This window comes from Mastacembelus armatus, chromosome 18 (genome assembly GCF_900324485.2).
Source record: "Mastacembelus armatus chromosome 18, fMasArm1.2, whole genome shotgun sequence".
In the NCBI taxonomy this organism is placed as follows: domain Eukaryota; kingdom Metazoa; phylum Chordata; class Actinopteri; order Synbranchiformes; family Mastacembelidae; genus Mastacembelus; species Mastacembelus armatus.
In genome coordinates, this window is record NC_046650.1 from 4800557 (window position 1) to 4861504 (window position 60948).

Consider the following 60948-nt stretch of genomic DNA (forward strand, 5'->3'; position numbering starts at 1 on the left):
CTAATCTACCATCCCTCCTGCTGACGTATGCACATTAGCATGCGTCAGTACAGCTTCATATCTAAATAAACTTTTAGGTAACACTACTGTTCATCTTTACATCTTCAAACATTATTGTCATTTAATTTACACTATTTTCTCCTTATTTTTGTTGTTACCCATGAGTCTTTTCATTTCTAAGGTTCACTGTTCTGCATGTCTTTAAGTATCTGTTCGTCAAGATGTTCAACTGTAACAGTGGCTTGCAGAGGCAGTAATTTATGGGCTGCCTGTTTCGCTGCCTTATCAGCTCTGTGGTTTCCAATGGAAATAGTGTCTGCCCCTCCTGCATGGGCAGCACATTTACAAATTGCTACCTTCTTAGGCAGCTGTACAGCATCAAGAAGTTGTAAAATGAAGCCTTTGTGTGTGATGGGCTTGCCAGATGATGTGATCATTCCTCTGTTCTGCCACTACCGAGCAAATGCATGTACAGTTGAAAATCCATAATTGCTGTCAGTGTAGATATTAACTACTTTTACTTCTCATAATTTACAAGCTTCTGTTAAGGTAATAAGTCCCTCAGCCTGCAATGATAAATGAGATGGTAGTGATCCAGCTTTAAAACATCTTTAAGGGTTACAACAGTATCTCCTGTCGAATTAGATCAGCCTGAGTTTTTTTTTTTTTTGTTAGAAGATCCATCTACAAGCATTGTCATTTCAGCATCTTTATAAGGTGTGTCAGTTTGGTCAACCCTGGGCAACACTCTATTCTCAGTTTCAGCAATACAGTCATGGCCCACCATCCTCCATCCACCATCCATTAATGTAGCAGGATTAAAGGTTGTACATCGTTCACTTGTCAGATGTGGCTGTGAAAGCAATGTAGTCATGCAAGACAGATGTTTAGCTGGTGTCAGGTATGCTATCGTGTTTTGCAACAACAGGACAGAGACTGCATGTGGAACCTTTAGTGTCAGAGGATGGAACAACTTGATGTTTGCTGAAGCTTGGACTGTCATGGAGGCTGCAATAACAGCTTGAATACACACAGGCTACTATTAGATCCAATTGGACAGAATAATAAGCAATAGGCCTGTTTTTGTAAAGACTGAAGTCATGTGACCATTTTTACAAACAACAGTTTGCATAAAACATTTTCCACAGTTAGGCAGTCCTAAAACAGAGGTGCTGGTCAGGGTCATTTTAAGACCATTAAAGGCTTTTTCTGCAATTTTAGTCATTTTATTTTATAAGTTGCCATAGGTGTGTCATAATTCAATTTCAACAATGAATAGTTTGGTATCCATGCTCTGCAGAAGTTTGTCATACCTATCGTGTTTATTTTGCATTGTTCTTGTGTGTCATAGCATATCAAAATTTAATTTACATACAAATATGTATTTGACTTGTGGCAGGGGGTGAAAACTTAGCTAAGTTAGCAGACATTACTTGGGAAAAGATGGTAGGAGACTCACAATAACCCTGTGGAATCCACGTCCAAGTCCATCTTTTGCCTGAAAACTCAAATGCAAATCGTTCGACCTTTCTCGCTGTCTAGTCATGCAGAGTAGCCTGCGCCTCCCTCCTGCTGCTCAGGGTGTGTCTTTCTCTGTGGTCAGCTCTTAGCCCAGTGTCCTGCTTTTCCACAAACGTAGCAGTAGTCATGATTACCTATCTGCTGTCTGCCTGGTCTCCGGCCACGACCTCGTCCCCTGAAAGTAACACTCAGAAACCATTTCATTATCATAGTCAGTGATAAACACTTCAGCTGTTTTTCTAACTTTCTTTTGTGCTTTTGCTCTTTGTTGGAAAACAGTGGTCACATGCACAACATCATTTTTTATATCTGTCAGGACACAAGTTTGCCATCCAATCTGGTGCTTTTGAATAAATCCTGAAATTTCAGGTTTGGAGCCATTTAAGAAGGCGTTTTTTAGGTGCTGTGCATACGACCCATCCCCATTCTGTGCAGCACCTTCAGGTACTGATATTCCACTGTGAGTGTTAAACATCTTTCAGTCTGTTAAAATAAGCCAGCACTCCCTCACTATCTTCTGCATGAGGAGGTTGAGGCCGAGGCACAGGATCAGAAGGTGCTGTGGGAGGTGATGTTGCTCCACTGACAGCACCCTCTTCTCCCTGAGTGTACAGAGGAAGCTGAGCCGGTGGTACATTATTAGGATGAGGAGGTGGTCTACAGCATGCCATTGTTTGTTCATCTGCAAATTCAACAGTTTGCCCTAAATACAATGTTGGTGAAGAGGCTTTTACCTGTTTTTCTATTTGCGTCTGTCTCTCTTCTCCTTCCTTTCTCTCTCTCCCTCTCTGTCCATTCTAACTTTCTTTAACCACGTTAAACTTTAACCATATCTTCTGCTGCAAACAGCCCTTCTTTACTCTGATCCTTCTGATTTCCCTTAGTCTTACTTTCTATGTCCTTCACTCACTTTCTACAGCCTTCACAGTTTAACTTCCCCGAAAAGCCATATTTATTTTTCCATTTTTCTAATTTTCCTATTTTTATTTATTTATTTTTTTTAATCCTTTTGATGCATCAATTTTTCATTACTGGTGACTAGTTCTTTTAATTTAGTATGCATTTTATTTCCTTATATTCAATTACTATTTGTTTTTACTCACTACTATTTATTTGATTTATTATTATTATTATTATTATAGGCCTATACTTATTATTTTAACAGGCTCCTTATCGACCCCCCTTTTTGGCCCGCAAAGTCCTGGGTGCCTGAAAGTCATGCTCTAGGTCTGATGACCATGGTTCTGGGATGGGCTGGATTTACTGTGTTCAATACAGGAGTCAATTTGGCCTATCTTTTTGTTTTGAGCCCTCCCCGATATTTGCCCGATCAATTCTAACGTCACTTAAAGTCCGTGAGGGCGGAGGGGCAGGTACACAGGTCAGGTGGTGCCAATTTGCTCCAGCTTTACCTTTTACCTGAACCCAGTGGGAAGTAGCCTCCACCACTTCAAAAGGTCCAGTCCACCTGGGTTCAGCCCACTTTCTCTTGTGGACCTTCACTCGTACCCAGTCCCCTACCTTTACCGCTGGAGTCAACTCAGGAGTTGCCGGCTGGTCCCCTTCAGCTCTCTTGACCCGCACAGACAGACTTTTTAAGACACTAGTTAGTGCTTTCATATATTCATCACTACCAATTTGCCACACATCCAACCCAGGAAGCCCCGGACATTCCCTGGGAGGAGCAAGCATTGGACAACCAGTCAGCAACTCATGTGGACTCAGGTGGGTCTTTGACCCTGGTGAGGTGCGCATAGACACGAGGGCGGCAGGCAAGGCTTCTACCCAATTCAGTTTAGTGCCATGCTTCTCCAGTGTTCTGCTGTTTACAGTCTAAAACAAAGCACTTACAGTGGGTGGCGTTGCCTCTCTCCCTCCTGTCAGAGGCTCCTCCTCTCCTGAGCACAATTAATCACTCAGTCACACTCTGTCCCTACTCCTTTAGCTCTGTCCCCTCTTTGTTACACTTTCTTATCTGATTTCTCTCAGTTGACGTTGGGCCAAAGCCAACATCTACTCCCCCCCTTTCTTCTCTGCTGCTCTTCTCACTTTTCCTTCTGTCCCTTCACTCTGTTAGAACACAAACACACACACACACACACACACACACACATTCTTAAATTTGCTTCATCCACTTCTCCGTGCTGCTTCAACAGACAGAGGGCTTGTGTTATCACCGTCAGGTTTCCACACCGATTGCAGGACACTGACACCGCACACTTTAACCAACTGTACAAATATATATATATATATATATATATATATATATATATATATAGACCAAAAAATTGAAACACTTAAAAGTATTCACACTTACCGGTAACTAAACCTGCTTTTATTTTTATATTCTCTTATACTTTTACCTTCACTCGCCACTTACCGGCTCTTATGGAGCCGTGGGTACTATGCTTTTCGCGTGTTCAATTAGGGTCTTTAGGGCCGAACCAACACTCCCCAGAGGCACCCCTCCTCGGGACTTTATCCTGTACGTCTACAGGAATGGACTCCAACCTTACGGTCCTAGTTAAAATTTAGGTGGACCCTATCCCACCAGGGACTCTAACCCAGCGGTTTTCTCCTCCCGTCAGATTCGATGGCAGCCATGCCAGAGGGTAATAAAATTTAGGCGGATCCCATCCCCGCCAGGGACTTTAACCCAGTGGTTTCCTTCTCCCGTCGGATTAGGCGGCCACCACGCCGAGGATACTACACTATACTCGAATTATCAATTCAACCTCTCTATAATTTAATTTCTTTTTCTTTTCTCTCTTTTTTTTCACAACATCACTCTTCTTCTTACAATTCACTTTTTCTCTTGTATACTTCTACTTTTACTTTTAATCTCTTTTATTCATCTCTTTACTTACTTATTCACGTGGGTTTTTACTAATTTATTCAGTGTTTTAAAATTTAGACAGACGTGTGATTTGCCTTCGACACTGTTCAATTTAGATTGTTCAATAGCAGACTTTTGAAAAAAAAACAGGCGTCTGCTTACCTTTAAGAACGACCCGGGTCCGGTGTCAAAAGCAATCGTCCGTCTGTTTTACCGACCAGTCCTCTGTCATCAATCACGTCGGGGTCACCAAATTGTTGGAACTGGAATTTTCTCCCTCAGTTCCGCGTGTTTGTTTGATTGATAAAACGGAGGAGACAAATATGGTCTCAAATTAGCCGTTTATTAACACACACTGAATAAAGCAGTTGCAGAGCTCTGGGTCAGACTGTCCCTAACACCAACAGTGTTTTCTGTCAGTTCATGAAGTCTGACTCCTGTCTTTCCCTGACCCAGTGATAATATTACAGAGTGAAATGTGCAGTCTTTAGGAAATTGGCGTGTTCCTCTCCCATAGGTTGAGAGTGGTGGGATGACCTGATGTTTTACTGTTGCTATGCCTCCAGGCAGAGGTCAACCTGTCCTGCAAGACAGAAAACAACAACAAAAGCAACAGGCACATCCTATCTGATGTTATGTCTAGTTCACTTCTTGCATTGTGAGACCTTGTAATTACTAGTAAACATATTCATGTCTTAAGCTTGCTGCTGTTTTGCACAGGCCAAATGCTTCATAACTATAACTGTAATAATGCCTTATACCTTAAGCTATAATGAAATAAAGGTAATATTTTCCACAACAACATCATCCAGATAAACACTACACTCCTCAATACCACATAACAATATTCATCAGCTGCTGAAAAGTGGCAGGTGCATTACACATGCCGAATGCCATGAGTGTGTATTGTAGTAGGCAGTCAGGTGTAACAAAGGCTGATATTTCAGATGCACGATTGGTTAGAGGGACTTGCAGCAAATCCATGTCAATGTCTTGCACTATGATGGCGGCACTAGTGTGTTTCTTAAGTGGATGTGGGGTGTCAGCATTGGTGGAATCTTGGGCAAAATAGCGCTTCAACATGTTTATGTGGCACACTCTTTTCTGTTGCCGGCGATCGGGGGTGTGAATAACATAATCTGTGTCACTAAGTTTTTTTCTCAATTGTGTATGGTCCAGCAAAGCGGGCATTTAAGGAGGAGCCAGGTTGGGGTAATAGCACCAAAACCTGATCACCAACAGCAAACTGTCAGTGTACCACTGTTTTGTCATAGCGGTATTTCATGAGCTGATTTGTGTTATGCAACTTCTCTCTAAATCTGCTCACATAACTTAGCACGTTACATGCCGGTCACTAGCGTTCAATATAGTTTCTTTCACAGCTTTTAGCGGGCTGCACGAAATGTGCACAAACACCAACTCGAAAGGACTAAATCCTAAGGACTCTTGTCTAGCATTACGAGCTGCAAATAATACAAAAGGCAAACCCTCATCCCAATCTTTTTCTGTCTCCAGACAATACTTACGGAGCATATACAGTACTTCACTGTCTGATGCCACCTCCCCAGTGCACCTTGGCTCTCCGGGTGGTAAAATACTTTAGATGTGAAATTTTTTCCTTGGTCTGTTTGAATTACATGCGGCAACGCAAACGTTGCAAAGAATGTCATCAATGCCTTAATGACAGTGAGGGCAGTGATCTTTTTCAAAGGTATTGCCTCAGGATACCTAGTGGCTGTACACATCATAGTTAACAAATACTGATTTCCACTGCGAGTCTTTGGTAGTGGGCCTACACAGTTAATGATGATTTTTCCAAATGGTTGTTTTACTACCGGAATTGGGCAAAGTGGGGCACGAGGAATGCTCCGATTAGGTTTCCCGGCCAACCGGCAAATGTGGCAACTGTGGCAGAATTTAGCCACATCTTGCTTCAGTCCAGGCCAGAAAAAGTGTTGCAAGATGTTTAGGTATGTTTTCGTAACCCCCGAATGTCCAGACCAGCAACTTTCATGAGCCATTGTCAGAACTTGCTGTCGGTAGCCCTGCGGCAGCACAACTTGTGTCACATGTCTCCATTCACTGTTTTCATCACCGGGCACATGCCATTTTTGCATCAACACATTGTTTTCCAAATACACCTGGGCATTTTTATTGCATTGGGACGAAACTGACCTTTGCGTACTGTCATTACTTACCAACCCTTCAAAACACTTGCGTAGAGTGGGATCCAATCATTGCAATTCACTAAACCGCTTGGTTTTTACAGCAGTCCCCACTTCCTCCATACCAGGAGTGGGCTCCGCCACTACTTCTAGCCCGCAGGGCTGTTTCGGAGCTGCAGGAAGCTCTGCCTCTGGTTTCCCTGTCTCTGTAAGTATGGGCATGAGAAAACTGTTTCTAATACAAATGTCCGTATTGGCACGGGCTTGGGATCGAGTAACGGCACATGTGGGGAATGTGGGTGACTCACTATACAAGTCTGGTGGCATAGGCACATCTACCAGCTCTAATGATGGTAGCATTTTTCCACCAGCTATATCGTTACCTAGCAATAACGTTATTCCCTCGATGGGTAGTTTGTCACTCACCGCAACTGGGAAGTATCCTGTTACCAACTTGGATTTTATGTGAACCATGTGGATGGGTTTGGGTGTATAGCCCATTTCAATACCCCTCAAGATGGCGCTGTAACCACATGCGGATTCTGGGGAGAAAGGCAGAGCACTGGACAGAATGACAGACTGAGAACCACCTGTGTCTCTTAACATAGTTATGGGCTTTTGGTCTGAATGATTACCTGTGACCTGTGAGTGACATAAAACCTTCTAAGATGAAGGGCTTAAAACAGGGATCAAAACCTTCCTTACCTTCATGTACAACCTTGTTTTGGATGAAACCAATGCCTTTTGGGTGGGCTCTTCTGTTCTGGTCAGCATTGGCAGTAGACTGCTTCTTACTAAGGGAAGGACAGTCAGCTATGAGATGCCCTATCTGGTGACAAAAATAATATTCTCTTTCCACCTGCACATTGCTCTTTGGCCTAATACCGCCCGCTCCTGGTGGCTTAGGCGAAGGAAGCGCGGTCCATGGGTGATGACATTGCAGCTGCTGATTCACAGTTTCCTCAGCTAGTGGCAATAATACAGAGAACAGCTCCACCAATCACGGATGGGTGTTGGTCTTCCTGGATCTAACTACACACACAGCCCGGAGTCCACAGACAGAACAAGGGAAACACAAGGCAATACAGGGGGAAAGAGGAGTAGAAAGGCCGGTGGCCGTAACAGCCAGTCAATGGCATCACTTCCTTCATCATCCAGGAACAGTCTACACACTCTGAACACATGAGGGTGGACACTGTCCTGCACCAGGAAGAACTCAGTGCCCATATACACATGCTATATCAGTTACATTCTATATCCACCCTGATACATGTTTGTTTAAAAAAAACATTTTTACAAATGAATCTTGTCTTTCCCGTTACAGATAAAACGTCAGACAGGTTTATGCAATAATTTACCATCAAATGTGATTTGATCTTCATATAAGTTACATCAATAGACAAGCACAATGTGTTTCAGCTAATAACACACAAACAATTCTTATTTCTCACGTCTTTATTAAACACTCCCAATAAACATTCACAGCAATGGAGTATGTGAAGATCAGTGAACCCAGAGACTAATTAGTTCAGAAAAAGCTACTGATATATTTAAAATAGACTCGAAGTGGAAGGAAGCTGGCAGTATAGTCTATATAAAAGAGTTAGGGCCACTTAGCAATTGGGTATAGAAAGCACTTTGAATACACCTACACACAAAACATATAGATCTCAAACCCTCATGAATTTTTGATTTATAAAAATATATACATTTATTAATATGAAAGGCTTTCTAAAGCATTAGTCATGAAAAATGTCTGTATAATAACAGTGTACATGTCTGAATGGAAACAATATCCTTTACAGAAAAGCTTTTCTGAGAAATGCCAACCCCTCAGCTGAACTTCTCTTTTTCTGTCTTATCTTGCTTCACTTCATGTTCTTTGTAGAACAGCTAAGGGTCTCACATTCCCTCAACAATCTATGCAGCGTATGATATGCAACACATAAATACAAATACAAAGGTTTTAGGTAGAAAACATTTGTTCTGGACTTTCACTTATTGTGTCACTTCTTGTTGCCGATAGTTTCGTATGTGTCCTGGGCATGAGGAGTCAAACCCTGAGAAGGAGACCGGGAGAAAAGGAGAAATTCAGTGTAGGCTGTGAGAGCAGAACAGCAGTTGTTGACATGATTGTGGAAATGTTCAATTCAACCTCAGTCAGCTCATCTCTATTACATCATTCAGAGTACTCACCGTATAGATGCCTTCTTCTGCATTCTGTCAGGGGGAGGAAAGAACAATATTAGATTAATGATGATAAGGACACATACTGTCACCTGTAGCTGAGCACCACAGTGTCTGCCTTTATTGGCTGCAACAGGATGCATGCATATGAATGTGTATATGACCACTGTGTGAAGAGGATGCATAAAAACAAGTCATATGAGAAATGAAGACAAGCAGATCTGTGCACTTCAGAGTGTGTGTTTGGCCACAGTGGGCAAGGCTGAGCACAGTCTGTGGGTGGTAATAGGAAATAATACACTAAAACAGGCAGGGTAGGGGCTAGAGCTCTTGTAATGAAGAGAAACCAACATCGCTGCATGCTTTTTGTGTCCAAGACAAGAATATGTATAATGTAAAAATGAAATATATACTTGTCATTTCATTTTTAACAAAAGTTTCTGCCATGTTGCTCAACTTCAGCAATCAAAGGAGCTCAGTGATTAATAAAGTCATGGGACTTGTGAGACACAGCAGCAGTGACAAAAATGAGTCAGGAGTTTGCACAACTGGAGTCTTTTTGATGAGCCTTCTGCCGTGGCCCACACAAAGCCCAGACCATAACCCCATGAAGATGCTGGGAAGGACCTCAGGAGAACTGTTCACACCAGACAACATATAAATGTGTCTGAGCTAAAGCACTTCTGTAAAGAAGGACCCAAAAGTCCTGTTGTTCTGTCAGGCTGTTTCAAAAAGACATAAAAAAGTTGTGCTCACCTCCCTTTGCTCTACAGTCTCTTCTTCATTAGCTAAGTGACAAAAACAGAATATCTGGTCAGTTAATTGATCAGTCTGTTAAACCAGGAGCTTTTTCATTTTCAAGCACATTGAGACAAATGTAAGAGAATTTCTAGGAGCAACAAAGTGAAATATAAGAGACAGTAGTTCTGAAAAGTACCTCTCTGAAGTTTCCTGTCTTTAACAGTCAGACCAATGATGAGCACTACAAGTGAAACTATCACACCGCCCAGGATCACACTTATCAGCTTTGATGTTCCATCAGACTCAGCTACAAGAAAGATAATCATGTTAGACTAATTTGTCTTTTTAGTCTGGAGACCTGGTGAAAATATAAATGTAATAACTATAAAGTTCTGCAACTTAAAGGCCTAATAAGCTCCACAATAAAATAAAAATCTTGAGCAAACTCTTACTTCTGCACTTGCTGTCTGCTTCATGTAGTCCAACACTTCCTTTTAAAGAGGTTTAGATCATTTTAGTAATGGCAGACTTAATAGTTTATTAAAGTTTGTTACTGGAAAAATCCAACAAACAACAATCAAAAGAAAGAACAGACTTTAGTCTTACCGTTAACATTCAGATGTAATGTATTGAAAAGCATCTGTCCACCTGTATAAACTCCACAGAAATACAGCCCAGAGTCGGATAAATCCACTTGTTTGATTTTGAGAAAGACTGTAGAGATGTTGGAGCTCATTTCAAATGTTCCGTTTTTAAATCCATCACAATATGAAACAGAATGAGTTGTTTTGTACATAACAGAGATGCAGCCCATCTTGGTCCCATTGACCAGTCTGAACCAGAACGTCAAATCATCATATTTGGACATGTTGGGACACAGCAGGTTGACTTCTTCACCAGGTTGGACCTTCACAGTCTGAGACTCAGCAGCTGAGACTGAGATCCAGCCTGAAACAAACAGCAGAGACAAGACATTGAACAGTTTGTAACTACGATCAATGTAAACAATAGCTCTTATTAAAAATCAGTAAGAGTGCACTAAGTAAATAAGTTTTTATATTTACTGATTAAACATAAAATAGTAACATAAGTGATAAAGTTGAGAATTCTTACTGAGGCTGCAGAGAATTGAAGCTGTTATCAAGATAAAGTTCATCATTGTGCGTATGACTGAAGGGCTGTCCATTAAAGAAGTGTGCCCCTGGAAGGATGCACATTTAACATCAAGAGGCGGGTGGTTTGTTTTTTTTCTCTTGTGGTCTCTTATACTGTTGCTGAAACTGACCATATATCAGGAAAATAATGCAGAGCCTCAATGTTTTCAATGTCATTTCATCATATTGCAGAAAACTTAAACCTCCAGAAAGGAGATTTTTATTAATGTATGTACGGTTGAACTTTTAACAAAAAGTGACCCTAAATGGGTTTTTCTAAGTTTATCTTGTAGACGACAATGACCACTAGTTATGTTATAGGGCTGTAAGGTTTCATGTATTTGTACTGGACCATTCTGGTGTTGGACTTTTGGTAGGGTGACAGCTTAATAAACAAAACACATGTGGTTACTTTAGCCCTTCTTGTCCACATTGTAGCCAGAGGGTTATACTAGTATTATGTGTTATTATTGAGTTCATAGTCAGCACAGTCAGTAATTTTATAATGTACTTTTTTCCTCGTTGTACAAAAAAATGAACTGAACCACAAACTGAAAACTGAGTTACATACCAAGCCATGATATTTGTGCACTGTTACACCTCTATAACACACTATACCAGCCACACATGGTCACACATGGTGCTGTTTGTATGCTGATTGGTAGCACATGTACAGTAGTGTAAAGGTACATGGGTGGGTGTGAACAGATCAGAGTTGTATTCATGTGATTGCAGTGTATGTAGGACTAAGATTTTGGCTTTATATACATTGCTAAGAACAGAGAATGGAGAACTTTTTTGTTCTATGGAAGCACCAGTGAGTTGTCGTGTGTGTCCTCGTCTTTGTCCTAAACACATTTTGAACCAAACTCAACTATGATTGAGGATTAAAATGAATTGTCTTGTGGTAAAAGTGCCAGCAACCATATATGCAAAATATTTGTACTGCACTCAGATTTCCTCCATATTGATAAAGTCATACTTTTCCACTGCACTAATTCCTTCAGTACCACACTTGTATGAGTGTTTCTGTTGTACAGCCTGCAGTGTTTTCACTCACTAATTACTTCCACTTGGTTCCACTTTGATATTTGTTGGTTTATTGTATCATCAGCTGTTTGAGAAGCACCAAACAAAAGCACATAGTTACAGAGGTTATACAGTTACAAGACAAAGTAATGGCACTGTTTGTAGTTTCCTGGTTTTCTGCTGACAAATGTGATGAGATGTGATCTGATCTTCACCAAAGTCACAAGTTTCAACAAATATTTCTAAGGTGATAAAATATTCAGAAACTTTCATGTTCTTGTGTAACATACCCATTAAACATATTCTACAATGATGGTGGACAAAGTCATGGAAACAGTGATGTAGTAACTGGTTGAACAGTAATTGTCAGCAATAATCTTGAGGAAGCACTTCTTGTAGTTGTGGGTAAGACCTGTACAACGTTTACGAGGAACTTTGGACCCTTCTTACCTACAGAACTGCTTCAGCTCATCCATATTCTTAGGACATGTGGTGTGAACAGCTTTCATTAGGTCTTTTTTCACAGCATCTCTATGGGTTTAAGGTCTGGGCTCTAACTAGTCCACTAAAAAAGGTAGATTTTGTGTAGCACATTTACTTTGATGTTTAGAGTCATTTCTCTCCTTCATCACCAAACTTCTTCTGGGTTTCACTTACAGACAGCCCCCCTGACACTGTCCTGAGGCAGCAAAGCAGCCACAAATCATTATGCACCTTTCACCGTACTTCACTCTTTGGATTATGTTTTAATGTTGGTACCTGGTCCTTATTTGATATCATAGTGCTGTGTTTTTCCTTATACATTTGGTCCACAAGACATTTTCCCAGTAGTGCTGTGAAGTGTCAAGGTGGTCTTTGGTGTATTTCAGACATGCTGCAGTGTTTTTTTGGGAGAGAAACAACTTCCTCTCTGCTGTTCTACCATTGATACCATGCCTGTTCAATGTTTGCTGTATGCTTGACTCATGAACAGAGAAACTTCTGCAGAAAACCAGGAAATTGCAAACAGTGGCATACAGCAAATTACAAACTGCTGCTAAGTACTGTGCCAAGAGACACGACTTTCTGCTCCTGCAGCCAGTTCAGTAAAGAGCTATCAATATTTTGTACTATTTATAGTTGAGACCTACCATGAAATGACCCTCACCTGTTGAGCTCTACTACACATTTGTACTGTAGGTCACTTTATACTGAAGAAGGCAACATCACCTCACTGTGCAAGTGCACAAGCCATTTTTCTGCAGCAGTTTGCTGATGTATGATGATAAACTAAAGAAGGAAATTATTCTACATGTACAACAAACATTTTTATTTTAAAAGTAGGTGTGAAGGTGGTGCAGCTTTTGTTGCATGTAGTTTATAGCAGAGAGCTGAAGACCATTCTTGCTGTGGCTTTCATTATGGCCTAGTATAAATAGCATTGTCAGTGCAGTGGAAAATGATGGGGGGAGGGAGGTGTGAGACTTGTTGCTTTCCCACAAACACAGCCAGGGCAGAAATCTACACCCTTGAAATGTTTTTATACACATTCACAATGTGAGGACACAACAGAGACAAGTTTTAGTTCAAAATCCAGGCAAAGGTGAAAAATACAGTCTTGTGGAAATGTTTCCTACATTCTGCAGTGGATGATTTATTCTAAAGTAATTCAGTCTCACATCACACAGTGCTGTTTCTTTTCTGTCAGAGATGTGATGGGGACCTAACAACTCCTCCCTCCCTTCAGACCCTCCCTAAAATAGAAGCTTAGTTAGTTTAATGCACTTTGCTCAGATCTATCCACAGTTTACCCGTCCACTGATTACAAGTCATAGCTACTATGAAGTTATTGAATAAATGAAAACCTGGCCTTGGACTGTCAGTTATTACAACATGGCTCCACAGATGCAAACAGAAACGGTCAGTCCTGGTATGTTCAGGAAGCCAGTTGCTTTTTTCAGTCGTCATGTCTGAGCTACAGTGAAATGAAATAGAATTCTGAGAGATGAGTGTAACCTGAGATTATATCTGAGTAGGTTATTGTGCATGTCTACTCTGGCAAAACAGCTTCATCAGCTTTGGAGAGAGATACTGATGTGGCTTGTTAAGGGAGAGTAAGTTTATGTCAAATCTCTTCATATGCCAAAGTAATGTTGCTGTCTTCCTTGAAAACAGGAAATGACTTGATGGTTGGTCATATTCGACGTCTCCTTGGAGTGGACTTTATATTTGACTTGGTGTTTGCCACCACAGGCTGCTGGCTTATTCTGTTGTTTTTGGAGCATTTATGTTATGTACAGAGGCTTTGCTACAAACGTTTCACTTTCATGTCAGTCGTGCTCTGACCACACTGTGCTGTCTCTTCCTGTAAGTTTCTGATGTGTATCTCACTCAGCCCACACTCCACCTACTCCACCTACAGACCATTTGACTCCCCCCATGAGTCAGTTTGCCATCAGTGTCATCACTGTCCTGTCATGGCTCCTCCTCATCAAACGGCAAATACATCCTTGCTGCTCTAAGATGAAGATTAGAGGCAGACAAAACAACAGCAGTGACTTTGACCAAGAAAATAAAAGAAATATGAGCCAAAAAATTCAAAGTCTTAATTTTTTTAGTACATTATTACAAAAAACATAAAGCCATAACATAGAAAAGCAAATCAGCAAGATTAATATGACCAACTTATATTCTGAGTTGCAGCTCCAGTTGCTTCATGAGTCTATCTGCAGGCCGTATAAGAAACATGAGTTTCCACGTCTGGTGTCCTGCTTCTTCTTGTCTCTGGAAGGAACCTCAGTGCTGCAGAGTCCATGTATTTAGAGACCAGAACCTGTAAGCCCCAGTACTGAGAGTCACATACTGTATCTCACTCACTATTTCTCAGAAATCACTCAAAATCTGCACTGGCACATGTTTCCAGCAAAAATGGCAGAAAACAAAATGAATTTATTGATCAGCAAGTTGAGAAATGAGTGTTTCAGCACATTGTGATTATGATTCATATTTTTTTAGCTTGGGTTAAAAAGAAAAATGAAGATTCTTCACCTTGTTTCTTTGAGGATGCAGCTCTTTATTCAAAGCTAAGGGCCAAAAGGTTAATGAGTAAGTTAACTATCAATGAGCAAATACTTTGCTGTTGATTTGTTTGTCACAGCATGATACGATGTTCAACAGGATGTGCCACAAATTATACACAACTGTACCTTTCTGCTGTTTCCTGATTTTAACAGCCAGACCAGTGACAACCATCATGAAGCCCACAGTCAGACAGCCCAGGGTCACAGTGATCAGGTTTATCCTCCCATCACTCTCATCTAAAATTGAAATGATAGCTTTACACTCCATTTTAATCTGGTGTCTTTAGATTTTGTTAATCCTGAAATGACTCACACTGTGTTAATGTTCACAATCAAATCTTCAGAGAGGGAAGGAGTAAACTTACTTTTCTTAAAATCCACCTCATCATCAGTTTCTCCATTACCTTTCAAAAGGGATGGGAATTAAATAATATGACAGATATTATTTGTTCTGTTTTCATGCTACTACGAGAATAAATTATAGATACAAATACATGTGATGAGTAAAGAAGGATGTTATGGTGACCTACAGTCTCACCTTGAACACTTAACTCTATTACTTTTGCAATGACTGTGTGTTTTTTTATGTAAAATCCACAGAAATACAGTCCAGAGTCAGATAAATCCACATGCTTGATTTTCAGAAAGACAGTGGAGACGTTGGAGCTCATTTCATATTTTCCATTTTGAAATCCATGACAGAATGAAGGACTGCCTTCAGACTCGTACAAAGAGGAGACACAGCTGGACTTAGTTCTGTTGACCAGTCTGAGCCAGTCTGTCTGGGTTGGAGTTGTTGAAATGTTGGGACATAGCAAGGTGACTTCTTCACCAGGCTGGACCTGCACAGTCTGAGACTCAGACCCTGAGACAGAGACCCAGCCTGAAACAAACAGCACAGATAACAAGACATTTATTCCTCAAATAATCAATCTGTAATTCTCATTATCATGGAAGTTAAATAAGCCAGTTCCAGTACATTTACTCCTCAACTAAACAACAACACTTTAATGAATTCAATAATAATCATATGCAAGTTGAACTTTAAAGTGGGTCATTGGTTGAAACAGGTTGGAAATGTATTTCGTGCTGAGAACAATTTAATACCTGTACTTACTGTAGCTGCAGAGAAGAAAAGCTTTTATAAGGATGAAGCTCCTCATTGTGTGTGTACCTGTGTTACTGTAGGGGCAGTCCATATTGTGCAAGGGGCTTTTATTGGGAAGAGGCGGGGTACTGAATAGTTCACGCTGGGCGGCTCCAATCATTCACCACTTTAATATTTGTATCAATGCAATGTGAGACAAAATACGTCTCAGAATTTCAGGCAACAATTCATTAGATGCATTTTCTTATTGACGGTGTCTTGAGGTGCAGTCAGTCAGTGAGACATTCAAAAACTGAGTTCAAATGATCTGACATTTGTCCAGTAATAGAAATGGACAAAATGTTGTTCTTCAGTAAAGAAATCAGCAGGTCCCTGAGAAGCCAAAATAAAAAGAAGCCAGAATATGAGTCCACCATAAATAATCAGACATGTTGTATTTGATAATGAATTTGGATACTGTTGTGTGTTTCTCTCTAGTCTTTTGTCCACCCTGAGAGTCCAGCTGTTGTTGCTGCAGTCAGTTCTCACCTCCCTTCCTCTCAGTGCACCATTTCCTCAGGTCGCTGATATGATCTACAACTGCAGTATCATTAGCAAACTTGAAGATGGAAACCCTGAGGGGCAACCATGGGCACCTTGACAGAGTCACAGATTTATTGTCACAAACTCTTGTGGTTTGTGCCAGGAAATAGACAGTTGTACAGAATAAGTACCCACAGCTTCTATCAGCAGACCAGCAGGAGCAACTGCTGAGGTGAACACTGTCATTCTTCTTTTTCTTGTATGATCTGTTGATGCTCCAAGATCATAGTCTGCCTGTCTAAATAACTCAATCACTGTACTATAAAGTAATGACATAATGAACAAAAAAGGAGGTCAAATCACATCTGTCTGCTGTTCACCACATATTTCAGCCAGCCCCCTCTAGGAGGCACTACACGTCTCTGACACTTTGTGACTGTCAGAAAACTCTGCTTTGTTGGTTCAAAGGCCAGAAATGATTTAAAAGGAAACCGTCAGTCAAAATTCAATCAGACTTGTCCTTGAATGTCTGATCAACACATAAGCACAAGTTTAGGTTTTACTAACCACAGTGATAAATAACATCTGTGATATGTGACCCATGAAAGAAAATGAACCTAAGGTCCCTGAAACACTAAACAGATCTTTTTATGTCAATAGTTTCACCTTTATTCTAAAGTAGACAGATGTTGCTAATCTGGGTGCACTTATATGTGATATTCGGTAAAAAACTGTGATTCATACCAGTTTCATAAAGGAGCTTCTCATCTCTGGACACAATCTCCACAACATATTTTTATACAGTTCAGTAATCAATTATCAGTTTAGTGAAGAATCTTCCACTGGTATTCAGGGCATCTTTAGTTTAGGGGATTGTTTTGACTTAATTTTGCTATTTAATGTAGGTATTTGTTATATTTCCATTGAATAGAATTGAAATTCAGCTTTAGATGCATTATAATTATTATTTATTTATTATTAGTTGTTTCAGATCAGTTGTAATATTTTATTTTGTGTTATATTTTATATTATATACATAAATTACACATATTGTAAGAATTGTACCATGAAATGCAAATTTACAATTATCTGATTGTGTTTTTATTGTAATGTATCTGATTTGATGGTTTGACATAATCAAATGAACAAAGCAATGAAAATGTTTTATTTGCCATATTTAGCAACATGAATGATGTATTTTTTTTAGTACCATGAAATGCATTTTATTGCAATTGTATTAAAATAATTACAAACTTGCAGTGTGAAATATTCTGTACAAAGGCAATAACAAATTTAGAAAAAAACTTTCTAACTCCATGTAAATCTAAAATATAATCATTGGAAACCGATTCAGACACAGAGGGGAATTCCAGAAAGCAGGTTTAGCAAAAACTCTGAATTGTTTGACCCTGACTTGAGGGAAACTCAGTTTTCTGTTCGAGAAACAATGATCATCTCTTGAGTTCCTGTGTCTTCTTCCTACCCTCAAGACAGGACATTTAATTTCCTTATTCATACAATTCATATCAAAGTGCTGATCAGTGCAATTATTTTCAGAGGTTTGTATCAGGCGAACCAGATAAAAATTCCAGTTGGACAGTAGCCGATAATTTATCTTGATTGGCGCGGTTTGGATAGGACTATTGGTACAACTAGGTCCAGAAGGGAAGGTACACAGTTCCTGACTGTCTATTCAGTGAACATTAGTAGAAAGTTGTTGCCCTGGGTGAATTTGTGCTGCTGCTGTTCATCTTTGCAGCTGCACAGTGTCTCCATGTTGCTGATAATACTGAAGTTTCAGACGCTTGAGAACAGAAGACCAGTTTTCCTGTGGTTGAAACTTTTCTACTTACACAGACAGAAGTGTTGCCACAGCAGACAGTGCTTGGAGAAATCAGTGAGGGGACAGTGTTTGTAAAGTATGAAGGGTTGTTTATTATTGTTCAGTCAGTGGAGAAATTGGACATATCATCAGTGTTGGCTTCTCCTCCATCAAACATCAGTCATTTAGGTTTGCTCAGACATTTAGATGTATACTGAGGTGAAGGCTGGAAGTCAGAGTTAAAATTGTAGCAGAGAATTGCACATTTTGAAGACAGAATCTCTGTTACAAATTGTTTGTGAAAAGCAGGTTGACATGACGATAAAGAGGAAAATAACTAGACCACCCAGGATCGCAGTCCTGAGGTCAATTAATCCACTGAGCACTTCTACAAGAAGAAAGATTATTAAATTAAACTTGTGGTATCATACTTCATGTGCTGTGGGTTCAGCTCAGTCCTTTTGACAGTGACTGAAAAGGACACACATCTGTTTCAGAATTTACAAGTCTTACCTTGAACCTTTAAATATGTTGCACTGACAATCACTTCGTGTTCTCCATTTACTGCCATATAAAATCCACAAAAATACAGTCCAGAATCAGATAAATCCACTGGTCTGATTGTGAGAAAGAGGGTAGTTGTGTTAGAGGTCATATTAAATTTCTGATTTTGAGGCCCATCACACGGCACAGCACTGGTCTCAGAGCTGCGCATGGTGGAGATGCAACTGGTGTTGGATCCATTGCCCAGTCTGAACCATGTTATGTGACTGGGAAATCTGGTAAAGTTGGTACACAGCAGTGTGACTTCTTCACCAGGTTGGACCTCCACAGTGTGAAACTCAGAAACTGAAACAGAGATCACGCCTGAAACAAACCACAGGTAATTTATCCATAAAGGTGCAATTCAACAAAAACTAAATCATGCATGTCAGTGATGTTTGCAAATGAATTTGTCAGATTCCTGTACTGAAGGAAAGTTAGCAATTCGTCAGGCGTACTTACTGAGAGCACAGAGTAAAGCTGCTGCCAAGGTGAAGTTCATCATTGTGCGTACAGTAGAACTGCACCACTGCAATGAGAGTAACTGAACTGTGCTCCAGTGAGAGTGGTTTCTACGTAGAGAGGCGGGTGTCCTTTGTTTTCACACTGTTACAATAGAAAAGCTGTACGTGACGATGTTTACAACACAAGCCCAGTAAACTGCATATGAACACTGCTGTAGAAATGATTGCTTAAATCATTTAAATAGTGATAAATAGAAGTAGTAGGATAGTAGGTTGAAATACATTAGAGATGAATGAGACCTTCACCTTGTGTGGGTTTGACAAAGATCTCACTGAAGTTTGTGCAGCCCTTAAATGCTTTGATATGAGGCTGCACAAGTGTCACCTTGCTAGAGGCAGAGTTTTAAGTTTATGTGACTATTGAGTCTGTTCAGTGTGACTGTGATATGGGGAGCAGTCGGACAGCTGGAGAGTGATTCACCTGTAATGGGATGCTCACTGACTTTGAGGTGTTCAGTACATAAAAGAACAAACCTGTGAACTGAGCTGAATGTCCATTGTCACTGAGTGAATCAGTAGGTTCGGTGGAGCTCCTCACTCAGGACTGGATGTCAGCCCCATGTGACTCACAGTTTATGTTCCTATTCAAAGAGCATATTAACAGATTAGAAACACAAAGATTCTCCTCCTCTGAGCTATGAACTCAACTGAACCTTACAACTTGGACTAGCAACAGTCTGACTGTGTCACTGAAATGAAGACAGACTCAGTGCTGAACATCAGGCTGTGTGGACAGTGATGCGTTCACTTACTGACACTTTATGTATTAAAGTGCATTTGAACAGTGATGCATTCATCATCGTTACAGAAACATTTTTCAGGTTCATTGGGAATATCAAAGTGTTTGTGTGACTGTGATGCAGAGAGATGAAGACTGAGCTTCCTGTGGTTGACACCTTGTTGATATTATAGAAAGTGATGCTGCACTGATACACATAGCACTGTTTATCACAACAATACCCACTTACATTTACATTACAGTTAAATATGCAGCTGCTATATTGATGTACTGCCTGTTTTTCTAGTGTTTTTTTTTCTAGAGATGAACAATTTTTCAGCATGTAGTAACTTTTTCCTTTCACACTTTATGGCTGCAAACCTTGGAGCTAACAGCTGTGCTCAAACCACACTGTGCTGTCTCTTCCTGTACAGTATCTTCACTTACTGCTTCTTTGCAGACATTGGAGCTGCAGACCCTGTTGTTCCTGGCTCCTCCTCCATCAAACACCAAACACACTCTCTAGAGAAAAGTTGCTTCTTGTGTCTATGTGCTTGGTGCATTGATAACATGAGCCTCTGTGATCCAGGCCTCCTGCTTCTTATTGTTGCTGTGACCTTCCAGGTCAGTGCCCAGATTCTGTAAAGAAGAGAACACACAGTTACACATCAACAATAGTTGAGTCTTCTAGTAAACCATAATCAGAATTTGAAATGATCTTGTAAATTATAGTTATATCAAGTATTTATATTATATTATATCAACATTTTTTTTTTTTTTTTTGGTCACACTGGTATGTCTAACATGTCTCAGGTCTGTGTGTGTATGATAGTAGGGTTAGTTTTTTATTTTCCCACTGAAAGTCAGAGCAAATGAAAAATTGAGCAGAGCTGGTCCTTCGCCTCATTAATGGTGACAGCCCCCTTAACCCTGGCCCAGTAGACCGAGGCCGTGGGAAATAAACAATCAGAAATGTTTTCCTTCTGTAAAGCTTGGCTCATATGGTTGAGGTACAACAAAATCAGTAATGCAATGAATTGCATATACTGTAAAAATGTGGCCAGGCATGGCTGACATCGCTTTTGCTATCAGCACAATGATGTTCGTCACTGAGACTCTAAAACAACACATGTCACAGAATCACATCTTACATCTTGATAAGTGTGTGGACACCACAGTTCCCCTTCTTGCAGCATTTCAGCACCATGGAGCTTTCATGATTATGCTGCTGTTCAAATAAGGACAAGCATTTATCTGCACCATTATTCCTGTTTACAGATTTACATAGCTATGGAAAATGAGAAAAAAGTAACTCATTAAATGTATCATTTTGATGGTAAAGGTTCTGTGGAAAAAAACTGGGTGTACCTAAATTTAGTGCTGGTCCACCTGAATAAAAATGTTAGGTGCACCAGTACAAACAATGTAAAAAGTTAGTAAGGAGGCCTGCTTATCCAAAATTGCCACAGTGAAATAAATTTAAACTAGAGCAAGAAAATCATTTTTACAATCTGTTATAGACTTTATTGTTATAGGATGACTTACTGTTGTGTTCTGCACTGTGTTAAACAGAGCACATATTAGTGCTTCAATGCAACAGATGGCAAAGACTTTACCTCAGTCTTCATGCATGTTTAAGTTTGTTCCACTGTCCCTGGAGTTTCTAACCAAGTTCAATCCACAGAAATACAATCAGATTAATGCACTGCTCTGTAGTGCTGTTGGATGTCATACTGAATTTGCCTTTTTAAAATCTGCCATGTAACAAAGTCATTTTTTCATTGCCCAATCTAAACCAGTTAAACTATGTAAATGATAGTTTAAATTCTATCTTTTCAGTTTTAGTGCAGTTGCATTTGCTGTAATAAAGTGACCAAAGCAATAATTGTACTCAAAAAGTTAGACATACTTACGGAGGAAAGCTCTCATCAATATGCTGCACATGGTAGGTCTGCAGCTCTGAACTGCACTAAAGCAGGAGGGCTCTTAAAGCAAAAAGGTGTGGTGTTACTTTTGCTTATTTGGTTGCTCAAACTAAAATCATGGTCAAATCAAATCAGGTCTTTCAAACACGTGTCAAAGCCACAAGCAGTATGAGAAAAGTTAAGAGCAAATATCTATGTTCCCACAAATGATTAAATATATTAAATTAAAGTCTAATCTGGAATGATCTCAGCCTTTATCAAATGTTTTTCTTTATCAGGATAGAAGCATTTTACTTCTGTATGCAACATATGTAAACCATTCTAAATAAAAGATGATTTATTAATTGGACCCCTGTTGACCCATCACTGCATACTGCACCTAAACCTACCCCGTCAGCAACAGGCTGGATGATTGACATGTAAATGATGATACACAATGAGGTACTGTGACAGGAGAAAATGGTTCTGTTCTTGACACAGTTCACAGCTTTATTTGTGTTCACCTCAGAGGGTGTAATTGTGGTTAGTCAGTATAGGTGAAAAACCTTTTCATTCAAGACTTTTTTTTAGAGTTATCAGTTGTGGCAAACTCCAGTCTGTCACCATTAGAGGGCAGCTATAACCATACTTACTGTCTTCTTTTTGATCAAAACACACAATCCTTTGCTCTCAGAGATAAAAAAAAACATCACAAAATAAGTAGAATGTGTTCTGTAGAGTTTCAAGTAGTTGTGCTGCTGTGGAGCAACAATAAGATGTGATGGTTTCTGTTTTCTTTGTATCTTATGTGGTGTGCCCAGTGGGCATGGAACTGTAGATGTGTAAACAGACCTTGGATGAAGTGTGTGGTAAGCTTGTTCCCTCAAAGGCAAAGGCAAATTTATTTCAATTCAATTCAATTCAATTTTATTTGTATAGCGCCAAATCACAATACAAATCATCTCAAGGCACTTTACAAAAACTAAAACTAAAAACCCAACAATTCCCTTATGAGCAAGCACTTGGCGACAGTGGAGAGGAAAAAACTCCCTTTAACGGAAGAAAAAAAAACCTCCAGCAGAACCGGGCTCAGTTTGGGCGGCCATCTGCCTCGACCGGTTGGGGTGAGTGGATAGAGCAGAGAGAAAAGAACAGCAACAATAAACAACAAATAGACACTGCAAGGTGGTGGGGCCAGTAACTGCACATCAGCGATAAACAGCTCCAGGACCAGGGACACCTGCAGAAGGTACAGAGAGAACAGAGAGAGAGGGAGAGAGCACAAACTAGGGGAGAGAGAGAGCACAAGGTTAGTGACATTCAATGGTGGAATATACATGAGGTGGGAGGAGAGAAGAGAGAGGAGGAGAAGGGGGGGGGGGGGGGGGGTTAGGGTAGGGGAGCTCAGTGCACCGATGGTCCTCGGGCAGTCTAGGCCTATAGCAGCATAACTAACTAAGGGATGGTTCAGGGTTGCCTGAAGCCAGCCCTAACTATATGCTTTGTCAAAGAGGAAGGTTTTAAGTCTAGCCTTAAAAGTACAGAGAGTGTCTGCCTCCTGAACCCAGGCTGAGAGCTGGTTCCACAGGAGAGGAGCTTGATAGCTAAAGGCTCTGCCTCCCATTCTGCTTTTGAGAACTCTGGGAACCACAAGTAGGCCTGCACTCTGAGAGCGAAGTGGTCTATTGGGATAATAAGGTACTATGAGGTCTTTAAGGTATGAAGGAGCTTGATTATGAAGGGATTTGTATGTGAGAAGAAGGATTTTAAATTCTATTCTATATTTTACAGGGAGCCAATGAAGAGAAGCCAATATAGGAGAAATATGATCTCTCTTGCTAGTTCCTGTCAGGACGCTGGCTGCGGCATTCTGGAGGCTTTTTATTAAGATATTAGGACATCCAGATAGTAATGAGTTACAGTAATCTAGCCTTGAGGAAACAAATGCATGGACTAGTTTTTCTGCATCATTTTGAGACAGGATGTTCCTAATTTTGGAAATGTTGCGCAGGTGAAAGAATGCAGTTCTAGAAATTTGTTTTATGTGTGAGTCAAAGGACATGTCCTGGTCAAAAATAACTCCAAGGTTTTTTACAGTAGTGCTGGAGGCCAGGGCTATGCCATCTAGAATAGCTATAATTTTAGAAAAGTTATTTCTGAGATTTTTAGGCCCAAATATAATGACTTCTGTTTTCTCCGAGTTTAAAAGTAAAAAGTTACTGGTCATCCAGGCCTTTATGTCAGTTAGACAGGCTTGAAGTCTGGTTAACTGGTTTGTGTTAACAGGTTTAATAGATAGATATAACTGAGTGTCATCCGCATAGCAGTGGTAATTAATAGAGTGCTTCCTAATGATATATCCTAAAGGAAGCATGTACAGGGTGAACAGAATCGGTCCTAGCACAGAACCTTGTGGCACTCCATAACTAACTTTTGTTCGTGTGGAAGGTTCATCATGGACATGAACAAACTGGAATCTGTCCGATAAATAGGATTGGAACCACTTTAACGCTGTTCCTCTGATACCAATCACATGCTCCAGTCTCTGTAATAAGATGTTGTGGTCAATGGTGTCGAATGCTGCACTAAGGTCTAGGAGGACAAGTATCGAAACAAGTCCATTATCTGAGGCTAAGAGAAGATCGTTGGTAACTTTCAACAGTGCTGTTTCTGTACTATGATGTGCTCTAAATCCTGATTGAAAATCTTCAAATAGTTCATTCCTGTGTAAGTGGTCTGATAGCTGCTTAGCAACAGCTTTTTCTAGGATTTTAGAAATAAATGGCAGGTTGGATATTGGTCTATAATTAGCCAAGACTCCTGGATCAAGACTAGGCTTTTTGAGTAAAGGTTTGATTACTGCAGTCTTAAAGGCCTGTGGTACGTAGCCTGATACTAGAGATAAATTTACCAAGTCCAATAAAGATGAGTTCATTAATGGCAGGGTGCCTTTAAGCAGTCTAGTCGGGATCGGGTCCAAGAGACACGTTGATGATTTCGATGAAGCAACTACTGATGTAAATTCAGAGAGATCTATAGGAGAGAAGCAGTCTAAACATAACTGAGGTCCTACAGATGATTCAAGAGCTACTGTAGTAAAAGATTCATTTATTGCAGGTATAGGAAGCATCTGCTGAATTTTATCTCTAATAGTTGTGATTTTATTTGTAAAGAAACTCATAAATTCATCACTGCTGAGAGCTAAGGGAACACTGGGCTCAACGGAGCTGTGACTTTTTGTCAGCCTGGCTACAGTGCTGAAAAGAAACCTGGGATTGTTCTTATTTTCCTCTATTAGTGATGAATAGTATGCAGTTCTGGCTTTACGGAGAGCTTTTTTATATGTTAGTAGACTGTTTTTCCAGGCTAGAAAAATTTCCTCTAAGTTTGTGGAACGCCACTTCCTTTCCAGCCTTCGTGATGCCTGCTTTAAGGTACGAACATGTAAATTATACCATGGGGCTAGTCTTCTCTGAATCACTAACTTCTTTTTCAGAGGGGCTACAGAATCAAGCGTTTCACGCAGTGAGGTTACAGCGCTGTCAACAACATGATCAATTTGGTAGGGAGTAGGATTAAGGCAGCTGCCCTCCACTATGTTTATGCTTGGCATAGATGCAAATAAAGATGGAATCATTTTCTTAAATTTATTAACAGCGTTGTCGGATAAACATCTGCTGTAGTGGAATTTTCTTCCAGACGCTGCATGATCCATCATTTTAAATTCGAAAGTTATTAAAGAATGATCTGACAAAACAGGATTTGGGGGAAAAATTATTAGATGTTCAATTTCGATGCCATAGGTCAGAACAAGATCAAGGGTGTGATTAAAACAGTGGGTGGGTTTATTAACGTTTTGAATGAAACCAATTGAATCTAATATAGAATTAAATGCAATGCTGAGGCTGTTATTTTCAATATCTACATGAATGTTAAAATCTCCCATTATAATGACTTTATCTGATCTAAGCACTAAATCAGACAGGAAGTCAGGGAATTCAGTTAAAAACTCTGAGTAAGGGACAGGTGGACGGTACAAAATGACAAGTAGAACTGGTTTTTGTGTTTTCCAGTTTGTATGTGAGAGACTAAGAGTGAGGCTCTCAAATGAGTTATAACTGTTCTGAGGATGAAAGTTTAATAATAAGTTTGAGTGGAAGATTGCAGCTACTCCTCCACCTCGACCTGTGCTTCGAGGAACATGATAATTTTTATGACTGAGGGGGGTTGATTCATTCAGACTGACATATTCATCCTGCTGTAACCAGGTTTCAGTAAGACAGAGTAAGTCAATTTGGTGATCAGTTATCAAATCATTTACTAACAGAGATTTAGAAGAAAGGGACCTAATATTTAATAATCCACATTTGACAGTTCTGTTTTTCTGTTCAATAAGAGGAGTGGTCTTAATTTTTATTAAGTTTTTATGAATAACTCCTCTTCTGTTAACTTCTGATTTATTTGATTTATATGTTCGAGGGGCAGACACAGTCTCTATGTGGTTTGAGGGGGGCGGCGGGTCTAAGGAAACTGCAGAGAAGCGTTTTAGACTGAGTCTCTGCATCCCGGTCCCCACCCTGGATTGTCATTTGTATAGTACCATTCATACACTACGCAATTCAAAGTGCTTTACAAGTAAAGCATGTAATTGCATTAAAAGCATTGAGAAAAGCATCTAAAAAAAAAGACATTTAACATAAAATAAATTTAAATCAAATAAAGTAAATTAAAATAAGATGTAAAAGCACATTAAAAAAACAAGGATGAACAATTATTTGAAGGCAGCAGTAAACAAGTGTTTTCAGTCCTGATTTGAATGAGCTGACAGTTTGAGCAGACCTCAGGTGTTCAGGAAGTTTGTTCCACAAGTGAGGAGCATAGTAACTGAATGCTGCTTCACTTTGTTTGGTTCTGGTTCTGGGAACACACAGTAGACCTGTCCCAGATGACCTGAGGGGTCTGGAAACCTCATAGGGAACCAATATATCTTGGATATATTTTGGTCCACAAGCATTTAGTGCTTTATAAACTAGCAATAAGATTTTAAATTCTATCGTTTGACTAACAGGAAGCCAGTGTAGTGATCTAAGAACTGGTGTGATATGGTCCAGTTTCCTGGTGTTTGTAAGGACTCTGGCAGCGGCATTCTGGATTAGCTGAAGCTGCCTGATTGACTTTTTGCTAAGACCTGTAAACAAGCCATTACAATAATCTAACCTACTGAAAATAAATGCGTGAACAAGTTTTTCTGCATCTTGTTTATACAGAAAACCTTTTATTCTAGCAATGTTTTAGTGAAGATTTAGTGATGGATTTTATGTGGTTGTTAAAATTCAGGTCTGAGTCAATGATTACACCAAGGTTTCTGGCTTGATTTGTAGCTTTCAATGACATGGAGTCAAGGTGAGCAATGACCTTTGACCTTTCATTTTTGGGGCCAAAAACAATCACTTCTGGCTTGTCTGTATTGAGCTGGAGAAATTTGTGGCACATCCATTGTTTGACTTGATTAATACACTCACATATTGAAATTAGAGGACTATAATCATGAGATGATACTGATATATAAAGTTGGTTGTCATCTGCATAGGTATGGTAGTCAATGTTGTAGTATTCCATAATCTGAGCAAGGGGCAGCATGTAGATATTGAATAAGAGAGGACCGAGAATAGACCCTTGAGGAACCCCACATTTAATTTTTGTTCGCTCAGACTCATAATTACCAAGTGAGACCAAATAGTCTCTATCTCAACTAGTCTTTTGGTCAACAGTGAGCTTTGATTGGACACTGGCATTTCTTGATTTACAGCCACAACATAAACTTGTATTTCTATAAATGTATTTGCTAGAGATGAATATCATATAATGATGACTGACCTTTCACCGCTCACTGCCCACAGGTAGCAGTGGGTTGGAACAGCTTGATTTTCTTCTTGCTTGGAGTAGCATTGTCAGCATTACCATGTTGTCATGCAGTTTCAGAGGTGATGTGTGTGTTGTGTTCTCAGAACATAAAACTTGTCACAAAGACAGGTGACACATACTCACAGATTTACTGCCAATTTAATTAATGTTTAACAAATATACATATATATGTCTAACTTGAAAAACCAGAAGATCTTAAAGACGTGCTCTAATTTCCACCTCAGAGGTCTCAGATCACACTGTGCCATCTCTTCTGATCAAACAAATGTAGACTCATTTCAGCACTGACCTCCATCTGTCTTTCAAAATAGACGACTCTGGGCAGTTGTAACAAGATGAGAGTCTTCATCAGAACTTGACTGCAAAATGATTTTTGACAAGAATAAGTGTAATCCATCCCCACCCACTGGTCTCATATGAACAGCAGCTTAGTGAGGCACCAGTTCCACCCTGAGCTGCAGTTTCATTTGCCTCCTGAGTCTATCTGGTTGCAGCGTATACAACATTTGGCTCCATCTCTCTTCTTCTTGCTCTTGGACCAAAGTCACTGTTCCATAGTTTAATTCCTCAGAATCCCGATTCTGTAAATATAGTGGGTATTTTAGGCAGTCATCTCATATAGTTTGAGAGAAAATCTAAGCAATGACTTCACATGTTTAATCATGTTATAAAAGTAACTTGAAGCTGCAATCTACCTTGCTCCGTTGTGGGTTATTTTCTTCATGATTGGCTTAGTGACAGAAATAAGACACCAGGTCAGATAATGTACATTCAGTGTAAGATCTTTGGGTACAACTTTCTGACAAGTATCTGCAAACTGACATTTCCATGGGTTTTAAATGCAAATTCTCAAATGCTAACATGATAAACTAAGAAAACGAACACTGTAACCAGGTAATCATCATCAGGTTACCTGAATTACTTCTTGATCATCAACCACTTTGAAAAGGCACTTCATTAGAAAGTGATACCACACTGAAACAAAAGATGTTTAAACAAGAGGAAGACAGAAGAATTTGAAGTACCTTTCTGAAGTTTCCAGATTTTAACAACCAGACCAAAAATGACCATGAAAAGGAAAACAGTCACACCACCAAGGATCACACCCATCAGCTTGGTTGTTTCATCAGACTTTTCTACAACAGAAATCATTTAGTTGGATTAAATGTTTCCTCTGATGCTTAGGACATGGCTCTGCACAATGTGAGGAAACTCACTTTGATACTTACCATCCATGTCATCATCAAATTCATTGTCCCCTTTCAATGAAATAGAGAAATTTAGTTTGCATCTTATTTTGACAGATTTGTATCTTCATCACATTTTTATTTTCAAGTAGGAACATTTTACATATAGGTATCAACAAAGTTATGAATATATGTTTGCATCATCAGAGGAAATGACCAAGAAAATAGGTCATTGGTCCCATTGACGAGTCTGAACCAGAATGTCGAAGCATTATATTTGGACATGTTGGGACACAGCAGGTTGACTTCTTCACCAGGTTGGACCTTCACAGTCTGAGACTCAGCAGCTGAGACTGAGATCCAGCCTGAAACAAACAGCAGAGACAAGACATTTAAGAATCCATTGAAATAAAGTTAAAATGACTGAAATGCTAGGGTTGTTTTGGGTTAAAGTTGGCAGAGATATAAATAAAACTCAGAGAAATCCAGTGGCAATACTTACTTAGTCTACAGAGACTTATAGCTGTTAGCAAGGCAAAGTTTGTCATGGTGTGTATTACTATAGCACAGCAATGTCCGTGACTGAACTGTGTAAGGCTGCTTCAAATGAGGGGTTGGGCGTGTGCTTCTTTTTTAAACTGAGCACAGAAATGCTTTCAGGAAAAAAAGTGTTGATACACAATATTATGTATGTATTCTTTAGACCATCTAACTTCTACAACAGAAGTCGCTTTTAGGAACAGATGAAATGTCTGATGTGAATTTAATGATTCAAATATTTTCTGGACTCTTCTCTGAGATCAGGTACAAATGTTGAGATAATAGTCAGCAAACTTATGGTTAGTGCATAAAATGTTTTCCACATGAAATCCAGTGGAAAACAAGCTTCCAAACAATATTCTGATGCAGATAAAACTTTAAAGCTTCAATAAATATTCTCACCTTTAGTTGATGAACTTTGTCCTCATGTTGCTCACAGTGTCAGACAGTTGTGTAGAAGCAATAATCTTTAATACCACCAGTACTGACAAGAACACGAGCAAACACAAAACTTGAGAAGTATCAGACAGGAAGGATCAGGACAGATCATTTGTCTGTGGCCACCTCATTGAAAACCATTTCCTTTTTGGGGGTTGACTTAGTTTTACATCTCCATCACACCTGTTGTCTCTTTAATGTACCTTCTATAATATGCATTTCATTTGTATTTATAAATATCACTTGTAATAAATGTATGCATTGCATTCTTATTAGGAGATGTAGCTGTTCCATATTCTGGACGTTCTATTTTGGGACTTTTATTTTGGTTTTATTTCCTGTTTTGCCTGGTTTCATCCCAAGTAGCTTTGTGTTCATTTGTTTTGATTAGTTTCACATGTGTCGGCCTGCACCCCCCTGGTGTATCTCCCTGTGTGTGTGTATGTGTCTTCCCTAGTCAACTCTCTCTCGGGTGAAAGGCAGGGACCCTGGACAGGTCCCCAGTCCATCACAGGGCCACATAGAGACAAACAACCTCACACACTCACACTCACTCTTATGGGCAATTTAGAGTCACCAATCAACCTGACATACATGTTTTTGGACTGTGGGAGGAAACCAGAGTACCTGGAGAAAACCCACACAAGCACAGGGAGAACATGCAAACTCCACAAAGAAAGGCCAGGTTGTGAACCCACAACTTTCTTGTTCTGAGGCAACAGTGCTAACCACTCAGTCACCATGTCTTCCTCATGTGGTTTCATCCTGTTCCCTGAGTTCTCGTCTCCTTGGCTCCTGTTTCCTTTTGTCTTCCCTGTGTGTGGCTCCCATCTCCTGTGTCTCTTTGGCTTCATGCTTGTACATGAGTCCGGTGTCTCCTGGTTGTTCCCCATGTAGGAGAGCGCACTCCTCTGAGTCTCCATGGTCTCTCTCTGCTCCTGTGTTCCGTGTTCCTGGACTCCAGCTTCCCTGCCTCCCTGGATTGTATTCTCCTAGATCCTGTTTTACCTGAGTCACCACAGTCTCCTGAATCCCCGAGTCCCGCACTGTTCCTGCCTTCCGTGTGTCTGGACTTCCCTGAACTCTGTCTCAGTGTCTGTGTTCCTGGACACCCCATGTACATACTTCAATTTAGTATTTAAACTTACCAGTATAAATGAAGTGCTTTGTCTGTATCTAGGGTCCGATCAATCTTAATTCACACCACCACATGTGACAGTAGCATCATTTCACACATTATATCAGATTTGACAGCAGTGGACCTTATTTTTCGCTTAAATTTCTATACAGCTCTGGAGGCTTTGGATTCTCTCTGTTAGCCAGTCTTTCCTGCTTCCTTTCAGTTGTCACTTTCAGAAATGTTTGATGTGAAAGACTTCATGATATTGACTTCAGGTGTGTTCAGACCCCTGTGCTGTGTCTTTATGTCAAGAAAGTGATGCTGCAGGCCTCTGACTGACTCTTCTAATAAGAGCATTTGGACACAATCACAGTTATTCCTCCTCAGTCCACCACCAGTCAGACTACATATACACATGCTATATCAGTTATATTCTATATCCACCCTGATAAATGTTTAAAAAAAAAACATTTTTACAAATGAATCTTGTTTTTCCTGTTACAGAAAACAGTCAGACAGTAGTCACTCTTTCCTTTCAAAGTCTTTTATTATGAAGCGTTAAGTTACCAGACTTGAGTTTGACCTCAGTTGTATTTATACCCTGAGTTGAAATATGCTGGTTTTCATTCAGTCCTCTGCTGCTGCAGACTGTGTCTAGCTCTCACTGTTAGAAAATACCCTTCCTCCATCAAATGCTGGTTATGTTTTTCAGTTAAACCGTTTCTGACAATTGAAGCTGTGTATTGAAAAGACAATTGAAAATGGGTTAATATCAGATCTATAATGCAAAATGAGATATATAGGCAAGAGAGTTTATTGTTTAACCAAGCAGTTGTTCAAACCCATAGAGCCTGTAAATGTAAGACAGCATCAGTTCTAGTTGACTAATGGCTGAGTTTATCTGGTGGCAGCATCCAGTCAGTACCATCGGGCTCCAGCTCTTCTCATTTTGGTTTTGGTCGAAATTTCACTGTTGTGTAGTTGAGCTCATCAGTGTTATGATTCTGTGGAAAGAATATTTAGTGTTTATGTGGATACTTGACATGATTTATTCTGTGTACACAGCAACAAGTATGTGAATCCTTTGGAATTAACTGGGTTTATGCAATAATTTCCCATAAAATGTGATTTGATCTTCATGTAAGTTACAACAACAGACAAGCACAATGTGCTTCAGCTGATAACACACAAACAATTCATATTTCTCACGTCTTTATTGAACACTCCCAATAAACATTCACAGTAATGGAGTATGTGAAGATCAGTGAACCCAGAGACTGATTAGTTCAGAAAAAGCTAATCAGAGTCAGGAGTTTGCACAACTGGAGTCTTTTTGATGAGCCTTCTGCCGTGGCCCACACAAAGCCCAGACCATAACCCCATGAAGATGCTGGGAAGGACCTCAGGAGAACTGTTCACACCAGACAACATATTAATGTGTCTGAGCTAAAGCACTTCTGTAAAGAAGGACCCAAAAGTCCTGTTGTTCTGTCAGGCTGTTTCAAAAAGACATAAAAAAAGTTGTGCTCACCTCACTTTGCTCTACAGTCTCTTCTTCATTAGCTAAGTAACAAAAACAGAATATCTGGTCAGTTAATTGATCAGAGTCTGTTAAACCAGGAGCATCTTCGTTTTCAAGCACATTGAGACAAATGTAAGAGAATTTCTAGGAGCAACAAAGTGAAATATAAGAGACAGTAGCTCTGAAAAGTACCTCTCTGAAGTTTCCTGTTTTTAACAGTCAGACCAATGATGAGCACTACAAGTGAAACTGTCACACCGCCCAGGATCACACTTATCAGCTTTGATGTTCCATCAGACTCAGCTACAAGAAAGATAATCATGTTAGACTAATTTTTTTTTTTAGTCTGGAGACCTGGTGAAAATATAAATGTAATAACTATAAAGTTCTGCAACTTAAAGGCCTAATAAGCTCCACAATAAAAGAAAAATCTTGAGCAAACTCTTACTTCTGCACTTGCTGTCTGCTTCATGTAGTCCAACACTTCCTTTTAAAGAGGTTTAGATCATTTTAGTAATGGCAGACTTAATAGTTTATTAAAATTTCTTACAGGAAAAATCCAACAAACAACAATCAAAAGAAAGAACAGACTTTAGTCTTACCTTTAACATTCAGATGTACTGTATTGAAAAGCATCAGTCCTCCTGTATAAACTCCACAGAAATACAGCCCAGAGTCCGATAAATCCACTTGTTTGATTTTGAGAGAGACTGTAGAGATGTTGGAGCTCATTTCAAATGTTCCACTTTGAAATCCATTACAATATGAAACAGAATGAGTTGTTTTGTACATAACAGAGATGCAGCCCATCTTGGTCCCATTGACCAGTCTGAACCAGAACGTCAAATCATCATATTTGGACATGTTGGGACACAGCAGGTTGACTTCTTCACCAGGTTGGACCTTCACAGTCTGAGACTCAGCAGCTGAGACTGAGATCCAGCCTGAAACAAACAGCAGAGACAAGACATTGAACAGTTTGTAACTACGATCAATGTAAACAATAGCTCTTGTTAAAAATCAGTAAGAGTGCACTAAGTAAATATGTTTTTATATTTACTGATTAAACATAAAATAGTAATATAAGTGATAAAGTTGAGAATTCTTACTGAGGCTGCAGAGAATTGAAGCTGTTATCAAGATAAAGTTCATCATTGTGCGTATGACTGAAGGGCTGTCCATTAAAGAAGTGTGCCCCTGGAAGGATGCACATTTAACATCAAGAGGCGGGTGGTTTGTTTTTTTTTCTTGTGGTCTCTTATACTGTTGCTGAAACTGACCATATATCAGGAAAATAATGCAGAGCCTCAATGTTTTCATTGTCATTTCATCATATTGCAGAAAACTTAAACCTCCAGAAAGGAGATTTTTATTAATATATGTACGGTTGAATTTTTAACAAAAAGTGACCCTAAATGGGTTTTTCTAAGTTTATCTTGTAGACGACAATGACCACTAGTTATGTTATAGGGCTGTAAGGTTTCATGTATTTGTACTGGACCATTCTGGTGTTGGACTTTTGGTAGGGTGACAGCTTAATAAACAAAACACTAGCGGTTACTTTAGCCAGAGCTAGAAGTCCATCCCTTATGAAGTTTTTCTTTTTGGGAACATCTTTCCTGTGCAATACAACAATGGACAAAGACAAATTGTTTAGGGACAAATGTGATGAGATGTGATCTGATCTTCACCAAAGTCACAAGTTTCAACAACTATTTCTAAGGCAATAAAATATTCAGAAACTTTCATGTTCTTGTGTAACATACCCATTAAACATATTGTACAATGATGGTGGACAAAGTCATGGAAACAGTGATGTAGTAACTGGTTGAACAGTAATTGTCAGCAATAATCTTGAGGAAGCACTTCTTGTAGTTGTGGGTAAGACCTGCACAACGTTTAGGAGGAACTTTGGACCCTTCTTACCTACAGAACTGCTTCAGCTCATCCATATTCTTAAGACATGTGGTGTGAACAGTTTTCATTAGGTCTTTTATCACAGCATCTCTATGGGGTTAAGGTCTGGGCTCTAACTAGTCCACTAAAAAAGGTAGATTTTGTGAAGCACATTTACTTTGATGTTTAGAGTCATTTCTCTCCTTCATCACCAAACTTCTTCTGGGTTTCACTTGCAGACAGCCACCCTGACACTGTCCTGAGGCAGCAAAGTAGCCACAAATCATTATGCACCTTTCACCGTACTTCACTCTTTGGATTATGTTTTAATGTTGGTACCTGGTCCTCATTTGATATCACAGTGCTGTGTTTTTCCTTATACATTTGGTCCACAAGACATTTTCCCAGTAGTGCTGTGAAGTGTCAAGGTGGTCTTTGGTGTATTTCAGACATGCTGCAGTGTTTTTTTGGGAGAGAAACAACTTCCTCTCTGCTGTTCTACCATCGATACCATGCCTGTTCAATGTTTGCTGTATGCTTGACTCATGAACAGAGAAATTTATGCAGAAAATCAGGAAATTGCAAACAGTGGCATACAGCAAATTATAAACTGCTGCTAAGTACTGTGCCAAGAGACACGACTTTCTGCTCCTGCAGCCAGTTCAGTAAAGAGCTATCAATATTTTGTACTATTTATAGTTGAGACCTACCATGAAATGACCCTCACCTGTTGAGCTCTACTACACATTTGTACTGTAGGTCACTTTATACTGAAGAAGGCAACATCACCTCACTGTGCAAGTGCACAAGCCATTTTTCTGCAGCAGTTTGCTGATGTATGATGATAAACTAAAGAAGGAAATTACATTTCTACATGTACAACAACCATTTTTATTTTAAAAGTAGGTGTGAAGGTGGTGCAGCTTTTGTTGCATGTAGTTTATAGCAGAGAGCTGAAGACCATTCTTGCTGTGGCTTTCATTATGGCCTAGTATAAATAGCATTGTCAGTGCAGTGGAAAATGATGGGGGGAGGGAGGTGTGAGACTTGTTGCTTTCCCACAAACACAGCCAGGGCAGAAATCTACACCCTTGAAATGTTTTTATACACATTCACAATGTGAGGACACAACAGAGACAAGTTTTAGTTCAAAATCCAGGCAAATGTGAAAAATACAGTCTTGTGGAAATGTTTCCTACATTCTGCAGTGGATGATTTATTCTAAAGTAATTCAGTCTCACATCACACAGTGCTGTTTCTTTTCTGTCAGAGATGTGATGGGGACCTCACAACTCCTCCCTCCCTTCAGACCCTCCCTAAAATAGAAGCTTAGTTAGTTTAATGCACTTTGCTCAGATCTATCCACAGTTTACCCGTCCACTGATTACAAGTCATAGCTACTATGAAGTTACTGAATAAATGAAAACCTGGCCTTGGACTGTCAGTTATTACAACATGGCTCCACAGATGCAAACAGAAACAGTCAGTCCTGGTATGTTCAGGAAACCAGTTGCTTTTTTCAGTCGTCATGTCTGAGCTACAGTGAAATGAAATAGAATTCTGAGAGATGAGTGTAACCTGAGATTATATCTGAGTAGGTTATTGTGGATGTCTACTCTGGCAAAACAGCTTCATCAGCTTTGGAGAGAGATAGTGATGTGGCTTGTTAAGGGAGAGTAAGTTTATGTCAAATCTCTTCATATGCCAAAGTATTGTTACTGTCTTCCTTGAAAACAGGAAATGACTTGATGGTTGGTCATATTCGACGTCTCCTTGGAGTGGACTTTATATTTGACTTGGTGTTTGCCACCACAGGCTGCTGGCTTATTCTGTTGTTTTTGGAGCATTTATGTTATGTACAGAGGCTTTGCTACAAACGTTTCACTTTCATGTCAGTCGTGCTCAGACCACACTGTGCTGTCTCTTCCTGTAAGTTTCTGATGTATATCTCACTCAGCCCACACTCCACCTACTCCACCTACAGACCATTTGACTCCCCCCATGAGTCAGTTTGCCATCAGTGTCATCACTGTCCTGTCATGGCTCCTCCTCATCAAATGTCAAATACATCCTTGCTGCTCTAAGATGAAGATTAGAGGCAGACAAAACAACAGCAGTGACTTTGACCAAGAAAATAAAAGAAATATGAGCCAAAAAATTCAAACTCTTAATTTTATTAGTACATTATTACAAAAAACATAAAGCCATAACATAGAAAAGCAAATCAGCAAGATTAATATGACCAACACTTATATTCTGAGTTGCAGCTCCAGTTGCTTCATGAGTCTATCTGCAGGCCGTATAAGAAACATGAATTTCCAGTTCTGGTGTCCTGCTTCTTCTTGTCTCTGGAAGGAACCTCAGTGCTGCATAGTCCATGTATTTAGAGGCCAGAACCTGTAAGCCCCAGTACTGAGAGTCACATACTGTATCTCACTCACAATTTTTCAGAAATCACTCAAAATCTGCACTGGCACATGTTTCCAGCAAAAATGACAGAAAACAAAATGAATTTATTGCTCAGCAAGTTGAGAAATGAGTGTTTCAGCACATTGTGATTATGTTTCACATTTTTTTAGCTTGGGTTAAAAAGAAAAAGGCAGATTCTTCACCTTGTTTTTTTGAGGATGCAGCTCTTTATTCAAACCTAAGGGGCAAAAGGTTAATGTGTAAGTTAAATATCAATGAGCAAATACTTTGCTGTTGATTCGTTTGTCACAGCATGATACAATGTTCAACAGGATGTGCCACAAATTAAACTGTACCTTTCTGCTGTTTCCTGATTTTAACAGCCAGACCAGTGAACACCATCATGAAGCCACTTTTATTTTCAATTTTTTGCACCGATAAGTTTCATAGTCTCCATGTTCTTAGCTGTTTGGAAGTGTTATATCTTATCTGTTTCAGGCTTGTATCTGATGTTTGTTTTTTTTTTCTTTTGTTTTCTAGAAAATGTGATGCTGTCTTCTTAGTCAGGGCAACAATTTCCTTCTATTAGCATGAAAAACACCGTATGACTGTGAAAGTATACATGTACACTGTTTTAGTTGTAAAAAGTTAGCTTCAGCTAGTTAAACAGATGTTTGATAAATTGTCTCTATTGCTGCAGGGCTTTGTTGCACATATGGTTGATGAACACTGGGCCCATTCCAGTATAATGTAAAGTTTATATAAGGAAAGAAAATGGTCTTACCTTGTTTATTTCTGGCATTTTTTCTTCATGCATGGCTAAATGGGAAAAAACAAAAATCTGATTAGGTTATTACTTATTTCTTTTTTTGCTTTGGATTAGTCCATCACGATGAAAAGATTTACAAGAAGATATGCAACAAATTCTGCATTTCTCCTACATGTCTGAAGTTTCCTGATTTTAACAGCCAGACCAACAATGACTATAGTGAGGAGAACAGTCAGACTGCCCAGGATCACAGTGATCAGGTTTATCCTCCGATCACTCTCATCTAAAATCGAAATGATAGCTTTACACTCTGTTTTAATCTGGTGTCTTCAGATTTTGTTAATCCTGAAATGACTCACACTGTGTTAATGTCCACAATCAAATCTTCAGAGAGGGAAGGAGTAAACTTACTTTTCTTAAAATCCACCTCATCATCAGATGTTGGAGCTCACTTCATATTATCCATGACAGAATGAAGTTCTGTCTTCAGAAAGGTAAAAAAAGGAGACACAGCTGGACTTAGTTCTGTTGACCAGTCTGAGCCAGTCTGTCTGGGTTGGAGTTGTGGAAATGTTGGGACACAGCAGGGTGACTTCTTCACCAGGCTGGACCTGCACAGTCTGAGACTCAGACCCTGAGACAGAGACCCAGCCTAAAACAAACAGCACAGATAACAAGACATTTATCCCTGAGCCTATAATATAAAGTTACTGTAATATGGCAACGACAGCGATTGACTGCTGATGTGCACATTTAAATTTTGATGTGTTATTGATTACATTCCTTGGTGCTGTGATAATGTGCCAGTACTTACCGAGGCTGCAGAGAAATAAAATTGTGACCAAGGTAAAGCTCCTCATTGTGCATTTAATTGTCAGTGCCCAAATAGTTTGACTGAGCTCCTATAAAGGGAGTTAGAGGGGCGGGGAGTCTTGTGTTTGTTTCTTGACGCTCAGACTTACTGTACAAGTGCAATGACTTTGTATATGCACTTTAGCTTCAGCAGGTGTCCAGTAACATCATAGCTGAAAAGGGATCACAGTGGAAGGTCTAGTACAAGGAGACTGACATGTTTTATGATGCCATGTTTTGCCTTTGGACTGGACATTAGGCCTGTCACCTAAACGTCACTGATCACTGAAGAGATGAAATATGGTGACAGGTGAAATGAGGCCTGTGTGGACAGATGAGGACACTGTAGTTTTCCTCAAATCGAAACATGAAGCAAACATAAATGCATCATGTTGTGTCCTCTGTGCAGATTGAATGGCAGCCACCTGGACAGTTTGTGTCTGTAGTGCTTTTCCTGTAGTGCCACTGTGAGGTTGACTTTTGTAGTTTTCACTGCAAATACATTTGACGTCCCCTGCGTTGATATTGTGGCCGTGTTAACATGCTGACATCAGTGCTCAGCTCAAAGCCTTGCTGTGTCTAAGTACAGCCACAGAGAGACACAGGGCGGGGCTCTGGTAGACGACAGTTTCTGTCTCTTTTTGTCCTTCATGCTGTTGGTGCTGTTGGTCCTAAGAACACCTGTTATTGTTTTATTGCCCGACTGTGTTTAGTGAGCACCACTCAACATTAGAAACCTGACAGATGAAAGTGTGACCTGAAACTGTGTTGAAGTCATGAAGTTTGTGTAAAGTAATGACAAATGGAGATATTTAACTAAATGATATATTTAGCAACTGACATACACTCTTGTTGTATGAGAGTAGCCAGACCACTGATGCTTGTGGTCATGGCTGAAGTCTTCTGTGGTGTTCACTTTATTACAGTTTGGTTTTCAGTGCTTCCTTGACTACTTTCACACAGACCTTTGACTTTACAGGACTCAAGATGTTCACCTCAGTTGTACTCAGACCACACTGCATTGTCTCTTCCTGTCAAACAAGTGATGTGCTGTATCTCGCTCACTCCTCCCCTACAGACGGTTTCAGTCTCCCTATAAGTACATTAGATGACCCTCTGCACCTGTTGTGACTCCTCCTCCATCACACATCAAGCACATTTCTCTTCCTCTCAGGAAAAAGAAGAGACAGAGACTAGAACAGACAGAGGCAAACAGAAGCCTGATCAAACACACAGGCTGAATATGGTTCAAAGTTTATAGTTTAATTATTGTGACTCCTTCAACCTCCTACCAACATACAAAAGCATGAAAGCAGATGAGTAGGTTAAAGCATCAGTGCCATGCTGAGCTGCAGTTCCTCTTGTGTCCTGAATTTATCTGGTGGCAGCGTACACAACATTTGGCTCCAGCTGTCTCTCTGATGCAGGCCTTTGGTTTCTTTTAGGTTTTGCCTGGAAAAAGTGTCAAGTGTGATGTGTGACAAAAGATGTCAGCAAGAATGAAAGGAAAGGTGTACAAGACAGTGGTGAGACCAGCAATGTTGTCTGGTTTAGAGACAGTGGTACTGAGAAAAAGACAGGAGGCAGAGCTGGAGGTAGCAGAGCTGAAGGTGTTGAGGTTCTCTCTGGGAGTGACAAGGAAAAGCCAGATTGAGATGGTTTGGACATTTTCAGAGGAGGGACAGTGAATACATTGGTAAAAGGATGCTGAGGTTAGAGCTGCCAGGAAGGAGGCCTAGAGGAAGACCAAAGAGGAGGTTCTTGGATTTAGTGAAGGAGAACATGAGGATAGTTGGTGTGGGTGAGGAGGATACAGAGGATAGGGTTAAATGGAGGCAGATGATTCGCTGTGGCGACCCCTGAAGGGTCTGTTACTCTGTTATTCTGTTACCTAACAGCAGTCAGAGACATGGAGCTCTGTGCAGCACTCCAAGGAAATGCCTCCCCAGACCATCACTGACCCACCAGCAGATTGGTCACACTCAATGGTCCAGGCAGCATAATGTTCACCATGGCATCTCAAGACTCTGTCAGGGCCACTAATGTAGAACCTGCCAATTCTGATGTTCTCTGCTGAATACCAGTTGAGCTGTACTCTGCTGTGCTGTGAGCACAATTTGAACTATAGGATGGTGGCCCTCATGCTGTGTTTTTCTGACAGTTTGGTCAGAATCACCAGTAGCTGCTGGAGATCATTTGTGTACAGATCTCACAGTGCTACCCCTGTTCCTCCTGGCACAAGGGAACAAATACTACAACTTGTTGATTCACTTTTGTCCCCCCACTCTACCCCTTTAGCTTCTGATTGGCTGAACACACCTGATCCAGGTAATCAGCAGTGGGCAGGACAATGGCCCTCAAGTACTGGAGTTGGACAGCCCTGCTATAAATATTTTATACAGCTCTGGAGGCTTTGGATTTTCTCTGTTAGCCAGTCTTTCCTGCTTCCTTTCAGTTTTCACTTTCAGAAATGTTTGATGTGAAAGACTTCATGATATTGACTTCAGGTGTGTTCAGACCCCTGTGCTGTGTCTTTATGTCAAGAAAGTGATGCTGCAGGCCTCTGCCTAACTCTTCTAATAAGAGCATCTGGACACAATCAGAGTTATTCCTCCTCAGTCCACCACCAGTCAGACAGAAAGCACTTATGCCCCTTTTCCATTACACAGTTTTAGCACTACTCGGCTTTACTCTACTCAACTGAACTTGGTCATTATCCACTACAATTCAGTACCACCTGAACGTGGGTGGGTGGTCATAGCAATGGAGGTGCGAAGCTGAAATGCCTGCCCCTTCTCAAATGACCACAGTGGTTTTTTTGCGAGTAGCGTTAGGCATTTGTCTCATTAAACATGATTGATTGATGATGATGATAAAGATGATTTTTTTTTTCATAATTGTTTTTGGGGCAGTTTTTGCCTTTATTTGATAGGACAGTGGAGAGAGACAGGAAAATATTGGAGAGAACAAAGGAAAACATGCAGGTTATATGACGGCCAGCTCAGGAGCCAAACCGGCGTCCCCTGCATATATGGACGGGTGCAACTACCTCTACACCACCAGCAGCCCCAAAGATGATTTTTTTTAAAACAACATGAAGCTTGTCTTTCCTGTTACAGAAAAAAGTCAGACAGTCGTCACTGTTTCCTTTCAACCTATTATTTGTAAGGCTACAACAACTAATCAAGATTATCAATAAAAATTGATTATTAAAATCGTTGGCAACAAATGTATTTGATTAGTTAGGTTTAGTGGTGCAGCTGTTTGCAGCAGCTCCTGGTCACATGGTGAGCAGCTGCAGAGAGGAAAAAGGCAGAAGCGGAGAAGAGTAAAACACAAACACACACACACACACACACACACACACACACACACATCGTTATTCTGATGAGTGACACAGGTCAGAGAGTCAGCGTGAATTAAATATTTCGGTGTTAAAATATAAAGTCCGGACAATGTCACACCAGTCCAGAGATAGTTTGGACTTGTTAACACATGCAGCCAGAGCGGGATACACAACACAGACACCCGGTTGGACTGTTGTCTTACTATGTATGCCAGTTCTATTTATATAGGTCAGTAGGTCCCTACGCACCTAATAGGTGAGTTTTTTTCCCGCCATAGATCTTCATTGTCGTTATTACAAAATAAAATGAACAAAAACATACGCGCCGTTGCTATTGCGAATGTTAATTGCCATTGGCTGACTGAACCAAACTGAAACATTGATTTAGGCCGGGGGTTTGACTTCATCTCAGGCCGCTCTGACTGTGATATTGGCAGACATGCAGTGGGCTGTTGCTGTGTACTATAGTTTCTATGCACTATGGTTGCTATGGGCGCTATCACTCTTAGGCACTGCATCAAGACTGAAAGTCTCATTTGATGTGAGGGTTCAGACAGTTCGTCCACTTATCTGGGGCTGGCTGTACCTCAGGTGACAGAGTAAGTCAGCCATAATCCAAAGGTTTGGTGGTTTGATCCATCTTCACTAGTCCACACTCTGGGTTCAGTGTCCTTGGGTAGGACACTGAACCCAGAGTTGTCCCCAGTGGCCGTTCAACCTGTGTGAGCGGTTGGGTGAATGGGCAAATAGTGTAAAAGCGCTTTGAGTGCACCTGAGTGTAGAAAAGCACTCTACAAGTATAAAACATTTACCATTTATCCATCTGCTATGTTATTGCCTGCAGGCCACCAGGAATTGTCCCAGTGCTCAAGTGATGACAACCAATCACTTAGGAGCAAAGTCCAGCTTATGTCTGGTCCATGTCCCTTGGACAATTGCTTTTTTACATGCAGCTCACCAGGATAAACATCTAGCAGTGTTTTAGTGCATGTCTGAAAACATGTCACTTTGTTAGGGTTAATGTCCCACTCACTTCAAGTGTGAAATGCTAGTAAACAAGGGCCTGTTTTAATGTAACACAATTTAAGATCTGTTCAAAAGTCATCACACGTAAAAATATTAGTTTTGATTTTTTTATTACATGTGTAGCCATTTCAGTGTTTAAGGCTGATATTTTGACAATAAGAGTTTAAAAACAGACTTCTCTATATTCTTTTGTAAAAATCTTATATGAACAGCAGCTTAGTGAGGCACCAGTTCCACCCTGAGCTGCAGTTTCATTTGCCTCCTGAGTCTATCTGGTTGCAGCGTATACAACATTTGTCTCCATCTCTCTTCTTCTTGCTCTTGGACCAAAAGTCACTGTTCCATAGTTTAATTCCTCAGAATCCCGATTCTGTAAATACAGTGGGTATTTTAGGCAGTCATCTCATATAGTTTGAGAGAAAAACTAAGCAGTAAATTCACATGTTTCATCATGTTATAAAAGTAACTTGAAGCTGGAATCACCTTGCTCCGTTGTGGGTTATTTTCTTCATGATTGGCTTAGTGACAGAAATAAGACACCAGGTCAGATAATGTACATTCAGTGTAAGATCTTTGGGTACAACTTTCTGACAAGTATCTGCAAACTGACATTTCCATGGGTTTTAAATGCAAATTCTCAAATGCTAACATGATAAACTAAGAAAACGAACACTGTAACCAGGTAATCATCAGCAGGTTACCTGAATTACTTCTTGACCATCAACCACTTTAAAAAGGCACTTCCTTAGAAAGTGATACCACACTGAAACAAAAGATGTTTAAACAAGAGGAAGACAGAAGAATTTGAAGTACCTTTCTGAAGTTTCCAGATTTTAACAACCAGACCAAAAATGACCATGAAAAGGAAAACAGTCACACCACCAAGGATCACACCCATCAGCTTGGTTGTTTCATCAGACTTTTCTACAACAGAAATCATTTAGTTGGATTAAATGTTTCCTCTGATGCTTAGGACATGGCTCTGCACAATGTGAGGAAACTCACTTTGATACTTACCATCCATGTCATCATCAAATTCATTGTCCCCTTTCAATGAAATAGAGATAAATTTAGTTTGCATCTTATTTTGGCAGATTTGTATCTTCATCACATTTTTATTTTCAAGTAGGAACATTTTACATATAGGTATCAATAAATTTATGAATATATGTTTGCATCATTAGAGGAAATGACCAAGAAAAAAGGAGTAAAAAGAACAAAAGAATATACAGTAATCTTACCTTTAACGTTTAAACGTGTTACACTGAAAGTAGGACGACCATTTATATAAAATCCACAGAAATACAACCCAGAGTCTGATAAATTCACTTGTTTGATTTTGAGAAAGACTGTAGAGATGTTGGAGCTCATTTCAAATGGTCTGTTTTTAAATCCATCACAATATGAAACATAATGAGTTGTTTCGTGCATAACAGAGACACAGCCCATCTTGGTCCCATTGACCAGTCTGAACCAGAATGTCAAATCATCATATTTGGACATGTTGGGACACAGCAGGTTGACTTCTTCACCAGGTTGGACCTTCACAGTCTGAGACTCAGCAGCTGAGACTGAGATCCAGCCTGAAACAAACAGCAGAGACAAGACATTGAACAGTTTGTAACTACAATCAATGTAAACAATAGCTCTTGTTAAAAATCAGTAAGAGTGCACTAAGTAAATAAGTTTTTATATTTACTGATTAAACATAAAATAGTAATATAAGTGATAAAGTTGAGAATTCTTACTGAGGCTGCAGAGAATTGAAGCTGTTATCAAGATAAAGTTTATCATTGTGCGTATGACTGAAGGGCTGTCCATTAAAGAAGTGTGCCCCTGGAGGGATGCACATTTAACATCAAGAGGCGGGTGGTTTTTGTTTTTCGTTTTTGGGCTGTTCACTGCTGCTCAAACTGACCTCATACATTTTGCATATCTCAGTCTCAACATAGTATAGAAGTGCAGTTACAAGTCAATGTTATAATAAAAACCATAATGATGCTCTATGTTTTAGCTGCTCATGAAATAAAGTGACAAACTACTTCTAAACAGGCCACAGAGAAGCTACATAAACACAACTGAATCTTCAATTATGTGATTTAAGCAAATGTTTATGTGAATAATTTGCTCTTGTGCTGTGTTTCTGTTACATGTTCACACATCTTTAAGACTAAAACAGGTTCTACAGGTAAACAACTACTACATCAGTGTTATTGAAGGGCTCATTTACTGATGTTACCAAAATACATCCTCATCGTCTTTTTGGTAGATCCGCCCATGTGACAGTCATCAGTCTTATTCATGGTCATCTGTCAACAGTACAGATTATTTATGCCAAGGAAATATTTCAACCCAGAATCAGAAACTATGGTTAAAACAAAGCTTACATTGTTCCTCTGCTGTGTAATTTCTGTGTGACTACACTCAGGACTCAGGACTATGATGACTGAGATAAGTCTCTTCTCTTCATTTACACAAACCAAGTAATTTCTTCCTCACTCCCCAAGTCCAGTGCTGCTCACTCATTGTGCTCAGTGCTGCCACTGGTGCTTGTAGTATTACTGATTAAAATGATAGTGTCTCTTACGTAGCTTTCAGGCAGACATAGCTTTCTTGGTCATAGCAGATTGTCTGGAATCATTGTTTGCCACTTTTTGTTGGTCTCAAATCAAAGATTTTATTCTCTGCATTTTGAGGGAACTCATTTGTTTCTCCGTTACCAGCTTGAGATCTGGTGAATGTTAATAGAATTTAACATTTCTTGGTTCGATGACTTAAAATTTAACAGTTTTGGTAACATTGACATACGTTGAAGCCTTTTTGTCATCATGCACCCTCATATTTTCACAATGGTCATATCTGCTCATTTTAAAGCAGCTTTTGTAGCAGAGAGCTGAAGACCATTCTTGCTGTGGCTTTCATTATGGCCTAGTATAAATAGCATTGTCACTGTAGTGGAACATGATAAGGGGGAGGGGGGTATGAGACTTGCTGCCTTCCCACATGTGCATGCAAACACAGCCAGGGCAGAAAGCTACACCTTTGTAGTTTTTATATACACATTCACAATGTGAGGACACAACAGAGACAAGTTTTAGTTAAACATCCAGGCACATGTGAAAAATACAGTCTTGTTGAAATGTTTCCTACATTCTTCAGTGGATGATTTATTGTAAACTTTAATACAAATGTAGGTTTAACTCATTTAGTCCCACACCTAATAAGAGCTCAGTTGTGGTCACACCACACAGTGCTGTTTCTTCTCTGTCAGAGATGTGATGGGGACCTAACAACTCCTCAGACCCCCCCTAAAATAGAAGCCCATCATTTTCTTCCTGTTACACAGGAACTTAAACCTTTATTTCCTCATGATCTTTGCCTCAGTTGTGCTCACACCACATCTCTTCATGGTTTTGTTGTTTTGATGAGCCAGGAGGTGAGGTCCTGGGGGAAGATCACAGGTCTGGGAGCAGAGTGAGCTCGTGGACAGTCTGTGGTGGTACTTTGTAGTGTCAGGCGTATTGAGACCCAATGTCCCACTGGTGCTCAAATGGCTTTAGGTCAGGAGACTGTGAGGGCCAGTGTTACAACCCAGAGGTCTAGGGGAGGTAAAGGAGCAACATAGTAGCCAGGTTGTTTAAAAGCCAAGCAGACATTTATTTCCAGAACACAAGGAAATTGAGCTTCTCAAGTACAAAACTAAGAGAGTAACAGACTGGAGCTAAAACTAACACACACAAAAAAAGTGAATAATGGGGCCAGTGGCCAACAAACATCCAAGAGCACCAGAATTTGTCCTATTAAAACTAGATCCAGCACAATCAAGGCAATAAACCAAAACAAAGAAGAACACGGCCCCTTAACCCTTAAAAGGTACCACGTATAACCGGTCTCAGCTACAAGCTAAACACATGGCATTTAGAACAAAAGAGGGCAAGATGGCTGACCAGGCCAACTTACTCAGGGTCATCAACTACAGGGACACACAGATAACAAGTCATAGGAATAGCAAAACAGCTACCATGTACTACCAAAAAAAAAAAAAAAAATCACAAAGTCCAAAGAAAACCACAGCAACGAGGCAAGCTGCACATGTGGAGGTACAGCCAGCCCCGAGCACTGGGAACACAGCATTTTAAATACTGGTGTGCTGGGGTGTGTGGGTAGCCGGTTGATGGAGAGCTTGAATGGTAGGCCAATTGGGCGAGGAGGCGCGGTCCATGGGTGATGACATTGCAGCTGCTGATTCGCGGTTTCCTCAGCCAATGGCAATAATACAGAGCAGCTCCACCAATCACGGATGGGTGTTGGTCTTCCTGGATCTAAGACACACACAGCCCGGAGTCCACAGACAGAACAAGGGAAACACAAGGCAATACAGAGGGGAAGAGGAGTAGAAAGGCCGGTGGCCGTAACAGCCAGTCAATGGCATCATATCCTTCATCATCCAGGGACAGTCTACACACTCTGAACACATGAGGGTGGACACTGTCCTGCACCAGGAAGAACTCAGTGCCCATATACACATGCTATATCAGTTATATTCTATATCCACCCTGATACATGTTTGTTTTAAAAAAAAAAATTTTTACAAATGAATCTTGTCTTTCCTGTTACAGAAAAAACGTCAGACAGGTTTATACAATAATTTACCATCAAATGTGATTTGATCGTCATATAAGTTACAAAAATAGACAAGCACAATGTGTTTCAGCTAATAACACACAAACAATTCTTATTTCTCACGTCTTTATTGAACACTCCCAATAAACATTCACAGTAATGGAGTATGTGAAGATCAGTGAACCCAGAGACTAATTAGTTCAGAAAAAGCTACTGATATATTTAAAATAGACTCGAAGTGAAAGGAAGCTGGCAGTATAGTCTATATAAAAGAGTTAGGGCCACTTAGCAATTGGGTATAGAAAGCACTTTGAATACACCTACACACAAAAAATGAATTTTTTGTGTGTGAATTTTTGATTTATAAAAATATATACATTTATTAATATGAAAGGCTTTCAAAAGCATTAGTCATGAAAAATGTTTGTATAATAACAGTGTACATGTCTGAATGGAAACAATATCCTTTACAGAAAAGCTTTTCTGAGAAATGCCAACCCCTCAGCTGAACTTCTCTTTTTCTGTCTTATCTTGCTTCACTTCATGTTCTTTGTAGAACAGCTAAGGATCTCACATTCCCTCAACAATCTATGCAGCGTATGATATGCAACACATAAATACTAATACAAAGGTTTTAGGTAGAAAACATTTGTTCTGGACTTTCACTTTTTGTGTCGCTTCTTGTTGCCGATAGTTTCGTATGTGTCCTGGGCATGAGGAGTCAAACCCTGAGAGGGAGACCGGGAGAAAAGGAGAAATTCAGTGTAGGCTGTGAGAGCAGAACAGCAGTTGTTGACATGATTGTGGAAATGTTCAATTCAATCTCAATCAGCTCATCTCTATTACATCATTCAGAGTACTCACCGTATAGATGCCTTCTTCTGCATTCTGTCAGGGAGAGGAAAGAACAATATTAGATTAATGATGACAAGGACACGTACTGTCACCTGTAGCTGAGCACCACAGTGTCTGCCTTTATTGGCTGCAACAGGATGCATGCATATGAATGTGTGTATGACCACTGTGTGAAGAGGAAGGATAAAAACAAGTCATATGAGAAATGAAGACAAGCAGATCTGTGCACTTCAGAGTGTGTGTTTGGCCACAGTGGGCAAGGCTGAGCACAGTCTGTGGGTGGTAATAGGAAATAATACACTAAAACAGGCAAAGCAGTAAAACAGCAGGGTAGGGGCTAGAGCTCTTGTAATGAAGAGAAACCAACATCACTGCATGCTTTTTGTGTCCAAGACAAGAATATGTATAATGTAAAAATGACAAATGATTTTATTACAGCTGTGATTTATACTTGTCATTTCATTTTTAACAAACGTTTCTGCCATGTTGCTCAACTTCAGCAATCAAAGGAGCTCAGTGATTAATAAAGTCATGGGACTTGTGAGACACAGCAGCAGTGACACAAATGAGTCAGGAGTTTGCACAACTGGAGTCTTTTTGATGAGCCTTCTGCCGTGGCCCACACAAAGCCCAGACCATAACCCCATGAAGATGCTGGGAAGGACCTCAGGAGAACTGTTCACACCAGACAACATATAAATGTGTTTGAGCTAAAGCACTTCTGTAAAGAGGGACCCAAAAGTCCTGTTGTTCTGTCAGGCTGTTTCAAAAAGATATCAAAAAGTTGTGCTCACCTCACTTTGCTCTACAGTCTCTTCTTCATTAGCTAAGTGACAAAAACAGAATATCTGGTCAGTTAATTGATCAGAGTCTGTTAAACCAGGAGCTTTTTCATTTACAAGCACATTCAGACAAATGTAAGAGAATTTCTAGGAGCAACAAAGTGAAATATAAGAGACAGTAGCTCTGAAAAGTACCTCTCTGAAGTTTCCTGTTTTTAACAGTCAGACCAATGATGAGCACTACAAGTGAAACTGTCACACCGCCCAGGATCACACTTATCAGCTTTGATGTTCCATCAGACTCAGCTACAAGAAAGGTAATCATGTTAGACTAATTTGTCTTTTTAGTCTGGAGACCTGGTGAAAATATAAATGTAATAACTATAAAGTTCTGCAACTTAAAGGCCTAATAAGCTCCACAATAAAAGAAAAATCTTGAGCAAACTCTTACTTCTGCACTTGCTGTCTGCTTCATGTAGTCCAACACTTCCTTTTAAAGAGGTTTAGATCATTTTAGTAATGGCAGACTTAATAGTTTATTAAAATTTGTTACAGGAAAAATCCAACAAACAACAATCAAAAGAAAGAACAGACTTTAGTCTTACCTTTAACATTCAGATGTACTGTATTGAAAAGCATCTGTCCATCTATATAAAATCCACAGAAATACAGCCCAGAGTCCGATAAATCCACTCGTTTGATTTTGAGAAAGACTGCAGAGATGTTGGAGCTCATTTCAAATGTTCCACTTTGAAATCCATCACAGTATGAAACAACTTCATCAGTCCTGTAATCCGAAATGCAGCCGATCTTGGTCCCGTTGACCAGTCTGAACCAGAACGTCAAACCATCATATTTGGACATGTTGGGACACAGCAGGTTGACTTCTTCACCAGGTTGGACCTTCACAGTCTGAGACTCAGCAGCTGAGACTGAGATCCAGCCTGAAACAAACAGCAGAGACAAGACATTGAACAGTTTGTAACTACGATCAATGTAAACAATAGCTCTTATTAAAAATCAGTAAGAGTGCACTAAGTAAATAAGTTTTTATATTTACTGATTAAACATAAAATAGTAATATAAGTGATAAAGTTGAGAATTCTTACTGAGGCTGCAGAGAATTGAAGCTGTTATCAAGATAATGTTCATCATTGTGCGTATGACTGAAGGGCTGTCCATCAAAGAAGTGTGCCCCTGGAAGGATGCACATTTAACATCAAGAGGCGGGTGTTTTTTGTTTTTCGTTTTTGGGCTGCTCACTGCTGCTCAAACTGACCTCATACATTTTGCATATCTCAGTCTCAACAAGGTATAGAAGTGCAGTTACAAGTCAATGTTATAATAAAAACCATAATGATGCTCTATGTTTTAGCTGCTCATGAAATAAAGTGACAAACTCCTTCTAAACAGGCCACAGAGAAGCTACATAAACACAACTGAATCTTCAATTATGTGATTTAAGCAAATGTTTATGTGAATAATTTGCTCTTGTGCTGTGGTTCTGTTACATGTTCACACATCTTTAAGACTAAAACAGGTTCTACAGGTAAACAACTACTACATCAGTGTTATTGAAGGGCTCATTTACTGATGTTACCAAAATACATCCTCATCGTCTTTTTGGTAGATCCGCCCATGTGACAGTCATCAGTCTTATTCATGGTCATCTGTCAACAGTACAGATTATTTATGCCAAGGAAATATTTCAACCCAGAATCAGAAACTCAGAAAATATGGTTAAAACAAAGCTTACATTGTTCCTCTGCTGTGTAATTTCTGCTTGAAATTCTACCTGTGGCCTAAACACATGTTTGCATGAATGACTCTCAGGACACCTATAAGATGTAAATGCTCTCAGATCTGGTTGTACAAGTGTGTTTGTACCTCCTCTCAAGGCTAAATGCAGATGTTGATACATGCTGGAAAGATCAGTTATCAGTGCATGTGAAGTGATGAGTGGAGCAGGGCAGCGTCATCAGGAGGGCTGATATTTACAGGTATTTTTAAAAGTCGATTTAGTCTTGATTTTTAAATACTGCTGGATCTGTGATGTGTGTGGTTATGGCTGAAAACCAGTCTTCCTGTGGTTGAGACTTTTTCGATTGTTGCTTGTTGGTTAGTGTCTACACTTAGTTTTTTCTAAAACATCTGTACAAATATAGCTATAGACTGTATCTTATTTTTATGACTAATTCTAGTTTACCATTTCTTCTTAGGCATCAAAATGTCTGAAGTGTCCTGATTTTTACCTCAGCTGTGCTCAGACACTGTGGTGGACAAATCGTACGACCTCCACTGGATGTATAATGAAAGTATCTTAGAATGCCTAGTCATACTTCTGTGGTTATTTTGGTGAAAGTAAAGTAAAATTAGTGTAATGCATTACAGTTCAGAGACCGCAATATTGTAATGTAACTAATTACTTTCAAAATACAGTAACTGGTAATATATAATGTATGACATTTGGAAGTAACTTACCCAACACTGATGCTGTCAACCAAGTGATGCCTACCTGACTCACAGCTTATTGCTGATGTTACACAACCATCACTGTCCAAAAGGAAAGATGATTTTTCCTATCACTTGAACAATAAAACAGCTCATATTAACAGCATCTTATAACAGTTTGCATAAATAGTGGGATGTTCTTATAAAGTCACTTTTCATCTGGTACCAGGGACATAGCAGTAAAACGTCTGTGTGAGTATGAGCTGCATATTAGGCCTCTCTGACTCAGGACTATGATGACTGAGATAAGTCTCTTCTCTTCATCTCACAAACCAAGTAATTTCTTCCTCACTGCCCAAGTCCAGTGCTATTCACTATCATTGGGCTCAAGGCAAGGCAAGTTTATTTGTATAGCACAATTCATACACAGAGTAATTCAAAGTAAAGGCAGGGTTTACTGAAACACAGAAGACAAGTTAAAGAGTGCAGACAAAATACTTTAGAGAAAACACTTTCAGTTGTCATATGCAGAGCTAAAACGAAAAAAGTTTTTAGCTTGGACTTAAACATCTCCAGAGATGAGGCTTGTCTAACATCATCAGGAAGACTATTCCAGATTTTAGCTACATAAAACTGAAACGATGCTTCTCCATGTTTAGTCCTGAATCTGGGCACGAGCAGAAGGCCTGTCCCTAATGTTCTCAGAGTCCAAGATGGTTCATATGGCAGCAAAATGTCAGAGATGTACACACCCTGACAAAAGCCTTGTCGCCTATTTTAAAGTTGTAGGAACAGCAAATTACTTGACTTCTAGTTGATCATTTGGAATCAGAAGTGGCTTATATGAAAGGCAAAGGCCGCTAGATTTCGCTTATATTACCAAAATAAAATCTTATCATGCCATGATTTTTAATTATTTAACTAGGACAGAAAGGCCAGACATTGCTTAGACAAAAGTCTTGTCACTTAACAGAAATAATGTACAGTACAGAACATAAAGTTATGGTGCAGTGGAAAAAGAAGTAATATTGTGTATGACTCCCATGAGCTTGGAGGACTGCATCCATATGTCTCGGCAATGACTCAAATAACGTATTAAAAAAGTCATCTGGAATGGCAAAGAAAGCATTCTTGCAGGATTCCCAGAGTTCATCAAGATTCTTTGGTTTCATCTTCAATGCCTCCTCCTTCATCTTACCCCAGAAATGCTCAATAATTTTCATGTCTGGTGACTGGGCTGGCCAATCCTGGAGCACCTTCACCTTCTTCGCAAATGTAACATGATTTTTTAGTTGTCTTCTGTTTAATGCTGGTTTCTGAGCACTAATTCAGCCACTGAGACCACTGCGTGAGAGAATTCGACAAACTGTTCTTGTATATATGGGGGTTTCTGGTGACCAGTTGTTATGTAGCCTAGCTGCAGTTGAAAAAGGGCTAGCCCTGGACAGTCGAACCAACAAACGGTCCTTTCGAACAGTTGTCTGCCTGACCTGGGCCTGTCATGAACTTCACCAGTTTCTTCAAATCTTTTTCTCATCCTCTCCACTTGACGTTTAGATACATTAAAGATGTCTGCCACCTCAGCAGGAGACTTGGTCTTCAGGCTCTTGATGATCAGCACTTCGGTCTATGGTTGAATCTTTGGCATGCTGTCAGGTCAGGATGCATTTCAAATGAAGGTTGGGTGTGCTGGGATACTTCTTCTACACACCTGGGAATGTGTTAATTACAGTATTTGTCACAGGTGATGCTCTAATCTGTGATTGGTTGAATCCTTTAAAGATGGGACAAGACTTTTGCCAAAGCAAAGTCTGACCTTTCTGTCCTAATTAAATAATTAAAAATCACGGCATGATAAGATTTTATTTTGGTAAAATAAGCGTAATGTCGAGGTCTTTGCCTTTCATATAAGCCACTTCTGATTCCAAATGATCAACTAGAAGTCAAGTTATTATTTGTTGTTCCTACAACTTGGATAGGCGACAAGACTTTTGTCAGGGTGTGTACTATGGTGCCAAGCCATGAAGAGACTTATACACAAGCAAAGCTGTTTTAAAGTCTATTCTCTGAGCGACAGGAAGCCAGTGCAGAGATCTGAGAACAGGAGTAATGTGGTTGTACTTCCTGGATCTAGTCAGGACCCGAGCAGCAGCATTCTGAATGTACTGCAACTGCCTTACAGCTCATTTTGAGAGCCCCATGAGCAATTACAGTAATCTAACTTGCTAGAGATAAGTGCATGGATGAGTCTTTCCAAATCTGGTTTAGACATGATCCCTTTGATTCTGGCAATGTTTGTGAGACGGTAAAATGCTGATGATAATATAGATTTAATGTGGCTGTTAAAATTCAAGTCTGAGTCCATGATTACCCCTAGATTTCTAACCTGATTTTAAGATTTTAGAGAAAGAGACTCGAGGTGACTGCTGACACTTTTTTTTTATTTCTGTGGCCCAAAGATGATTATTTCAGTCTTGTCACTGTTTATATGGAGAAAGTTGTTTTGTATCCACATAGTGATCTGTTCAATACACTGACGCAGTGAATCGACTGGTCCATATTCACCTGCTATGAGTGATATGTAAATCTGAGTGTCATCTGCATAGTTATGGTAGGACACGTTATAGCTACATATTAGCTCGCCCAAAGGGAACATGTAAAGATTGAACAAAAGGGGTCCCAAGATGGACCCCTGGGGGACCCCACATGTCAACGCCATTGGGTCTGAGACGGAGTTACCAATTTCAATGAAGTACTTCCTGTCTTCAAGATAGGACTTAAACCATTTAAGGGCAGTACCAGAGATGCCTATCCAGTCCTCTATCCTTTGTAGCAGGATCACATGGTCCACTGTGTCAAAAGCAGCACTCAGATCCAACAGTACTAAGACAGAGACATTTGACATTCGATGATCTGTATTGTCCTTCAGTCATTCCTCCCTGTTTGTAGTCTCCCTATAAGGAAATGTGGCAGTCACTGGTGTCTTTGCTGACTCCTTCTCTATCAAACACAGATTATATTTACAGTATATGGCAAATAAACCAGACTCTAGAAAAGAGAAAATGTACTGTAATTATATAAGGTTTTCCCATTTCTGCATGAATATATAATATGTTATATTGGCTTTTGGTCTCCATGAGTGAATTTAATCACTAAGGCAGATTAATATGATAAAAGCATCAGTTCTCTTTGCTGGCTGCATAAATGACATGAGTCTCCACTTGTCTCTGTGATACAGGCCTCCTGATTCTTATTTCTGCTGAACTCAGGGCTGTGTTCTTTAGGTCATCAGAGTCCAGATCCTGTAAATAAAGAGAACACACATCAGAAGTAGCTTCATCACAGCAAAACAGGTTATGATTTTATATATTTTGAATGATAACAGTCAACAATAAAGTTGCATTCAGTTAATTTCCTCATTAATAGCAATGTTATAGAAATAATATATCTGGTTAGTTAATTGACAACGTTACTAAAAATTCAGCTCTGCACAATGTGAGAAAACTCACTTTGATACTTACCATCCATGTGATCATCAAATTCATCGTCCCCTTTCAATGAAATGGAGATACATTTTGTTTGCATCTTATTTTGGCAGATTTGTATAATAATCATATTTTGATCTAGATCAGGTACAAATGCTGAGATAATAGTCAGCAAACTTGAACCTACTGAAGTGAAGTAGGTGAACACATGAGGGTGGACACTGTCCTGCATCAGGAGGAAGTCAGTGTCCTTTGCACCACTGTAAGGTCTAACAGCTGCTCTAAGGATTTTATTCTGTTACCTGACAGCAGTCAGAGACATGGAGCTCTGTGCAGCACTCCAAGGAAATGCCTCCCCAGACCATCACTGACCCACCAGCAGATTGGTCACACTCAATGGTACAGGCAGCATAATGTTCACCATGGCATCTCAAGACTCTGTCAGGGCCACTAATGTAGAACCTGCCAATTCTGATGTTCTCTGCTGAATACCAGTTGAGCTGTACTCTGCTGTGCTGTGAGCACAGTTTGAACTATAGGATGGTGGCCCTCATGCTGTGTTTGTTTGGTCAGAATCATGGACACCAGTAGCTGCTGGAGATCATTTGTGTACAGATCTCACAGTGCTACCCCTGTTCCTCCTGGCACAAGGGAACAAATACTACAACTTGTTGATTCACTTTTGTCCCCCCACTCTACCCCTTTAGCTTCTGATTGGCTGAACACACCTGATCCAGGTAATCAGCAGTGGGCAGGACAATGGCCCTCAAGTACTGGAGTTGGACAGCCCTGCTATAAATATTTTATACAACCCTTGGAGGCTTTGGATTTTCTCTGTTAGCCAGTCTTTCCTGCTTCCTTTCAGTTGTCACTTTCAGAAATGTTTGATGTGAAAGACTTCATGATATTGACTTCAGGTGTGTTCAGACCCCTGTGCTGTGTCTTTATGTCAAGAAAGTGATGCTGCAGGCCTCTGCCTAACTCTTCTAATAAGAGCATCTGGACACAATCAGAGTTCTTCCTCCTCAGTCCACCACCAGTCAGACAGAAAGCACTTATGCCCCTTTTCCATTACACAGTTTTAGCACTACTCAGCTTTACTCTACTCAACTGAACTTGGTCATTATCCACTACAATTCAGTACCACCTGAACGTGGGTGGTCATAGCAATGGAGGTGCGAAGCTGAAATGCCTGCCCCTCCTCAAATGACCACAGTGTTTTTTTTGCGAGTAGCGTTAGGCATTTGTCTCATTAAACGTGATTGATTGATGATGATGATAAAGATGATTTTTTTTTTTCATAATTGTTTTTGGGGCAGTTTTTGCCTTTATTTGATAGGACAGTGGAGAGAAACAGGAAATTAGGGGAGAGAACAAAGGAAAACATGCAGGTTATATGACGGCCGGCTCAGGAGCCAAACCGGCGTCCCCTGCATATATGGACAGGTGCAACTACCTCTACACCACCAGCAGCCCCAAAGATGATTTTTTTAAAAAACAACATGAAGCTTGTCTTTCCTGTTACAGAAAAAAGTCAGACAGTCGTCACTGTTTCCTTTCAACCTATTATTTGTAAGGCTACAACAACTAATCAAGATTATCAATAAAAATTGATTATTAAAATCGTTGGCAATAAATGTATTTGATTAGTTAGGTTTAGTGGTGCAGCTGTTTGCAGCAGCTCCTGGTCACATGCTGAGCAACTGCAGAGAGGAAAAAGGCAGAAGCGGAGAAGAGTAAAACACACACACACACACACACACATCGTTATTCTGATGAGTGACACAGGTCAGAGAGTCAGCGTGAATTAAATATTTCGGTGTTAAAATATAAAGTCCGGACAATGTCACACCAGTCCAGAGATAGTTTGGACTTGTTAACATATGCAGCCAGAGCGGGATACACAACACAGACACCCGGTTGGACTGTTGTCTTACTATGTATGCCAGTTCTATTTATATAGGTCAGTAGGTCCCTACGCACCTAATAGGTGAGTTTTTTTCCCGCCATAGATCTTCATTGTCGTTATTACAAAATAAAATGAACAAAAACATACGCGCCGTTGCTATTGCGAATGTTAATTGCCATTGGCTGACTGAACCAAACTGAAACATTGATTCAGGCCAGGGGTTTGACTTCATCTCAGGCCGCTCTGACTGTGATATTGGCAGACATGCAGTGGGCTGTTGCTATGTACTATAGTTTCTATGCAGTATGGTTGCTATGGGCGCTATCAGTCTTAGGCACTGCATCAAGACTGAAAGTCTCATCTGATGTGAGGGTTCAGACAGTTCGTCCACTTATCTGGGGCTGGCTGTACCTCAGGTGACAGAGCAAGTCATAGACCAAAGGTCTGGTGGTTTGATCCATCTTCACTAGTCCACACTCTGGGTTCAGTGTCCTACCCAAGGACACTGAACCCAGAGTTGTCCCCAGTGGCTGTTCAACCTGTGTGAGCGGTTGGGTGAATGGGCAAATAGTGTAAAAGCGCTTTGAGTGCACCTGAGTGTAGAAAAGCACTCTACAAGTATAAAACATGTACCATTTATCCATCTGCTATGTTATTGCCTGCAGGCCACCAGGAATTGTCCCAGTGCTCAAATGATGACAACCGATCACTTAGGAGCAAAGTCCAGCTTATGTCTGGTCCATGTCCCTTGGACAATTGTTTTTTTACATGCAGCTCACCAGGATAAACATCTAGCAGTGTTTTAGTGCATGTCTGAAAACATGTCACTTTGTTAGGGTTAATGTCCCACTCACTTCAAGTGTGAAATGCTAGTAAACAAGGGCCTGTTTTAATGTAACACAATTTAAGATCTGTTCAAAAGTCATCACATGTAAAAATATTAGTTTTGATTTTTTTATTACATGTGTAGCCATTTCAGTGTTTAAGGCTGATATTTTGACAATAAGATTTTAAAAACAGACTTCTCTATATTCTTTTGTAAAAATCTTATATGAACAGCAGCTTAGTCAGGCACCAGTTCCACCCTGAGCTGCAGTTCCATTTGCCTCCTGAGTCTATCTGGTTGCAGCGTATACAACATTTGGCTCCATCTCTCTTCTTCTTGCTCTTGGACCAAAAGTCACTGTTCCGTAGTTTAATTCCTCAGAATCCCGATTCTGTAAATATAGTGGGTATTTTAGGCAGTCATCTCATATAGTTTGAGAGAAAAACTAAGCAATGACTTCACATGTTTAATCATGTTATAAAAGTAACTTGAAGCTGGAATCACCTTGCTCCGTTGTGGGTTATTTTCTTCATGATTGGCTTAGTGACAGAAATAAGACACCAGGTCAGATAATGTACATTCAGTGTAAGATCTTTGGGTACAACTTTCTGACAAGTATCTGAGAACTGACATTTCCATGGGTTTTAAATGCAAATTCTCAAATGCTAACATGATAAACTAAGAAAACGAACACTGTAACCAGGTAATCATCAGCAGGTTACCTGAATTACTTCTTGACCATCAACCACTTTAAAAAGGCACTTCCTTAGAAAGTGATACCACACTGAAACAAAAGATGTTTAAACAAGAGGAAGACAGAAGAATTTGAAGTACCTTTCTGAAGTTTCCAGATTTTAACAACCAGACCAAAAATGACCATGAAAAGGAAAACAGTCACACCACCAAGGATCACACCCATCAGCTTGGTTGTTTCATCAGACTTTTCTACAACAGAAATCATTTAGTTGGATTAAATGTTTCCTCTGATGCTTAGGACATGGCTCTGCACAATGTGAGGAAACTCACTTTGATACTTACCATCCATGTCCTCATCAAATTCATTGTCCCCTTTCAATGAAATAGAGATAAATTTAGTTTGCATCTTATTTTGGCAGATTTGTATCTTCATCACATTTTTATTTTCAAGTAGGAACATTTTACATATAGGTATCAATAAAGTGATAATTATATGTTTGCATCATTAGAGGAAATGACCAAGAAAAAAGGAGTAAAAAGAACAAAAGAATATACAGTAATCTTACCTTTAACATTTAAACGTGTTACACTGAAAGTAGGATGACCATTTATATAAAATCCACAGAAATACAGCCCAGAGTCTGATAAATTCACTTGTTTGATTTTGAGAAAGACTGTAGAGATGTTGGAGCTCATTTCAAATTTTCCACTTTGAAATCCATCACAGTATGAAACAACTGCATTAGCCGGGTACTTAACAGAGATGCAGCTGATCTTGGTCCCATTGACGAGTCTGAACCAGAATGTCAAAACATTATATTTGGACATGTTGGGACACAGCAGGTTGACTTCTTCACCAGGTTGGACCTTCACAGTCTGAGACTCAGCAGCTGAGACTGAGATCCAGCCTGAAACTAACAGCAGAGACAAGACATTTAAGAATCCATTGAAATAAAGTTAAAATGACTGAAATGCTACAGTTGTTTTGGGTGAAAGTTGACAGAGTTATAAATAAAACTCAGAGAAATCCAGTGGCAATACTTACTTAGTCTACAGAGACATATAGCTGTTAGCAAGGCAAAGTTTGCCATGGTGTGTATTACTATAGCACAGCAATGTCCGTGACTGAACTGTGCTCCAGTAAGGCTGCTTCAAATGAGGGGTTGGGCGTGTGCTTCTTTTTTAAACTGAGCACAGAAATGCTTTCAGGAAAAAAAGTGTTGATGCACAATATTATGTATGTATTCTTTAGACCATCTAACTTCTACAACAGAAGTCGCTTTTAGGAACAGATGAAATGTCTGATGTGAATTTAATGATTCAAATATTTTCTGGACTCTTCTCTGAGATCAGGTACAAATGTTGAGATAATAGTCAGCAAACTTATGGTTAGTGCATAAAATGTTTTCCACATGAAATCCAGTGGAAAACAAGCTTCCAAACAATATTCTGATGCAGATAAAACTTTAAAGCTTCAATAAATATTCTCACCTTTAGTTGATGAACTTTGTCCTCATGTTGCTCACAGTGTCAGACAGTTGTGTAGAAGCAATAATCTTTAATACCACCAGTACTGACAAGGACACGAGCAAACACAAAACTTGAGAAGTATCAGACAGGAAGGATCAGGACAGATCATTTGTCTGTGGCCACCTCATTGAAAACCATTTCCTTCTTGGGGGTTGGCTTAGTTTTACATCTCCATCACACCTGTTGTCTCTTTAATGTGCATTTTATAATATGTATTTCATTTGTATTTATAAATATCACATGTAATAAATGTATGCATTGCATTCTTATTAGGACATGTAGCTGTTCCATGTTCAGGACGTCCTGTTTTGGGACTTTTATTTTGGTTTTATTTCCTGTTTTGCCTGGTTTCATCCCAAGTAGCTTTGTGTTCATTTATTTTGATTAGTTTCACCTGTGTCGGCCTGTGCCCCCCTGGTGTATCTCCTTGTGTGTGTATGTGTCTTCCCTAGGTAACTAGGTGATTAGCCTCACCTGATCCTAATTGGTCATCAGTGCAGGAAGTCTATAGACCTGCGCTCTGTTTCACCTAGTTGCTGGATTGTGTTGTTGTTGTACTGGCTTGTCCCGATGTCATCCATCCATCCCTGCTTACTCCTTAACCAGGTTTGTTGGTTCTACTCAAACATTTAACAAGAGACACGTTGCATCTTTTCAGGCTGGGATCAGCTCGTGGCTGCAAGAAGACGTCTCTTCTTGGGTTTGTGGCTGCAGCCCCGAGCTTCACACAGACTTCTTTATTTATAGCAAACAAGGTTACACAATAGTTGCACAGAAGACCTTTAACATATATCACGTTCACTTTAGAAACAAGGAAACTGGCTTTTGTCCCTATAGATTCATGAAGTTCAACCAGGGGGCACTTGGTGTCACAAGTTCCTTGCCCCAGAGCGGGTCTGTTTCACTTCCTAAACGCATACATTCTTTC

At 39.9% G+C, this 60948-nt stretch overlaps 3 protein-coding genes, 2 long non-coding RNA genes and 1 gene segment (V, D, J or C); all 6 read right to left on the bottom strand.

Annotated features, from left to right (window-relative positions):
* Positions 1 to 8119: 8119 nt before the first annotated feature.
* Positions 8120 to 33753, bottom strand: LOC113122387 (uncharacterized). Of its 3 annotated transcripts, none has more exons than XM_026293699.1 (7): positions 33675 to 33753; positions 33168 to 33509; positions 33014 to 33052; positions 32758 to 32868; positions 32575 to 32606; positions 8719 to 8742; positions 8120 to 8582 (listed from the first exon to the last, which is right to left on the bottom strand). In XM_026293699.1, exons 1-7 carry the CDS (start codon positions 33745 to 33747, stop codon positions 8529 to 8531), a joined length of 675 nt encoding a protein of 224 aa, XP_026149484.1. In that variant the 5' UTR covers positions 33748 to 33753; the 3' UTR covers positions 8120 to 8528. The 3 variants fall into 3 exon arrangements, with proteins under 3 accessions (XP_026149484.1, XP_026149492.1, XP_026149500.1); XM_026293707.2 differs by lacking the exons at positions 32575 to 32606; positions 32758 to 32868; positions 33014 to 33052; positions 33168 to 33509; positions 33675 to 33753 and adding exons at positions 9466 to 9497; positions 9647 to 9757; positions 9903 to 9941; positions 10057 to 10398; positions 10564 to 10642; XM_026293715.2 differs by lacking the exons at positions 8120 to 8582; positions 8719 to 8742 and adding an exon at positions 31572 to 32047.
* LOC113122363 (uncharacterized) lies at positions 14305 to 16111 on the bottom strand. Of its 2 annotated transcripts, none has more exons than XM_026293664.1 (6): positions 15810 to 16111; positions 15231 to 15575; positions 15058 to 15096; positions 14819 to 14929; positions 14661 to 14695; positions 14305 to 14445 (listed from the first exon to the last, which is right to left on the bottom strand). In XM_026293664.1, the coding sequence occupies exons 1-6, from the start codon at positions 15958 to 15960 to the stop codon at positions 14335 to 14337; spliced, it is 792 nt and encodes a 263-aa protein (XP_026149449.1). In that variant the 5' UTR covers positions 15961 to 16111; the 3' UTR covers positions 14305 to 14334. The 2 variants fall into 2 exon arrangements, with proteins under 2 accessions (XP_026149449.1, XP_033181606.1); XM_033325715.1 differs by having other exon boundaries at positions 15058 to 15108.
* Positions 17828 to 19276, bottom strand: LOC113122558 (immunoglobulin lambda variable 3-27-like). The segment is given in 3 exon segments: positions 17828 to 18532; positions 18658 to 19011; positions 19150 to 19276. Coding segments are annotated over 3 exon segments (546 nt in total).
* Positions 28316 to 29021, bottom strand: LOC113122597 (uncharacterized). Its single transcript, XR_003294880.1, has 4 exons — positions 28988 to 29021; positions 28784 to 28894; positions 28454 to 28488; positions 28316 to 28339 (listed from the first exon to the last, which is right to left on the bottom strand). It is a non-coding gene; the product is annotated as an uncharacterized LOC113122597 (long non-coding RNA).
* A 14264-nt stretch (positions 33754 to 48017) lies between the features above and the next one.
* Positions 48018 to 55381, bottom strand: LOC113122411 (uncharacterized). Of its 3 annotated transcripts, none has more exons than XM_026293758.1 (7): positions 55362 to 55381; positions 49729 to 50067; positions 49575 to 49613; positions 49319 to 49429; positions 49136 to 49167; positions 48351 to 48374; positions 48018 to 48214 (listed from the first exon to the last, which is right to left on the bottom strand). In XM_026293758.1, exons 2-7 carry the CDS (start codon positions 49985 to 49987, stop codon positions 48149 to 48151), a joined length of 531 nt encoding a protein of 176 aa, XP_026149543.1. In that variant the 5' UTR covers positions 49988 to 50067; positions 55362 to 55381; the 3' UTR covers positions 48018 to 48148. The 3 variants fall into 3 exon arrangements, with proteins under 3 accessions (XP_026149543.1, XP_026149534.1, XP_026149525.1); XM_026293749.1 differs by lacking the exon at positions 55362 to 55381 and adding an exon at positions 50233 to 50292 and having other exon boundaries at positions 48018 to 48193; XM_026293740.1 differs by lacking the exon at positions 55362 to 55381 and adding an exon at positions 50233 to 50292.
* A 2690-nt stretch (positions 55382 to 58071) lies between these two features.
* On the bottom strand, positions 58072 to 58740 carry LOC113122592 (uncharacterized). The gene is made up of 3 exons (XR_003294879.1): positions 58629 to 58740; positions 58299 to 58333; positions 58072 to 58185 (listed from the first exon to the last, which is right to left on the bottom strand). It is a non-coding gene; the product is annotated as an uncharacterized LOC113122592 (long non-coding RNA).
* Positions 58741 to 60948: the final 2208 nt, after the last annotated feature.

Bases quoted from the DNA above. Each gene is read 5' to 3' on its own strand.
- LOC113122411 (XM_026293740.1), bottom strand. From the start codon at position 50,278: ATGATGAACATTATCTTGATAACAGCTTCAATTCTCTGCAGCCTCA. The intron at 50,068-50,232 runs GTAAGAATTCTC...TGTTTGTTTCAG, and splicing joins TTCAATTCTCTGCAGCCTCA to GCTGGATCTCAGTCTCAGCT. The intron at 49,614-49,728 runs GTAAGACTAAAG...CCTCTTTAAAAG, and splicing joins AGTACATCTGAATGTTAAAG to GAAGTGTTGGACTACATGAA.
- LOC113122363 (XM_033325715.1), bottom strand. From the start codon at position 15,960: ATGATTGGAGCCGCCCAGCGTGAACTATTCAGTACCCCGCCTCTTCCC. The intron at 15,576-15,809 runs GTAAGTACAGGT...TGTTTGTTTCAG, and splicing joins TTTTCTTCTCTGCAGCTACA to GCTGGGTCTCTGTCTCAGGG. The intron at 14,930-15,057 runs GTAAGTTTACTC...TTTCAATTTTAG, and splicing joins TGAGGTGGATTTTAAGAAAA to ATGAGAGTGATGGGAGGATA.
- LOC113122387 (XM_026293699.1), bottom strand. From the start codon at position 33,747: ATGGACAGCCCTTCAGTCATACGCACAATGATGAACTTTATCTTGATA. The intron at 33,053-33,167 runs GTAAGACTAAAG...CCTCTTTAAAAG, and splicing joins AGTACATCTGAATGTTAAAG to GAAGTGTTGGACTACATGAA. The intron at 8,583-8,718 runs GTGAGTACTCTG...TCTCCTTCTCAG, and splicing joins CAGAAGAAGGCATCTATACG to GGTTTGACTCCTCATGCCCA.